This window comes from Muscardinus avellanarius (assembly GCF_963383645.1).
Source record: "Muscardinus avellanarius genome assembly, chromosome: 22".
NCBI lineage: Eukaryota > Metazoa > Chordata > Mammalia > Rodentia > Gliridae > Muscardinus > Muscardinus avellanarius.
This window is the reverse complement of record NC_137808.1, coordinates 6255310-6324713: the sequence shown is the minus strand read 5'-3', so window position 1 is coordinate 6324713 and position 69404 is coordinate 6255310. Positions and strand designations below refer to the sequence as shown.

General features: G+C 50.2%; 4 protein-coding genes across 5 annotated transcripts in view; 3 read left to right on the top strand and 1 right to left on the bottom strand.

Moving 5' to 3' along the window:
* Nucleotides 1–3578, top strand: part of EFCAB12 (EF-hand calcium binding domain 12) — a gene marked incomplete at both ends in the record, with an annotated part of 15524 nt that extends 11946 nt beyond the window's left edge. Inside the window, 2 exons of the mRNA XM_080718159.1 lie at nucleotides 2330–2403; nucleotides 3320–3578. Coding sequence (XP_080574285.1) covers nucleotides 2330–2403; nucleotides 3320–3578 — 333 coding nt within the window. The remainder of the gene's footprint in view (nucleotides 1–2329; nucleotides 2404–3319) is intronic.
* A 1982-nt stretch (nucleotides 3579–5560) lies between these two features.
* RPL32 (ribosomal protein L32) lies at nucleotides 5561–9020 on the top strand. Its single transcript, XM_080718181.1, has 4 exons — nucleotides 5561–5603; nucleotides 6602–6702; nucleotides 7526–7707; nucleotides 8857–9020. Exons 2-4 carry the CDS (start codon nucleotides 6607–6609, stop codon nucleotides 8984–8986), a joined length of 408 nt encoding a protein of 135 aa, XP_080574307.1. The 5' UTR covers nucleotides 5561–5603; nucleotides 6602–6606; the 3' UTR covers nucleotides 8987–9020.
* A 2376-nt stretch (nucleotides 9021–11396) lies between these two features.
* On the bottom strand, nucleotides 11397–38811 carry CAND2 (cullin associated and neddylation dissociated 2 (putative); the record flags this gene model as incomplete). 2 transcript variants are annotated; one of them, XM_080718153.1, is made up of 15 exons in its annotated part: nucleotides 11397–11624; nucleotides 12942–13049; nucleotides 14408–14572; nucleotides 17032–17201; nucleotides 19348–19443; nucleotides 20652–22154; nucleotides 22513–22654; nucleotides 24516–24808; nucleotides 27115–27257; nucleotides 27418–27523; nucleotides 28615–28880; nucleotides 29027–29150; nucleotides 30482–30636; nucleotides 32602–32745; nucleotides 38744–38811. In XM_080718153.1, the coding sequence occupies 15 exons, from the start codon at nucleotides 38809–38811 to the stop codon at nucleotides 11397–11399; spliced, it is 3711 nt and encodes a 1236-aa protein (XP_080574279.1). The 2 variants fall into 2 exon arrangements, with proteins under 2 accessions (XP_080574279.1, XP_080574280.1); XM_080718154.1 differs by lacking the exons at nucleotides 29027–29150; nucleotides 30482–30636 and having other exon boundaries at nucleotides 17032–17129.
* Nucleotides 38812–55573: 16762 nt separating this feature from the next.
* TMEM40 (transmembrane protein 40) lies at nucleotides 55574–65244 on the top strand (the record flags this gene model as incomplete). The annotated part of the gene is made up of 9 exons (XM_080718158.1): nucleotides 55574–55652; nucleotides 56650–56790; nucleotides 58034–58123; nucleotides 60889–60924; nucleotides 62182–62214; nucleotides 62553–62600; nucleotides 63663–63734; nucleotides 63829–63903; nucleotides 65171–65244. The coding sequence occupies exons 1-9, from the start codon at nucleotides 55580–55582 to the stop codon at nucleotides 65242–65244; spliced, it is 642 nt and encodes a 213-aa protein (XP_080574284.1). The 5' UTR covers nucleotides 55574–55579.
* Nucleotides 65245–69404: the final 4160 nt, after the last annotated feature.

The window sequence follows — 69404 nt, the reverse complement described above, 5'->3', positions numbered from 1 at the left end:
CAACGCAGAACAGATGAGAGACGCTTGCTGACGTCTTAGCACCGGCTCAAGGATGGTGGTGCTTGTTTTACCTGCCCTGGCCGAGGCGGCCGAAAGTGCAGTACCGCGGCTGCGCCTGCAGGTGGCGCTGTTTGGAAAGAGCTAAGGGAGCCTGGCCGCGGGGAGTCATGGGGCTTTTCTGGTCACTTCTTGCTCAGTACCTTCCACCACATCACCGTAACCCCACCCTGTGGCTAGCACCAATTCCAAAGTCAGGAACCTAATAATGGGGGGAACCAAAGGAAGGGTTTTGTTTTTTTTTTTCTTTTTTGGTACTGGGAATGGAACCCAGGGGCAATCTACCTCTGCGCTACACCCCCTTCCAATTTTTTGTTCTTTATTTTATTTTATTTGCAAGACTGGAGGTTGAACCCAGAGGCATTCTATCTCCAAGCTACATCCCCAGCCCAATTTTTTATTCTTTATTTTGAAAACAGGTTCTCACTAAGTTGCAGAGAGCCTCACTAAGTAGCTGAGGCTGGCCACAAACCTGCCATCTTCCTGTCTCAGCCTCCCAAGTATTGGGATTACAAGCGTGCGCCACCACACCTGAATGGAAAGGTATTTTTGTCCATGCTTGGTGAGCCACAGCTGAAGGAATAAAGAGAGGTCAGCTAGGTCAAAGAGAGACATTGCTTTCTCATGCTACTTAAGACGAGGTTATAAAAGATTCTGACCCGGCGTGGTGGCACACGCTTGTCATCCCCGCGCTTGGGAGGCAGAGACAGGAGGATCGCGCAGGTTCGAAGCCAGCTGCGTGCGCTGGCTTAGGAGTCCCTGTTTCCAAATAAAAATGTAAAAATAGGTCTGGGAGTGTAGCCCGGAGGTAGAAGGGCTTCCAGGAACCCCAGTACCACCCAAAATAAGAATAATAATGAATTAAAAATAGGGCTGGGCTCTATAGCTGAATGGTAAAGCATATGCTTAGCATGTGTAAGGCTCTGGGTTCCATCTTGAGAGGCTGAGGCAGGAGGATTGTGGTTCACAGACAGCCTGAGCTACTTAGCGAGGCCCTCTGCAACTTAGTGAGACCCTGTTTCAAAATAAAGAATAAAAACAGGGCTGGGGATATAGCGTGGAGGCAGAATGCCCTTGGGTTTAATCTCTAGTACTAAAAAAATAAATCTGAGTTCAGATGCAGGTTGGTGAGAAAGAGTGCAAAGATCAATTAGAAATGCCTGGCTGGTTGTAGTGGCACACACTTAAAATCCCAGTACTTGGGTGGCTGGGACAAAAGGGTTGCAGGTTCGAGGCCAGCCTGAGCCACTTTGTGAGGCTCTCCACAACTTAGCAAAACCCTGTTTCAAAATAAAGAATGATAAATACGTGTGGGGGTATAGCTCAGATGTCAAAATGACCCTGAATTCAATCCCCAGTATTGCAAAAAGAAATAGAGAGCCGGGCGTGGTGGCGCACGCTTGTAATCCCAGCGCCTGGGAGGCTGAGACAGGAGGATCGCATGGGTTTAAGCCAGCCTCAGCTACTGAGTGAGGCTCTCAGCAACTTAGTGAGACCTTGTTTCCAAATAAAATAGGTCTGGAAGTGTAGCCCAAAGGTAGAAAAGTTCTGGGTTCCATCCCCAGTACCACCAGTAAATAAATAAATAAATAAATAAATAAATAAATAAATAATAAAGCTCTGGTTTGAGAATCAGAAATGCATCCCCTCTCCCTGGCCCCCAAAGCCTGCTCCCCAAAACCCCCACTAGCCTGTATTTCCTCCTTCCTAACAAAAATGCCTCTGTTTCCTCCATTAGGAAAACATCAAAGAAAATCAAGAAAATGAAGTTTAAGGAGTTTGAGAAATTTGCCAGGTCTCTAGCATCTTCTCTCCCTCTCCCTCTCCTTCCCTCCCTCCCTCTCCCTCTCCCTCCCTCTCCCTCTCTCTCCCTCCCTCCCTCTCCCTCCCTCTCCCTCTCCCTCTTCCTCCCTCTTTCCCTCTCTCTCTCTCCCTCCCTCCCTCCCTCTCCCTCCCTCCCTCTCCCTCCCTCCCTCCCTCTCCCTCCCTCTCCCTCTCCCTCTCCCTCTCCCTCTCCCTCCCTCCCTCTCCCTCCCTCTCCCTCTCCCTCTTCCTCCCTCTTTCCCTCTCTCTCTCTCCCTCTCTCTCTCTCTCTCTCTCTCTCTCTCTCTCTCTCTCTCTCTTCTCTCTCTCTCAGGAGGGATGGAGGGAGGGAAGGTGTGCCCTGCCTCACCCTGGAAGAGCTACCCGGGGCTCTCCAGAGCACACAGGGCTCCCAGGACCTGCTCTTTGGTGCTTTCGGTGTGTGCAAACTCCCTCGAATCCTCTCAAGCCCACAGAAGAAAACACTGACTTCCACAAAAGTGACACGTCTTGCTCACAGCCACGCAGCTACGAAGTGGTGCAGTAGGGATTTGAACCCAGCTAGGCCGGTCCCAGGGTCTGTACCTCTAACACCACACTTAAATTATTGTAGCCCAGTTCTTGGGAGGCTGAGACAGGGGGATTACAGGTTTGAGAACAGCCTTAGGAACACACTGAGACTCTCGGCAATGTAGTGAGATCCTATTTCAAAAATAATTAAATACATACATACATGAGGATTGGAGGTAGAATGCCCCGGTACCTCAGTACCACAAAAAATATAAAATGATTCTAGCAAGGTGTGGTGGTGCACACTTAAAATCCCAATACTTGGGAGGCTGAGACAGGAGGATCGCAAGTTCATAGCCAGCCTCAGTAACTTAGTGAGGCCCTGTTTCCAATTAAAAAAAAAATAAGCCGGGGGTGGTGGCCCACACTTGGTAATCCCAGCATTTGGGAGGCTGAGACAGGAGGATCGCGATTCGCAGACAGCCTCAGCTACTTAATGAGGCCCTCTGCAACTCAGTGAGATCCTGTTTCAAAATAAAGAATAAAAAATGGGCTGGGGGTGTAGCTCGGAGGAAGAATGCCCCTGGGTTTCATCCCCAGTACCTAAAAAAAAAAAAAAAAAAAAAAGAAGAAGAAGAAGAATAAAAAATAGGGCTGGGGTGTAACTCAGAGGTAGAATGCCCCTGAGTTACATCCCCACTACCACCAAAAAATAAATTAATTAATTAATTAAATTAAGTAAAATAGGGCTGGGGGTATAGCTTGGAGGTAGAATGTCCCTGGGTTCAGTGCTCAGTACTACAAAAAACAACAACAAAATCCCCACAAAGTGCTTCCCACAGTACTCAGTCTTACTGAGTCTCACTTTATTCACAATTGTGGACCCTGCTGGGAACAGCCCCATCCCCGGCCTGCGTTGCCAACCTTTCCTGGGTCTTCTCGTTTCTAGGAAGCTGCAGGAGAAGCGTGCCCATGGTTCGCAGCGAGCTCACCCTAACTACTTCTGGCCGGGGCACCTTCTGGATAAGCTGAGGCTGTACCTGCCCACCGTGGTCAAGGACCAGAGCTTGGCACTCTTCAGTAGCGTCAAATGGGAACACCAAGCCTACCCAGCCTCCTACCACCCGAACCGCTGGTGGCCCTTGAGAGACGTCCATTATATGACCTGTGCCTACTACGATGCCGCGAAGGTTTATTATATCAACTAGAGCGGCCCAGGTGCTGCGGGACCCGGCCATCCCGAGCCAGGGGCCGGTGCCACCGGTGGCCCAGAGCCTCAGACACACAAGAGTCAAACAGCCTGGGCCAGCTGCCCCCGGCACCCCAAGAATCTAGTTTCTCAAGGGTAGATTTTTTGTGTGTGGTTGGGATTTATACTGTTTGCTCACTTCTGCCCTTTCAAAATAAAGCAGGTGCATTTTAACTTATGTGACTTGTTACCCAGCTGGGATTTCTTGCTCAGGAGCTGTGGTCAGAGGGGGTGTTTGCAAAGCTTGAGCTGGGGGAATACAGAAGATAGGTTCAGTACACAGAAGCGTCAGGCAGTGTAAATAACCATATACGAAGCCAGGCATGGTGGTGCATGCCTGCAATCCCAGTACTTGGGAGGTTGAGATGGGAGGACAATGGTTCACGGACAGCCTCAGCTTCTTAGTGAGGCCCTTTGCAACTCAATGAGACCCTGTTTCAAAATAAAGAATAAAAAATAGGGCTGTAGCTGTAGCTGTAGCTGGGAGGTAGAGTGCCCCTGGAATACTACTGTACCGTCCTTTGCAAATGAGGTGACATGTCCCTCGCCCCTCAAAGGCTGAGCCATTGAGTTACTGCTCCCAGATCTCTTGTTCAGATCTTTTCCTGCAAAGCCGCTGCGGTGGTACATGCCTGTAATCTCAGTATCTGGGAGGCTTATCCAGGAGAATTGCAGGCTTCTGGTCAGCCTCAGCAATTTAGTAAAACCTGTTTCAAAATATAAAAGGGCTGGGGGTGTAGCTCCGGGGTAGAATGTCCCTGGGTTCAATCCCCAGTACCACACACACTAGAAGAAAAAAAAAATAGAATGATTTAGAGAGGCCCCCAACAACTTGTTGAGACCCTGTTTCAAAAAAAAAAAAAAAATTAGCCAGGCGTGGTGGTGCACACTTGTAATCCCAGTACTTGGGAGGTTGAGACAAGAGGATCGCACAGGTTCAAAGCCAGCCACAGCTACTTACTGAGGCTCTCAGCAATTTACTGGGGCTCTCAGCAACTTAGTGAGACAATGTTTCCAAGTAAAATATAAAATAGGTCTGGGAGTGTATCCTGGAGGTAGAATGCCTCTGGGTTCCATCCCAGTACCACCAAAATAAAATAAAATCTATAAAAATATAAAAAAATTAAATAGGGCTGGGGTTGTAACTCATAGGTCGAATGTTCCTGGGTTCAATCCCCAGTGCCACACACACAAAAAAAGTAAATAGAACTAACTAGCTGGGCGTGGTGGCACATGCTTTTCATCCCAGTACTTGGAAGGCTGAGACAGAAAGGATGGCAGGTTCGCGGCAAGCCTCAGCTACTTAGCGAGGCCCTCTGCAACTTAGAGAGACCCTGTTTCAAAAATAAATAAATAAATAAATAAATAAGTAAATAAGGCTGGGAGTGTAGCCCAGAGGAAAAATGCCCCTGGGTTCCATCCCCAGTACCGCAAAATAAAAAACCTAAATAAATAAAGTATACTTGCGGATCTGTATAGGATCTGCAAGCACTAGGCGGATTTGAGTATGGTGGTGGTGGTGGTGGGGGGTCCTGGAACCAAATCTCTGCGGATTGAGGGGGCCTGGAATTGCACTTGAGGGGACCAAGAAGTCTCTGTATTGTTCCCTCCCTTGCACTAGGGGGCGCACAACCAGGAAGAAGAAGGTAGCCTATCAGCGGGATTGGGCTTCCACTTCCGGCGGAAGTACATCCTCCCTGCCAGGACTTACACAGAAATCCGAATTTTCTGCGCAGCCCCAAGGTAAAATAAGACACATTTTCCTTTCCACTACTAGACATGGATGTACAATAAAACGCAGGCTCACCGGGCATTTGTCGAGCGTTATTTCTCCTGACTCGCCTGCATTTTCTTTGCCACACCCGGAGCCGGAAGTGCTCGCCTTTTCCCTTCCAGGACCCACGGTTCCGTCCCGTCAGCCCTTGCGCGCCCTCCCTCCTCTTTCTCGGCGCTGCCTACGGAGGTGGCCGCCATCTCCCACTCGGTGAGTCTGAATCGCCGGCCATCCGCGTCTCTGCGGTCCCCGTCTGGCCACACCGCCTCGTGGTGAGAAGGCCTCGCCCTTCCGCCGTCGGCCCTCGTGGGTATTGTCGTTACTGGCTTCCCGGGACAATGGCGAAGCGGCCCGGGGCCGTGATGGGGCTCTGCCACCCAGGGCCGCCCGTCCTCTTACGGAAGCCGCCTAGGGCCAGCGCGGCAGCCGGCTTGTTGGATCGCGGCGGCGCATGGCGCTGGTTGAGGTCAGCCTTCGGGGTGCTCTGTGGTCGGCTTGACGGTCCAGCATGTCCTCCAGTGTGCCGAACAGAGTAGTTAAATGAATGGCGCTGAGCATGGCAGAGGGTGCTGGCGTGGTTTAGCTTGGTCCCTTTAGAGCAGTGTGTTTGCAGGGGGGAGGCCTTTGGCGAGAGCATTGTTTTGCGGATTGCAGAGCGCAGCAGCACCTACGGGCATTGGAAGGTTTTCACTTAAGCCGGGCGTGGAGGCGCACGCTTGTCACCCCAGCGTTTGGGAAGCTGAGACTGGAGGATAGCCGTCCGAGGCCAGCCTCAGCTACTTAATGAGGCCCTTTGCAACTCAGTGAGACCCTGTTTCAAAATAAAGCATAAAAAGTGGGGCTGGGGGTGTCACTCAGAATGCCCCTGGGTTCCATCCCCAGTACCGCAAAAAAAAAAAAAAAAGTTTGCCCCTTATTCAGCGTGTACTTTGTGCAAAGAAACATCAGGGCATTGAGATAATCCATGGGCTGAGGGGGGCTGGTTCTTTTGGGGGTGACCCTAGACCTCCTGAGATCGCATCTGGAGAGTGTCTAGTATTCTGCCAGCTTCGGAAACAGGAGGGAGAGCAAGCCTAGCAGAGGCACCCATTCCATTCCCAGCCTGCGCAGTAGCTGGTGATTGGAAGATACTCTGCAACACCTGACGAGCCCTGGGCAGGAATCCCTCCTTCCAAGATTCCTTCCCAACCTGGCCCTCTTTCTTAAAGGCACAATGGCCGCCCTCAGACCTCTCGTGAAGCCTAAGATTGTGAAAAAGAGGACCAAGAAATTCATCCGGCACCAGTCGGACCGATATGTCAAGATTAAGGTATGTGGTTCTGGGATCGCCTGGTTGGGGTCGTCTAAGTGGGAGATGAACTGGTTTGTGGCTCCAAGGACTCTGTAGGAGCTCGGTCTCCTCGAGTCTACCTTACTGGGGCTCCTGGTGTAGTAATTGCAGTTTAAACGCTTGGCTCTCTTGAGGTGTTTAAGCGGCTTCGTATTTGTGTCCTGTGTTTCGCCGGGACAGCAGGAGAGGGAGATTGTCCTGGTTTTATGGGGGAGAATACCCGGGTGCTGAGGATCGTGTGCAGGCCTCTTACTGCGTACCTCACCCTCATCTGGGACATCTGAGTGTATCTGTGGGTCTACAGTTTTCAGTGGCTACAGCTGGAGCTTCTCTTAAAAGGATGGCTTGCTGGGCACGATCGCGCATCCTGGTGATCTCAATACTTTGATCTCAGGTTCCTGGCCAGCCTCTGCAACTTAGAAACTGTTTCCTTTGTGTGTGGAGGGGGTACTGGGGATGGAACCCTTCTCGGGGCCATACTCCCAGACCTTTTTTATATTTTTATTTGGAAGCAGGGTCTCTTAAGCCAGCAAGGCTGGTTTTGAACCTGCATGATCCTCCTGTCTCTGCCTCCCAAGCGGGATTACACCTGGTGAAACTGTTTCCAATTTTTAAAAAAGATAGTGCTGGGAGTGTAGCTCACAGGTAGGTGCCCTTGAGTTCGATCCCCAGTACCCCCCATACGAAGGATGGCTTGGTCACCAAGTTCAGAGTTGGGCATTTTCCCTGTTCCTTTGGTCCTTCTCACCTAAAGGGAAGGGCTGTCGGTTCCCATGGAGACTAACCCATCTTGTTACTGCAGCGGAACTGGCGGAAGCCCAGAGGTATTGACAACCGGGTGCGGAGACGGTTCAAGGGCCAGATCCTGATGCCCAACATCGGCTACGGGAGCAACAAGAAGACCAAGCACATGCTGCCCAGCGGCTTCCGGAAGTTCCTGGTCCACAACGTCAAGGAGCTGGAGGTGCTCCTGATGTGCAACAAGTGAGTGGGCGGCAGTCGGCCTGCTGCGGAAGGAGGGACAGCATGGGGGACCGCGGATCCTCGGGAGGCCGCGCCTCCAGGCAGGTCTTCAGAGCATCCGGGCAGGAGTTCACGGCGGGGGTCCTCAGCTCAGGCCCAGGGGGCCCTCGTTCTGCGCCATGGTGAGGGGTGTGTTGTGTGTGCACGCGCGTTTACAGAGATCTGTTTTCTGTGGTGGCCGTAGGCACAAGCAACTAAAATGAAGGGAGCTAGCTTCCTGGCTTGGTTACCTCTTGAGGTTGGGCGTCTAGCCAGGCATGCAAGAGCTGGAAGTACCTTTTGGAAAGAACGAGCATAGGAATTAATGGTGTATGTTCCACCCATGGTAGCACGTTAAAACTGAACTGGTACCTGTGGTGTAGCCAAAACCGATCTGACTGTTGCTGGTGGTAGCATTTCCTAATGTGTATCCTACCAGGCTCTGCGCTGTTTCCATACATGGGTTCTGTGTGCGTGTGGTGCTGGGGGTTGAGCCCAGGGGCATTCTACCACTTGAGCTGTGTGCCCGGCCGTATTTTGTTTTATTTGGAAATAGGGTCTTGCTAAGTTGCTGGCATGAATCAGATCCTCCTATCAGCTTCCCAAGTAATGGGGTTACAAGTATGCGCTGCCCCCTCGAGCTTGGCCCCTCCCCTTTTTTCTTATTGGTGGTGCTGGGGGTTGAACCTGGGGCATTGTACCTCCAAACTATACTTCCAGCCCTATAACAGTCTAAGTTACAGAGGGCCTCACAAATTGTTGAGGCTGGCTGCGAACCTATGATCCTCCTATCTCGGCCTCCCAAGTACTGGGGATGTTCCAAATGCTGGATGACCAAGCGTAGGCCGCCACACCTGGCTCTTAGCGTGTCCTTTTTAAAAGCAGTGTAGTGGTATTTTCCAAGAACCCATAGGAGCTGGGCATAGTGGCACATAGCTGTAATTCCAGTATTTAGAGTCTGTGAGGGCATCACAGGCTCAAAACCAGCCTCAGCAACTTAGGCTGAGGTACTCTCATCAGTAAGACCCTAGAGCTGGAGCTTGGGGTGGGGAGCAGGGCGGGCTGCAGCCTGACTGCGGCCATTTCCCAGTGCTCTCAGCTTCGCTCCTCACCCACGGGTTTCTCTTCTAGATCTTACTGTGCCGAGATTGCCCACAACGTCTCCTCTAAGAACCGCAAAGCCATCGTGGAAAGAGCAGCCCAGCTGGCCATCAGAGTCACCAACCCCAACGCCAGGCTGCGCAGCGAGGAAAACGAGTAGACGCCGCAAGCGTGCTTTCGCACGTGTGCTTAAATAAAGCTACAAAAACTTTTTCAGTTTCTTGGTTTGGACAGCTTGTTGGATTACTCTTTCGCCTGTTAACAGCCTGTGGAATCGATCGCTCTTGGGGTTTGTAAGAGACCCTGGGTCCCTGGCACAAGCAGCAAGGACTCAGGTGCCCAGACGTGGCTTGCTCCGCTGCAGTTGGGGTGAGGAGAGGGACTTGGCCCGCAGACCAAAACGTGTGTGCGAGAGGGAAGGAGGGAGGGCCTGGGGATGAGCCCGAGGTCTGTCTCGAGTTGTGGAGGCTGGCTGTGAACCTGCGATCCTCCTCTTTCAGTTTACAGTCTGCAAAGTACTGGGGTTACAGGCAAGAAAAGGCCCTTTTATGTGATAGTGCAGGTAACTGGAGCACATTGTATTTTTATTTATTTACTTATTTTTGTGGTGCTGGGGATAGAACCTAGAGCCTTAGGTTTCTTATTTGGAAACAGGGTGTCACTGAGTTGGCCAAAGCTGGCTTCGAGCCTGTGATCCTCCTTTCTCAGTCTTCCAAGTACTGGGATTGCAGGCTCGCGCCAACACACCCACCTTAAGATTTCTTTAAGTGTTCAATTATGTATGGTGCACACTTGTAATCCCAGTACTTGGGAGGATTGCAGGTGCGTGGCCAGCCCCAGCTACTTGGTGAGGCCTTAAGTAGCTAGGTATAGCTCAGAGGTAGAATGCCCCTGAGTTCAGTCCTTAGTACAACAACAACAAAATTGGTTACAATTGAGAACCTAGTCTTTATTAACCTTGGATATCAGAAAAGGCCAGTCATTTGTATTTGAGTCTAAGATACTAAAAATGTGAGTGGCGTTTGTAACCTTCAGAATATAGACGACTATACTTGCGTGGTGACAAGAAGGGTTGATTTTTGTCTTTTCACATTTAGCTATATAAGTATTCAGAAGATAGAAAAGGGTAACTGGGTCCAACTCTTGAAATTTACTCCCTGGCCAAAAAGCCCTTCATACCCTCTAGGCTGCTGGCTCCTCACTGCCAGCTCGGCATCTTGGGTTGTGTGTGTGATATTGGGGGTAGAACCAGGGGCCTTCTCCCTCTGGGCTACACCCCTAGGCCTATCTTATGGGGAAAATTGTTGAAAGCCTTGCTAGGTTTCTGGGGCTGGTTTTGAACCTGAGAACCTCACATCTCAGCCTCCCAAATACCGGGATTACAATTGTGCCACCACACCTGGTGCGTTTTGATTCTTAGAATGGTTCTAGAAGTATCTAAATTGGGCCAGGTATGGTGGCAATTGGCTGAAATCCCAGTACTTGAGGGGCTGAGACACATTACGGGTTTGAGGACAGCCTCAGTAACTCAGGGCCACACCTTGCTTCAAAATTATTTTGGGCCGGGGTTGGTTGGAGCTTGGAAGTACATGTTGGATCCGATCTCCAATACCACACAAAGTGCCCGATGTAGAATCGAGTGTGGTGGCACACGCTAGTCATCCCAGTACTTGGGAGGCTGGGACAAAAGGATTATGGGTTCAAACCCAGCCTCAACAATCTAGCAAGGCCCTCTGCAATTTAGCGAGACCCTGTTTCCAAATGAGGCTGGGAGTTCAGCTCAGAGGTAGAATGCCCCTGGGTTCAATCCCCAGTGCCACACAAAGAAAGTGCCTGACTTTGTTTATTTTGAGGATGGGGGCACTGGTGCAGAGATGGATCCCAGAGCCTTGTACCTGCTATACACGAGTGGTATCAGCCACACCCCAGTCATTATTTTGAAGCAAGGTCTGCTAAGTTGCTGAAACTAAAGCTGGGCGTGGTGGCGCACATTTGTAATACCAGTGCGTAGAAGACTGATGGGACAATCGCACAGGTTTGAAGCCAGCCTCTGCTACTTAGGCGCTCAGCAATTTAGTGAGACCCTGTTTCCAAATAAATTGTAAAAATAGGGCTGAGGGTGTTGCCCGGAGCCAGAAAGGCCCTGGGTTCCATCCTCCAGAAAAACAAAAATTGTTGAGACGCCTCAAACCTGTGATCTTCCTGTCTCAGCTTCCTAGGTCCTGGGGTTACAGGCATGTGGCGCCACGCCCAGCCGTCTTTTAGATGCCCCGCCCAGGCGCTCTTTGGCATTACAGGGTCCAGAGAAGTGAGGGTTGGGGGGAGCCCTGGACCCTAGGGGAGGCCCGACAGCCGTAAGCAGTCTCTTGAGTGTTGGCAAGTGAAGACGGATTCACCAGTGTGGAGGAGCCAGAGCGATACTGGAGGGTGGCAACGGTTTTCACCCAATCTTTGTCCTGAGTTAAAGGGCCCAACTGGGCGGCGGCGGGCTTGGGAGCTGGGTCCCTGGGGAAGGCACTGGGCGCCGGAGCGGGCCACCAGTGAGAGTGAGTAGGGGCCTGGCTGGAGGACTAGCTGAGCTCCGTTCCATCCACACCAGGGGCCGCAGCAGAGTCCTTCTGGATGCTCTCGAACAGGGTGGCCAGCTCGGGGTCGGACCTGATTTGGGCAGAGAAGTCGGCCATGATGGGGCTCTTCCCCACCTCGGGGATGGTCAGCAGGGCGGCCACGGCCCTCATGGCCGAGCGCTTCAGCTCTGCTTGCTTTTCAAACTCCTGCTTCACTGAGCCGGCTTTGACCTGGGGGGGGCACAAACGAGGAGCGCTTCTTTTATTTTTATTTTTCATTTTTTTTTTTTTTTTCTGCAGTACTGGAGATGGAACCCAGGGGCATTCCACCTTTGAGCTACACCCCCAGCCCTATTTTTTTTTTTTTGGTGGTACTGGGGGTGGAACCCAGGGGCTTTTCTACCTCCGGGCTATACTCCAGACCTTTTTAATATTTTATTTGGAAACAGGGTCTCACTAAGTTGCTGAGAGCCTCACTAAGTAGCTGAGGCTGGCTTTGAACCCATGCGATCCTCCTGTCTCAGCCTCCCAAGCGCGGGGATTACAAGCATGTGCCAGCACGCCCGGCTTATTCTTTATTTTGAAACAGGGTCTCACTAAGCTGCAAAGGGCCTCACTAAGGAGCTGAACCTAGCTGCGAACCCATAATCCTCCTGTCTCATGCTGGGATTCCAAGCGTGCGCCACCACGCCCGGCTTCCCAGCCCTCTTTTATTTTTTTATTTGCTAAGTTTTAAGTTGCTGAAGCTGGCTGCAGAACCTGCAATCCTCCTATCTCAGCCTCCTAAGTACTGGGATTAAAGGCATGTGCCACCTTTCCCGACTTGGAGAAGACTTTACTTTCCAAAAAAATCACTGATTGCCGGGCGTGGTGGCACACACTTGTAACCCCTGCATTCAGGAGGCTGAGACAGAAGGATCACGCAGGTTCGAAGCCAGCCTCCGCTACTTAGTAAGGCCCTTTGCGACTTAGTAAGACCCTGTTTTAAAATAAAGAATAAAAAAACAGGGCAGGGGGTGTAGCTCGGAGGCCGAATGCCCCTGGGTTTCATCCCCAGACCCACAAAAATTAATAAAAAATCACTGATTGTTGGGTGTAATAAAAAAATAAAATAAAAAAGGAAGCCGGGCATGGTGGCACATCCTTGTAATCCCAGCATTTGGGAGGCTGAGACAGGAGGATCACAGTTTGCGGCCAGCCTCGGCTACTTAGTGAGGCCCTTTGCAACTCAGGGAGACCCCTTTTCAAAATGAAGAATAAAAAAATAGGGCTGGGGGTGTAGCTTGGAGGTAGAATGCCCCAGGGCTCCATCCTCAGTACCGCAAAACACACACACACACACAGAGTGGAGTTTGGCTCTGAAGCTTCCCATCTGTGCAGCCTCCTGGGCCACTAACTTTCCTCTGAGCCTCTGATCACCTCTGCACCATGTTCAGGACCAGAAGCACTTCCTAGACCATGAAGCTCCACCCCCTGCCTCAGCCCATGAGGTGCTTAGTGATTGCATCCAGCAGATCCCAGAGCCTGGGCGGGCCTGGGGCTTCTTACCTTGGCAGTGCAGATGGCCCTGAGTGGCTCGATGAGCCGGTCCACCCTCTGCAGGACAGGCGCAGGACACAGGGTAGCCAGCCGTGCAAGCATAATGAAAGTCAGCATCTGGCCGGAGGGAGGAGACGTCTTAACAAAATGGCCCAAGAACCAAAGTAGCAGGCCCAGCCGGGCATGGTAGCGCATGTTCCTCATCCCAGTACTTGGGAGGCTGAGACAGGAGGATCACAGGTTCAAGGACAGCCTCAGCTACTTAGTGAGAGCCTCTGAAACGTAGTGAGACCCTGTTTCCAAATAAAATATAAAATAGGTCTGGGAGTATAGCCCAGAAGTAGAAAGTCCCTGGGTTCCACCCCCAGTACCACCAAAATAAAGAAAGAAAGAAAGGCTAAAAGCTGGGTGTGGTGGTGCACACTTGTAATCCCTGCGCTTGGGAGGCTGAGACAGGAGGATTGCACAGGTTTGAAGCCAGCCTCAGCTACTTAGTAAGGCTCTCAGCAACTTGGTGAGACCCTGTTTCCAAATAAAATAGAAAATAGGTCTGGGAATATAGCCCGCAGGTAGAAAGCCCCTGGGTTCAACCCCAATACCACCAAAATAATAATAATAATAATAATGAATTGCAGTTTGCAGACAGCCTCAGCTACTTAGGACTCTTGCAACTCAGTGAGACCCTGTTTCAAAATAAAAAATAAAAAGTCAGGCTTGGTGGTGCACGCTTGTAATCCCAGCATTTAGGAGGCAGAGACTTGAGGATCACTGTTCGCAGACAACTTCAGCTACTTAATGAGGCCCTTTGCAACTCAGTGAGACGCTGTTTCAAAATAAAGAATAGGCCGGGCGTGGTGGCACACGCTTGTAATCCCCGCACTTGGGAGGCTGAAACAGGAGGATCGCGCAGGTTCGAAGCCAGCCTCAGCTGCTTAGTGAGGCTCTCAGCAACTTGGTGAGACCCTGTTTCCAAATAAAACATAAAATAGGTCTGGGAGTACAGCTCGGAGGTAGAAGGCCCCTGGGTTCCATCCCCAGTACCCCCCCCACACACACACACACACAAAGTTAAAAATCAAAATAAAGAATAAAAATTTGGGCAGGGGGGTGTAGCTCAGAGGTCAAATGCCTCTGATTTCCAGCCCCAGACCTGCAAAAAAAAAAGAATAAAAAATAGGAGTGGGGTGTAGCTCGGAGGTAGAATGTCCCTAGGTACTGTAAAATAATAATAATAATAATAATAATAATAATAATAATAATGAAAATAAAAAAAATAGGACTGGGGCTGTAGCTTGGAGGTAGAAGTCCCTTAGTTCAATCCTCAATACCATCAAAAAATAAATAAAAGAAAGAGAGGAAGGAAGGAGCTACGCAGCTGCTTTCAAGGTGGCTTCTGCGGTAGGAGAAGGGAGACAGGTCTGGGCCCAGGGGCGCCTGGCGGTCAGCCTCTCGCTCCAGGCTGGGCAGGGTCCTACCCGGATGTCGTAGTGGTCCTTCAGCCCGTCTTCCACGTGGTTCAGGAACTCGCACATGTCCAGCTGGCCCAGGCAGCTCTCGAGCAGGGAGTACATGCACTCGAAGGCCGCCTTCCGCACATCCAGACCCTCGTCCACTGTGTGCTTAAAGGGCCCCATCTCCACCTGCGGAGGGCAGGGCCACCAAGGTTGGGGCAGGTGAGCCTGGGGGTGAGAACAGCAGCCCCCCTAATCCCTGCAACACACACTGCCTCGCGGTTCAACTCCATCTTCCGACCTCGAATTGGGCCTTAGGCGCCCAAGTCTCAGACTCCAACACCTTTTCCCCAAATGATTAATAGTAATAATAACAAAGCCGGGCGTGGTGGTGCACGTTTGTAATCCCCGCGCTTGGGAGGCTGAGACAGGAGGATCATGCAGGTTTGAAGCCGGCCTTGCTGGCTTAAGAGACCCTGTTTCCAAATAAAAAGTATAAAATAGGTAGGTCTGGGAGTATAGCCCGGAGGTAGAAGGGTTTCCAGGAACCCCAGTACCACCAAAAAAAAAAAAAAAGTAATAATAACAGCCATTCTAATCTACTGAGCAGGCACTGTCTGGGGGTCAGACACTGTAATGAGAGGTTGGTAAATGACATTTCTTCGTGTGTGTGTGTGGGGGGGGTACAGGGGATGGAGCTCAGGGGCATTCGGCCTCTGAGCTATAGCCCAAGCCCTATTTTTTATTCTTTATTTTCAAACAGGGTCTCACTAAGTAGCTGAGGCTGGCTTTGAACCTGGGATCCTCCTGTCTCCGGCTCCCAAATACCGAGATTAAAAGTGTGAGCCACTACGCCCAGCTTCCAGCCGTATTTTATTTATTTATTTTTGTGGTATTGGGGATTGAACCAGGGGCATTCTACCACTAAACTACAACCCCAGCCCTATTTTTAATTGTGAGGTGTGTGTGTGTGTGTGTGTGTGTGTGGTACTGGGGATTGAAACCAGAGGTATTCTACCTTCGAGCTAGACCCCCAGCCTGATTTTATTTTTTATTTGAAAACAGGGTTTCGCTAGGTTGATAAGAGTCTTACTATTTGCTGAGACTGTCCTCAAACCTGAGATCCTCCTGTCTCAGCCTCCCAAGTACTGGGATTACAAGCATGTACCTCCACACTTGGTTTTTATTTTATTTATTTATTTATTTATTTATTTATTTATTTATTTATTTATGGTGGTAGGGATGGAACTCGGGGGTATTCTACCTCTGAGCTACACCCCAGCCCTATTTTTTAGTCTTTATTTTGAAACTGGGTCTCACTAAGAGGTCCCCCTTTTAGAGGGCCTCACTAAGTAGTTGAGGCTGGCTACAAACCTGGGATTCTCCTGTCTCAGCTTCCCAATTACTGGTATTACAAACATGTGCCACCACACCCTGCTCTATTTTATTGTTTATTTGGAAACAGGGTCTCACTAAGTTGCTGAGGCTGGTCTCCACCTATGATTCTCCTGTCTCAGCCTCCCTAGTACTGGGATTACAGGCATGCACCACCATGCCTGGTAGGTGTTTTTATTCACCCCATTAATACTGGAGAAAACTAAGACAGGAGTGGTGGCGCACTCCTGTAATCCCAGTACCTGAGAGGCTAAGACAGGCTCGAAGCTAGCCTCAGAAACTTAGTGAGTCTATCAGCAATTTATTGTTGAGACCCTGTTTCCAAATTAAAATAAAAATAAATTTGGGCTGAGGGTGTAGCGCGCTCAGCACCACAAAAAGAAAAAAGAAAAAAAGAAAGAAAAAATGGGAGAAAGACTGGGTGTGGTGGCCCACGCTTGTAATCCCAGTATGTGGGAGGCTGAGACAGGAGGATCGCAGTTCACAGACAGCCTCAGCTACTTAGTGAGGCCCCTTGCAACTCAGTGAGACCCTGTTTCAAAAATAAAGAATATAAACAGGGCTGAGGGTGTAGCTCAGAGGTAGAATGCCCCCTGGGTTCCATCCCCAGAACCGCAAAAACACAAAAAACAAAAAAAAGCCAGCCTTGGCAACTTAGCAAGGATCTCAGCAATCTAGTGAGACCCTGTTTCCAAGTAAGAAATAAGAAAAATCGGGCTAGAGGTAGTAGCTTAGAGGGTTCAACACCCAGTACCAAAAATAAGTAAATAGAGCCAGGCGTGGTGGTGTACACTTGTAATCCCAGCGCTTGGGAGGCTGATACAGGAGGATCGCACAGGTTCGAAGCCAGCCTCAGCTACTTATGAGACTCTAGCTACTTGGTGAGACCCTGTTTCCAAGTAAAGTATAAAAAATAGGTCTGGGAGTATAGCCCGGAGGTAGGAAAGCCCCTGGGTTCCACCCCCAGTACCATAAATAAATAAATAAATAAATACTAATACATACATACATACATACATACATACATACATACATAATCAGGAGAAACTACAGCTCAGAAAGGCTAACTGCTCCAGGACACACAACTAGCAAGTAGCCAGCGCTGCAGGAGCAGGACTTGACCTAGTCCACGTGGGTTCAGCACCGCTCTAATGAGCCTCATTCAGCCCTTCCAGAGAGCCCGGGGCAGCACTACCCTGGGCTCCTGAGGGGGCCTACTCCAATAGTATTCTCCAGGGGGCTCTGCTCCCCACCTCTCGGATGAGGTCCCGGCGGATCTTCGTCTCCTGGTAAAGCAGGGGCAAGATGTCACCCAGCAGATCCCGGATCAGCGAGGGCTTGTTGTGCACGGCTGAGTTGAAAAAGGCCAGGGTGGCCCGGCGCACGTTGAGGTCCGGGTCCTGCAGGCTATCCATGAACTCTCCTGGAGAAACACAGGAATGGGGGCTGAGGGACAAAGCCCAAACGTAAAGCCACCTCCGTGAGGCATCTCATCCCAGGAGACTCAGGTCTGGCTGAATAGTGGTGGATGGGCTACGTGTGTGTGTGGTACTGGGGACTGAACCTCAGAGCTATATCCAGTCCATTTTCTTTTCTTTTTTTTTTTTTTTGGGTGGTACTGGGGTTCCTGGAAGCCCTTCTACCTCTGAGATACACTCCTACAGGCTACAATCCCAGATCTATTTTTTTAACTTTTTTTTTTTTTTTTATGTGGAAACAGGGTCTCTTAAGCCAGCGAGGCTGGCTCTGACCCAGTGTGATCCTCCTGTCTCCGCCTCTCAAAGGCGGGAATTACAAGCGTGCGCCACCACGCCCGGCCCAGTCCTTTTTTTATTTGGAAGCAGCGTCTCGCTAGGTTGATGAGAGTCTCACTACTGATGAAGCTGTCCTCAAACCTGCGCTCTTCCTATCTCAGCCTCCCACCTACTGGGATTACAGGAGGTCACCACCACGCCCAGCTTGGTGGATGGGTTCTGAGCAGCTACTTTATGCCAGGTAAAATCACCCTCAAAGTCCAAAACATGTGACTTCAATCCACACTTTTCCTACTAGAACAGCCATACCTACAAGGTAGGACTGTTTGTAGGATTCAGAAAGTGGTGTGTGTTTGTAATCCCAGCCTTTGGGAGGCTGAGACAGGAGGATTATGGTCTGTGGCCAGCCTCAGCTACTTAGTGAGGCCCTCTGCAACTCCGTGAGACCCTGTTTCAAAATAAAGAATAAAATCTAGGGCTGGGGGTGTAGCTTAGAGCTAGAATGCCCCCTGGGTTCCATCCCCAGTACAAAAAAAAAAAAAAAAAAAAAAAAGACTGGGGGTGTAGCTCGGAAGTAGAATGCCCTTGGGTTCCATCTCTAGAATCACAAAAACAAAAAACCAGAATGTCTATAAAGCACACAGAGGAGGGCCTGGGACAGAGGAAGGACTCTATGTCAACTACCTAACATCATAGGTAGGATCCTGAGAACAGGAAAGGCAGAGAACTATCCGGGGCTGGGGATGTGGCTCGGTGGTAGAGTGCTTGCCTGCCTGTGGGAAACCCTGGGTTTTATCCTCAGCACCCCAAAAAACAGGCAAACAACAAACAAAAGTATTCCTATTTGGATAGCTGAGATATTTTTAGAACTTTCCTACTATTGTACAATTTTTTGTGTATAGTATCAGAGATTGAATCCAGGTATAGTTTCCCTCGAGCTAAGCCTGCAGACCGATTTAATTTTTATTTGGAAACAGGTCTCACTAGGTTGATGAAAGTCTCATTACTTGCTGAGGCTGTCCTTGAACCTGTGATCCTCCTGTCTCAGCCTCCCAAGTATTGGGATTACAAGTGTGTGCTACCACACTCGGGTTCTCATGTTCATTTTTCTTGTGTGTGTGTGTGTGTGTGTGTGTGTGTGTGTGTGTGTGTTACTAGGGATGGAACCCAGGGGCATTCTACCTCCGAGCAACAACCCCAGTCATATATATATATATATATATATATATATATATATATATATATATATATATATACACACACACACACACACACACACACACACAATATCTCTCATCTCTCTCTCTCTTTCTCTCTCTCTTTCACTGGGGATTGAACCCAGAGGCATTCTACCTCTCAGCTGCACCCCTAGCCCTATTTTTTTTTTGTATCAGGTGTGGAACCCAGAGACATTCTACCTCTGAGCTACACCCCAGGCTATTTTTTACTCTATATTTTGAAACAGGGTCTCACTGAGTTGCAAAGGGCCTAAGTAGCTGAGGCTGTCCTCGAACCGTGATCCTCCTGTCTCCGCCTCCCGAATGCTGGGGTTACAAGCGTGTGCCACCGCACCTGGCTTCTCATGCTCATTTGGAGGATGAAAACTCAGCTGAGAAGGGACATGGGGGCTCACCCAGCAATTTGGCCAGAACAAAGAAATTGGAAATCAGGTCTCCTTACTTAAGAGCCAGGCCTCTCTGCACATCACAGAGCCAAGTTGGCCTTTAGGTCTCTGGCTCCCCTGGGGCTGACGTCTGCCCAGGCTGGAGGGCCAGTGGGAGTTCGGCCAGGGGGCAAGGCTGGGGAGGAACTCACCAATGAAGCTCTTCAGGAGGGGGTCGATGGGATGGGGCTGATCTGAGATGAGGAATTTGACCGCGGTGATGACCGTGCTCCGGGTGTGCGGCTGGCCTGCAAGAGGAGAGGGGGCAGCTGGGTGATGGGCAGGGACCAACCCAGGGGCCTGCGGCTGGCAGGCGCCGAGGCCCTATCCTGCCTCTTCCCCACTTGGGAGACCCCACCGCCATTTCTGGGGAAGGCAAGGATACCATTCCTGCTGGCAACTTTGAACCCGTCCTAAATACTCAGCTGTAGCTGAGAGAGTAACGTCACCAGTTCTTGGGTGACGAGGCCACCCGATGTAAACTGAGTGACAAAAACCCAAGATAGTTTTCTTTTTGTTGTTGTTATACTAGGGATTGAATCCAGGGGCATTTTACCTCTGAGCTACACTCCCAGCCCTATTTTTTATTCTTTCTTTTTCTTTTTTTTTTTGGGGGGGGGGTCTGGGGATGGAACCCAGGGGCATTAGACCTCCGAGCTACACCCTCAGTCCTATTTTTTATTCTTTGTTTTGAAACTGGGTCTCACTGAGTTGCAGAGGGCCTCACTAAGTAGCCGAGGCTGTCCGCGAACCACGATCCTCCGGTCTCAGCCTCCCGAATGCTGGGATTACAAATGTGCACCACCACGCCCGGCTTCTTTTTCTTTTTTTTCTTTCTTTTTCTTTTCTTTTTTTCATGGTACTGGGGATAGGACCCAGGGGCCTTCTACTTCTGAGCTACACTCTCCAGCCCTATTTTTATTCTTTATTTTTGAAACAGGGTCTCACTAAGTTGCAAAGGGCCTTACTAAGTAGCTGAGGATGTCCACAAACCACAATCCTCTGGTCTCAGCCTCCCAAATGCTGGGATTACAAGCGTGCACCACCATGCCTGGCTTTTTGTTCTTTATTTTGAAACAGGTTCTCACTGAGTTGCAAAGGGTCTCACTAAGTAGCTGAGGCTGTCCGTGAACTGCAATCCTCCTGTCTCAGCCTCCCGAATGATGGCTTTATAAACGTGCGCCACCACGCCCGGCTTGTTTTCAAATCTTTTTAATCCCAGGCTGGCTGAATTTAGCAGTGTTAAGGCTGGGCAAAGGGAGGGGGACTGAGGAACCTCGTAGTCCTCTGCTCCTCCTACGGCAGAGCCCCCACAGAAGGAAGGCTAGTGTTCCTCTGTGGCTTTTACCCTCAGACATCTACACACTGCAACTTACATCCAAAGACATGACCTTCTGCCCCAGGGTCTTGGCCACTCGGGACAAGGTGCCCACCTCTGCCCACGCCAGCGCCCTACCTGCGGCCAGCTGCTTCCGGAAGCGGGGCAGAAGGAACGGCGGGTTCACGAGGACCAGCTTCCCGATGCACTCAGCCACCACGCTGCGGGTGCCCTCCTCGGCCCCCTCACAGCACTGGAAGAGCAGGGCCCACAGGTCCTCGGCATAGGGCTTCAGGTTGTCGGGCTGGGCAGCTGCCAGGGCCTCCCGCAGGGAGTGCAGCAGCAGGTACTGCTTGCGGGGCTCGGCCTGGATCTGGGCCAGCAGGAAGGGCAGGAAGTCCGGCAGGTTGCCCACGCCCACGCGGCCCAGCGCATAGGAGGCGGCGGCCCGCACCTCCTCGCTGGGTGACCCCAGGGCCTCCAGGAGCACCACCTTCAGCTCACGCTGGGGGCCCGGCCCGGCCACCTGGCCCACCTCAGCCAGCGACAGGAAGGCCAGCACCTTGACCCCCACGCTGGAGTGAGGCGACTTGGCATCGCAGACCAGGCGGCTGGCGGTGGCCGCTGCCTCCTGAGGACAGGCGGCAGACAGGGCGGCCACGCACCGGGCCAGCGAGTGGAAAGCCTGCTTGTGCAGCCCCGGCCCGCCATCCGCAACCTGCTCGTACACGGGCGCCGTGAGCAGGTCGATGAGCTCTGCGTAGTCCACGCATGGCGGCCGGGTCCCCACCAGTGCCTGCAGGAAGCCCTCGGCGGCCACCAACAAGCTGGCGGGCAGCAGGGGTGAGCGCAGCAACCGCAGCAGCTCCGAGAGAACCGGGTCGCTCACCTCCACCAGCGAGGCCGGCTGGGCCTGCGTCATGGTGGCCAGGAAGTCCACGGCCAGCTGGGCCACGTGCATGTCACTCTCGTTGACCAGGGCGGGCAGCTCCACCAGCACCGTCTGCACGGCGGAGGGCGGCAGGCCGCGCCCCTGACTCTGAGCCAAGGCGTCCAGGGCGGCCAGCGTGGCCAACCGCAGTGCCCGCTGGTTCTTACGCAGAAACGAGGCCAGAATGGGCAGTGCCTCTCCCAAGATGATCTGCAGGTCCAGCCGCAGCGGGGACCCGGCCACCAGCGTCAGAGCCTTGACGGCCGGCAGCCGGGTAATCTCGTTCCGCAGCCGGTCCAGGAGGAGTAGCAAAGTAGGCTCCAAGTCATCCCCCAGCCGGTCCCCTAGGTGACCCATGAGGTGGCCCATGCAGGAGATGGCCCGCTCCTTCACTTCCTGGTCCAAGTCGGTGGCACGGAGGCGTGCCAGGGTGGCTGTGAACATCTCGCCAACGTAGGGCTCGGGGTCCAGCATCCGAGGCTTGTCTAGCGGCCAGAGAGTACGCACCAGCTCCTGGAGCACCTGCAGGGACTCGGCGGCGATCTTGTAGAAAGGGTCCGCCACGCAAGCTATGACAGGTGGCAGGAGGGTGGGCAGATGTGGGTGGAAGGCTTCCGCCGGCTCCGTGCCCAGCAGCCCCTGCAGGAAGGCCAGGGCGTCCATCCGGATGGTGGAAGAGCTGGAGCGGTCGGCCAGCGAGAAGATGATGCCTGCGGGGTGGGCACAAAGGTTACAGGGTCGCAGATCTCCCCAGCCAAGGTGGCCCTCTGTGGACGCGGGAATGGAGCATCCCCGGGGCTTGAACTGGACCAAAGCACATAAGCTCTTGGGCAGAAATTCCCAAGTGGTCATTGCTAGGCTGGGTGGGGCTAAGGCAAACAAAAACTGGGGACCTGCTGGAAACCAGGGAGTAAGTCCTGGAATCCAGCCTGGCTGCTGAATATAGAGAGGTTCCGTCTGGGACAGGGGCCCAAGATCTCTCAGGAATTTGGGGCTCAACTCAGGGCAGGGGTTGTGGGTTCTGAAAGAGACCCAGAAAAGCAGAAAGCCAGATGCGGACTAGCCTACCTGATACCAGCACTGGCATGTGCTCTGCCAGCCTGCCAGGCAGGACCCCGGCCAGCTCTGTGAGCAGGCTGAAGCAGTCCTGGCGGGCCCTGGCACTCCGCTCTCTGAGCTGGCGCTGCAGGGCCTTGATCACAAGGGGCACCTGTGGGCAGGCGAGGGCGGTCAGAGACCAACCAGTAAACCTCCCCAGCCCGACCGCCGCTGCAAGCTTTGCCCCAAAACAGCAACACGGAGGATGCTCAGCATGGACACAGGCCCTCAGGAGGTAGTGCCCCATGTCCATCTTAGAGTACAGAGATTACGGCCACCAGGCAGTCTTGCTGTCACTACTACACTCTGTGAAAAGGAAGCAGAAGTCTGGCTGGCACCACCAGGGTGGCCCCTTCACATCCTACATAGATTCTGTTCCCTCGCTGCCCTTCTGAATCCAGAGACATTAAGATGCCCACATGTATATGCTCAACCTCAGCCTCCCGTGTGTCTACCTGTCTGACAGTTTGACTTGGGCATCTGCCACGGATCGGGTGTGGTTTGTGTTCCCCAAAGGCCAATGTGTGCTGATGTCGGGAGGTGGTGGGCTCTGTTATTATTATTTGCGGCACTGGGGATGGAACCCAGGGGTGTTCTACCTCCAAGCGACACCTCCGGCCTGATCCTTCTTTTAATTATTATTATTTGTTTTGAAACAGGGTCTCATTGAGTTGCAAAGGGCCTCACTAAGTAGCTGAGGCTGGCCACGAACCTCGATCCTCTGGTCTCAGCCTCCCAAATGTTGGGATTACAAGTGTGCTCCACCACGCCCAGCTTGGTGGACTCTTTAAGAGGTGGAGTTAGAGCCGGGGCGCAGTGGCGCACACCTGTAGTCCCAATACTTGGGAAGCTGAGATAGGAGGATGGCAGGTTCAAGGACAGCCTCAGAACTAAGGGAGGCTCTCAGCAACCTAGAGAGACCCTGTTTCAAAATGAATAAATAAAGCCAGACGTCGTGACACACGCTTCTAAGCTCAGTACTTGGGAGGCTAAGACAGGAAGATCACAGGTTTAAAGCCAGCCTCGACCACTTAGCAAGACTCTTGTTTCCAAATAAGAAATAAAACTAGCCAGGCGTGGTAGCGCACGCTTGTAATCCCAGCATTCGGGAGGCTGAGACTGGAGGATCGTGGTTCGCGGACAGCCTCAGCTACTTAGTGAGGCCCTCGCAACTCAGTGAGACCCTCTTTCAAAATAAACAATCAAAAACAGGGCTGGTGGTGTAGCTCAGAGGTAGAATGCCCCTGGGTTCCAAACCCAGTGTCACACACACAAAAAAAATATGGCTGAGGGTATAGCTTGGAGGTAGAATGCCTCTGGACTCAATCCCCAATACCACAAAACAAACAATAATAATAATAACAATAACAATAATGATGATAATGATGAAGCCAGGCGTGGTGGCGCACGCTTGTAATCCCAGCGCTCGGGAGGCTGAGACAGGAGGATCGCACAGGTTCGAAGCCAGCCTCAGCTACTTAGTGAGGCTCTCAGCGACTTAGTGAGACCCTGTTTCCAAATAAAGTATAATATAGATCTGGGAGTATAGCCCGCAGATAGAAAAGCCCTTGGGTTCCATCCTCAGTACTGCCAATAATAATAATAATAATAATAATAATAATAATAATAATCAACCACTAAGCCAAACATGAGAAGGAGGGAGCAGGAGGGAATGGGGCGGGAACTGGGGAAGGACTAATTGGGTGACGTGTACATGTATGCCTCCACCATCTTGTACTCCATTAAGATGCACGACTACAGTACACCAATAAAAAATAATGATAATGATAATGATAATAATAATAATAATAATAAAAATAAAACCAGCTTCTTACTGTGACCTAGAAGTCCCTGAGTCTGCGCAGGTGAAGGCTGGGACTTGACTTGGTATACTCCCAGGGCCGGGCGCAACCCAGGTACCCTGTGCACACTTGGTGGGTGGGGGGCTCAGGGGTCAGCGGGTGAAGGCCCACCTGTCCTCTCAGTGCGTGGAGGTTGCTGCCGGTCTGCGTGGGCTCCTCCACAGCCTGCAGCCATCCCTTGGGCGGCCGCGACTGTCGCAGGAGCACGACGTAGGCCCCGAAGACGTCGGCCCTCACGTTCTCTTCGCGCTCCCTGAAGCGGCGGATGAGCGCGGGCGCCAGGGTGCAGAGAAATTCGGGCAGCAGGTCGGGCCGCGAGCTGATCAGCGCTGCCAGGCACTTGGCCGCCGCCCGCCGCACCTTCCAGCTCAGGTCGTCCCCGTCGCTGTATCCGTCCTCACTCTCTGGGGCAGAGACAAGACCCGTGGAGCCCTTGTCGCCTGGGCCAGGTCGCGGCTCAGGATCAGGAGGCATCCTCGCTGACCTTTTTTGTTTTGTCTTGGTCCTGGGGCATTCTACCTCTGAGCTACAGCCCCAGCCCTATGTTTTATCTGTAGTCTGTTTGAAACAGGGTCTCACTACTTGCTGAGGCTGTCCTGGAACCTAGAACCTTCCTGTCTTAGCCTCCCAACTACTAGAATTACAAGTGTGTGCCACCATGCCCGGATTATTATGGTGATGGTGATTTTGCAGTTTGGGGGATAGAACCCAGAAGCCTTCTACTTCTGAGCTACACCCCCAGCCCTATTTTTTTTTTTTTTTTACTCTTTATTTTGAAAAAGGGTCTCACTGAGTTGCAAAGGTCCTCTGTAAATAGTAGCTGAGGCTGTCTCTGAACCACAATCCTCCTGTCTCAGCCTCCCAAATGCTGGGATTACAAGCATACGCCACCACACCCGGCTTCGGATTATTTTATTAATTTTTATTTACTTTTTGCAGTATTGGGGATGGAACCCAGAGGCATTCTACCTCTGAGCTACACTAATAGCCCTATTTTTTATTCTTTTTTTTTTTTCAGTACCGGGGGGTGGAACCTGGGGGCATTGTACCTCCAAACTACACCTCCAGCCCTATTTTTTAGTCTTTTTTTTTTTTTTTTTTGCAGTACTAGAGATGGAACCCAGGGGCATTCTATCTCCGAGCTACACCCCCTGCCCTATTTTTTATTCTTTATTTTGAAACAGGGTCTCACTAAATTGCAGAGGGCCTCACTAAGTAGCTGAGGCTGGCCATGGACCATGATCCTCTGGTCTCAGCCTCCCGAATGCTGGGATTACAAGCATGCACAACCGCGCCCAGCGCAAATCTGTTATTTTCTAGTTTCCTTGACTGAATTATAGGGATAATCCTAATAGATTTTTTTTTGGGAGGGGGTCATTGTAAGAAACATGAAATAAGAGAATTTAGGATACTGATATATGTTCAGTAAATGGTAGCAATTCTAGTTACCCCTCGAAATCGGTAAGAGACTAGCTCAGGACTCCCTTGATCAGAATCCAAGTATATCCAAGTCTCTTCTATAAAATGGCTTCACAGAACCTGGCGTGGTGGCGCACGCTTGTCATCCCAGCATTCAGGAGGCTGAGACCGAAGGATCGTGATTCATGGACAGCCTCAGCTATTTAGTGAGGCCCTCCGCAACTCAGTGAGACCCTGTTTGAAAATAAAGAATACAAAAGTTGGGCTGGGGGTGTAGCTCGGAGGTAGAATGCCCAGGTTCTATCCCCAGACCCACACACAAAAAAGGCTTAATATGTGCACAGAACCTCTGCATAGCTTCTTCTATATCTTATTTATTTTTACTTATTTATTTTTGGTGGTACTGGATTCCTGGAAACCCTTCTACCTCGGGGCTACAACCCCAGACTTATTTTACACTTTTTATTTGGAAACAGGGTCTCTTAAGCCAGCATGACTGGCTTCGAACCTGTGTGATCCTCCTGTCTCTGCCTCCCAAGGGCGGAGATTACAAGTGTGTGCCACCACGCCCGGCTATTATTTATTTATTTATTTATTTATTTATTTATTTATTTATTTTGCAGGTCTTGGGGGCATTTGACCTCTGAGCTACACCCCCTGCCCTATTTAAAATTTTTATTTATTTATATTTATTTATTTATTTATTTATTTATTTATTTATTTATTTATTTTTGGTGGTACTGGGTTTCCTGGAAGCCCTTCTACCTCCGGGCTACACTCCCAGACCTATTTCTTATATTTTTTTATTTTGGAAACAGGGTCTCTTAAGCCAGCACGACTGGCTTGGAACCTGCGCGATCCTCCTGTCTCCGCCTCCCAAGCGCGGGGCTTATGAGCGTGCGCCACCACGCCCGGCTTTATTCTTTATTTTGAAACAGGGTCTCACTAAGTTGCGGAGGGCCTCACTAAGTAGCTGAGGCTGTCAGCGAACTGCGATCATTCCTGTCTCAGCCTCCCAAGTACAGGGATTACAGGTGAGCACCACCACACGCCTGCCTTTTTTTTCTTTCTTTTGAGCATTTCTGACCTATGATTGGTTGAATACGTGATGTAGATATGGATACAGAACCCACTGGCTTACTGTACTCTCATCCTTACTGTGATCTGTGCAGATCACACGGGGCTGAAGTTGAGAAGGGCCAGCCAGCATCAATCAGGATGGGCTTGTTCTGGCCGCAGTTTGGCTGGGGGCAGGGTCTGGGAAGGCCACGCCCAGCGGCTGTTCACCCACCTTGCTCACTGAACTCACTATCCTCCGTCTCCATCTGCTCCTCATCCTCGTCACTGTTGTAGCTGTAGTTGGGATCGTGCTTTACATACCGCAGACAGAGGCTGGTCACGCTGGGCACGTGAGGGCCCATCTCCTTGGGACACCTGCCGGGCAGGAAGGAGGGGATGCTGCCAGATCCAGCCAGGCAGGGTTAGGGGAGGTCAAGGGAAGATCTGATTGAGATCTACTGCCGGGAAGATTCCCCACCCACTTCCCCCTCACCCTCCGCCATCCTCACTGTTTCCTTCTTCCCCCTCCACCTACTTTCTCAAGAAAGCTTCAAAGGCCTGCAGGCAAGACTCTCGAAGCTCATCGTCATCCACGTTGCAGAACTCCTCCACCAGGGGCACCAGGCGGTCCACGTGGGCCCCTGCAGGGCCAGGTGCATCACCAAAACCAGGCCAGACCCTCCCCCGGGGCTCCCCAGGGCACCCAGCCTGGCCCTGCACCTGCAGCCCTGACCTCTGCCAATTCAACTCAGAGTTCACAGGCACGTGGACGTGGCCTCTGGCCCTTCTAGATCCAGCTTTGGGGCCTTGGGCAGGGTGGATAAGCTCTCTGACTCAGTCCATGAACGTCTGTTTGCTTGCCTGCTTGCTATGCTGGGGTGAAACCAGGGCAACCTAGGCAAGCACTCTACTACTGAGCTGCACCCCATCCCTTACTGATTTTTTTTTTTTTTTTTTTTTTTGCAGTACTAGGGATGGAACTCAGGGGCATTCTACCTCCAAGCTACACCCCTATCCCTATTTTTGATTCTTTGTTTTGAGACAGGGTCTCAGTGAGTTGCAAAGGGCCTCACTAAGTAGCTGAGGCTGACCATGAACCACGATCCTCCTGTCTCTGCCTCCTGAATGCTGGGATGACAAGCCTGCACCACCATGCCCGGCTCCCAGACCTACCTTTTTTTTTCTTTATTTTGAAACAGAATCTCCCTTACTGATCTTTCCAGTAACGACAAAGGCTAAGATTTTTTTTTAAGATCAATGATATTAAACAGATAAAGAGCAGGCACTCGATTTGCAACATTATTCAGGGATAGCTGAACATCCTGCACTAGGCCATGAACCCCTAGATGGGAGGAAGGGGGGGCTGCGACTGCCTTCACAGACCGCTCAAGAGGGGGCCCTATGTGGTCCCCTGGCAAACAGAACCCTGCCTTTCTCCATTTACCACCCCACCCACCCCCCGTGCAGACCTGGAGACCCCCCCAACGCCCCTCTCTAGATTCTACTTTGGGTACCTGAGACCCCAAAGATTCCTGCCAAGCAAACCCTGTCAAAGTAGGAAGCGAGAAGCTATTTTATTTATATGGTATTGTGGCGAGGCCGCCAGGTCTGACCCACGCCCCCTTCCCTTGGGAAGCCTGCATTTCCCACGCGGGGCTCCCAGCCACGCCCCCAAGAGTGCAGCCCCGCCCCGCCCACCAGGCCCCGCCCATCTCTAGGCCCCGCCCCTCACCTAGGCGGTGGCCGGCCTGGCGGCCCACGCTGCCCAAGCACTGGATGAGGGTGCGGATGGCTGCGGGGCTGGCGGGCGCGCGCGGCCCGGGCAGCCGGTCCAGCAGGTGATCGGCGAGTTCCACGAAGAGGTCGGTGCTGCAGGCGGCCGCCAGGTGGCCCAGAGCCCCGACCGCCCGCTTGCGCACGGCCAGGCGCGGGCTGCTCAGCTGGGGCAGCAGGCAGTGCAGCAGGCTGGCGTGGAAGCTGCCCAGCGGGGCGCCCAGCCTGGGGACCAGAGGGCGAGGTCAGGCCGGGGGCCACATGGAGAGCCTTCCTCTGCAGGGATGCAGGACGATTAAGAGGCCCTGAGCAAGCCGGGCGTGGTGGCATCATGGTCCCCGTTTCCTCCTTTACTGTCCAGCACCCTTTACCTGCTCAGCATGTCAGAGAGGATGTCCAGCGCTTCAAGCTGCACAGCCACGTCCTCCTGCTGGGCGATGGCACTGGTGAGCTGACCCGTGATCTTTCGGCACACACTGGTGGCCAGCCCGGAGCCTGCAGACACAAGGTGGGCGTAGTCAAGCCCTGGGCCGAGGGCCAAGGCAGTTCCCCCTCTGCCCTGTCTCCGGCCCTGGATGTATTCCTGAGCCCACATCACCCAGAATCGTGATCAAGAAAGGGCCCAAGGTATAGCACACAGCCCCACCGAACGTCAGGAGCCACTAGCCAGGGAGTGACAAACTGATGGCCAGCTGCTGGGTGGCCCACTTCTCCGTTACCCACTTCCTCCAGGGAGGTGGAAAAGTGACCGGCTTCTTATCCCAGGCCCCCGGCTGCTAGGAGTGGTCACGTGACCCAGTTCTGGCCAGTGAGATATAAGTAGAAGTCTTTGAAAGACTGGGGAAAATGTGTGCTTTTTTTTTTTTTTTTTTTTTTGGTGGTGCTGAGGATGGAACCCAGGGGCATTCTACCTCTGAAGTAAACCTCCAGCCCTATTTTTTATCCTTTTTTTTTTTTTTTTTTTTGGTGGTGCTGAGGATGGAACCCAGGGGCATTCTACCTCTGAAGTAAACCTCCAGCCCTATTTTTTATCCATTTTTTTTTTTTTTTTTTTTTTTTGGTGGTGGTACTAGGGATGGAAAACCCATCTACCTTCAGACTATACTCCCAGACCTATTTTTATTTGGAAACAAGGTCTCTTAAGCCAGCCAGCTAGGCTGGCTTCAAACCTGCATGATCCTCCTGTCTCCGCCTCCCAAGCACGGGGATTACAAGCATGCACCAACCATGCCCAGCCTTTATTCTTTATTTTGAAACAGGGTCTCACTGAGTTGCAAAGGGCTTCACTAAGTAGCTGAGGTTGGCTGTGCATTCCTCCTGTCTCAGCTTCCCAAATGCTGGGATTACAAGCATGCGCCACCACGCCCAACTCAGGTTTTTTTTTGTTGTTGTTGTTTGGTTGTTTGGTTTTTTTGTGGGTCTGGGGATGGAACCCAGGGGCATTCGATGTCCAAGCTACACCCCTGCCCTATTTTTTAGTCTTTATTTTGAAACCAGGTCTCACTGAGTTGCAGAGGGCCTCACTAAGTAGCTAAGGCTGTCCGCAAACTGTGATCCTCCTGTTTCAGCCTCCCAAATGCTGAGATTACAAGCGTGCGCCACTGTGCCCAGCTTCCTATTTTTTATTCTTTATTTTGAAACAGGGTCTCACTAAGTTGCAGAGGGCCTCACTAAGGAGCCTGCAGCTGTCTGCAAACCACGATCCTCCTGTCTAAGTCTCCTGAATGCCTGGATTACAAGCGTGCGCCACCACGCCTGGCTTTCTTTTTTTTTTTTTAACCTTAAAGCAAGACAAATAATAACGTCTAGTGGCGGGGCCTGGGTACCTGTGGCTGCCGGGGGCAGCTCTGACAGCACAGTTTTGAGTCCAATTCCAGCGATGTCTCTCAGCTGCTCCTTGTCTGACCTCATGTTGGCGCAGAGGGCGTCCACGATGGTCTCTACCTGGTACGCCTTCACTTTGCTCACCAGAGGACCCAGACTGAGCAGGGAGAGACGAGGGCCCAAAGACTCCAGGCTCAGCCTGAGTCGGGCCTCCCCCACCTGCTCCTGGGGCCACAGTGGCCCAGGAAAGGCCCTGGCTCAACAAGGGACCCTGTTTTGCTAGAAAGAGTGGTAGCTTCTGGCTGTGTTACAACCACGCCTGGACCCTCCCAAACCTACCTGTCTTCCTGGGTTTTGCATCTCATTACAGCGGTACCCCCAAAATAGTGGTTCTTATGCTTGGGCATGTGTTTCCAGCACAGAATCTCCTAGAAGACTCACTAGAATACCGATTGCTGGGCTCCTCTAATGTTTCAGGTTCTGGAAGTCTAGGCAGGGCCTGAGAATACACATTTTGTTCTTTTTTTCTTTTTGTGGTACTGGGAATTGAACCCAGGAACATTCCATCTTCGAGGTACACCCCCAGCCCTATTTTTTATTCTTCTTCTTTCTTTTTTTCCTTGTGGTGCTGGGGATTGGACCCAGGGACGTTCTACCTCTGACCTACACCCTCAGCCCTATTTTTTTATTCTTTATTTTGAAACAGGGTCTAAGTTGCGGAGGGCCTCACTCACTAAGTAGCTGAGGCTGTCTACGAACCGCGATCCTCCTATCTCAGCCTCCCAAATACTGAGATTACAAGCGTGCACCACCATATTCTGCCTTTTGGTGGAATCCAGAGGCATTCTACCTCCAAGCTACACCCCCAGACCTATTTTATTCTTCTATTTTAAAACAAGGTCTCAGCCGGGTGTGGTGGCACAGGCTTGTAATCCCAGCATTTGGGATGCTGAGACAGGAGGATCGCGGTTTGTGGACAGCCTCAGCTACTACTTAATGAGGCCTTGTGCAACTCAGTGAAACCCTGTTTCAAATAAGAGTAACAGGCCAGGCGTGGTGGTGCACGCTTGTAATCCCCGCGCTTGGGAGGCAGAGACAGGAGGATCGCACAGGTTCGAAGCCAGCCATGTGCACTGGCTTAGAAGACCCTGTTTCCAAATGAAAAATGTAAAAATAGGTCTGGGAGTGTAGCCCGGAGGTAGAAGGGCTTCTAGGAACCCCAGTACCACCATAAATAAATAAATAAATAAATAAATAAATAAATAAATAAAAATAGGGCTGGGGGTGTAGCTCAGAGGTAGAATGCCCCTGGGTTCCATCCGCAGTATTGCAAAAAATAAATAATAAATAAATAAATATAAAATAAAATGAGCTTGGGTAGGTAGAATGTCCCTGGATTTAACCCCCAGTACCACAAATAAAATTAAATAACATAAAATGAGCTGGAGTGTATAGGTCAGAGGTAGAATGCCCCTGGATTCAATCTCCAATACCACAAATAAAATAAAATAAAATGGAGTGTAACTCGGAGCTAGAATGCCCCTAGATTCAATTCCCAGTACCACAAATGAAATAAAATAAAATCGCCGGGCGTGGTGGCGCACACTTGTAATTCCAGCATTCGGGAGGCTGAGACCGGAGGATCCCAGTTCGCAGACAGCCTCAGCTACTTAGTGAGGCCCTTTGCAACTCAGCGAGACCCAGTTTCAAAATAAAGAATAAAAAATAGGACTGGGGTGGGGGGTGTAGCTTAAAGGTAGAATACCCCTGGGTTCCACCCCTAGTACCACAAAAATAAATAAATTAATTAAAAAATAAAATGAGCTGGGATGTAGCTTGGTCCCTAGTACCATAAATAAATAAATAAATAAATAAATAAATAAAGCCCTCATACAGGCCTCCACATCCTTTCCTGTCTGACTCACCATTTCTCCACCCCCATCCCTCACTTCCTGGAACCATCTCCCAAATACACTTGAACTACAACCCTGGGCTCAAGGGTCTACAGCTGGGGCTTGGGGGACCCAGACTGAGCCACTGTTCAACTCCACCAGGGTCCCCAGAGCAGATGGTTTGGGGCGGGTCACCGCCATGGTGCCCGCCCACCCTGGCGGCCGCTCACCACTTGACCGCCAGGTTCTGCACCTCGCCGTTCTTGTCCTCCAGAAGCTGGAGCAGCATCTTTACCACCTTGCGCTCACTGTCCTCGTCCAGCTGGATGGAGTCCTTCTGCAGCTCCGACATCAGGTCACTGGTGGCCATGAACCTAGGGGCGGGGGCAGAGGAGGGGTGCTGTGAAGCTCCCAGGCCGTGCTAGACCCACAGGGCAGCTCAGAGCTTCCCAGGAAGTAGAGCTGGATTGGAGAGTCAAAGGAAAGCAGAGAATGGAGGTGTGGGCACGGCTGGGCTATGAGAACACCCATGTAGCCGGGCGTGGTGGCATGCCTGTAATCCTGGTATTTGGGAAGCTGAGACAGGAGGATTGGAGGTTCAAGCCAGCCTCAGCAACCTTGTAATCCCAGCATTTGGGAGGCTGAGACCAGAGGATTGCGGTTCATGAACAGCCTCAGCCACTTAGACCCTGTTTCAAAATAAAGAATAAAAAATAGGGCAGGGGGTGTAGCTCGGAGGTCAAATGCCCCTGAGTTCCATCCCCAGACCCACACAAAAAATAAATAAATAAAATAAACAAATAAATAAAATAGGGCTGAGGGTATAGCCCAGAGGTAGAATGTCCCTGGGTTCAATCCCTAGTACCACAAAAAAAAAAAAAAAAACAGCCAGGCGTGGTACTTGTAATACCAGTACTTGGGAGGGTGAGACAGGAGGATCACACAGGTTCGAAGCCAGCTTCAGCTACTTAGTGAGGCTCTCTGCAACTTAGTGAGGCCCTATTTCAAAATCGAGAAGAAAGCCAGGCATGATGGCACACACTTGTAACCCCAGCATTTGGAGGGCTGAGACAGAAGGATCGCGGTTCGCGGGTAGCCTCAGCTACTTAGTGAGGTCCTGTTTCAAAATCAAGAATAAAAAATAGGACTGGGGTGGCCAGGCGTGGTGGGGCACACTTGTAATCCCCGCTCTTGGGAGGCTGAGACAGGAGGATCGCGCAGGTTCGAAGCCAGCCTCAGCTACTCAGTGAGGCTCTCAGCAACCTAGTGAGACCCTGTTTACAAATAAAATATAAAAAAGGTCTGGGAGTATAGCCTGGAGATAGAAAGTCTCTGGGTTCCACCCCCAGTACCACCAAAAAAAAAAAAAAAAAAAAAAAAAAATAGGACTGGGGTGTAATGCAGAGGCAGAAGGCCCCTGGCATCAAGCCCCAGTACTGCAAAGAAAAAAAGAAAAAAAAAACAAAACACCAGGGTCTCATTAAACTGCAGAGGATCCTGCCATGTCGCTGAGACTTCTTTCAAACCCATGATCCTCCCGTCTCAGCCTCCCAAACACTGGGATTGCAAGTGTGCGCCATCACACCCACCCTTGAAGGCTTGACTAGGATGAGCAGCTCATGAGGTGAGACATCAGGAAACTCGGCTCAGCCAGGCTGCAGTGACTGACCACAGCCACACAGCAAACTGGGTGGAGAATGAGCCCACCAGACCGGTCTGGCTCCTCCATCAACACCGCTGTTTTCCAGAAAGAATCTAGAAATTTCCGCAAGACTGCTCCAGTTTCGTTTTTTATTTACTTATTTATTTTCTATCTTTTTATTTATTTATTTTTGTGGTACTGGGGATGGAACCCAGGGGTATTCTACCTCCGAGCTACACCCCAAGCTCTATTTTTTAGTCTTTTTTTTTTTTTTTTTTTTGGTGGTACTGGGGATGGAACCCAGGGGCCTTCTACGTCCAGGCTACACTCCCAGACCTAATTTAATTTTTTTTAAATTTGGAAACAGGGTCTCTTATGCCAGCAGAGGCTGGCTTCGAATCTTCGCGATCTTCCTGTCTCAGCCTCCCAAGCGCAGGGATTACAAGTGTATGCCACCACGCCAAGCTTATTCTTTATTTTAAAACAGGGTCTCACTAAGTAGCTGAGGCTGGCCGTGAACCCAGATCCTCCTGTCTCAGACTCTCAAATGCTGGGATTACAAGCGTGTACCACCACGCCGGGCTATTATTCTTTGTTTTATTTATTTATTATTTGCGGTACTGGTGATAGAACCCAAGGGCATTCTACCTCTGAGCTATACCCCCAACCCTATTTTTTTTTTCTTTTTGGTGGTACTGGGGTTCCTGGAAGCCCTTCTACTTCCGGGTTACACTCCCAGACCTATTTTTACATTTTTTTATTTGGAAACAGGGTCTCCTAAACCAGCGCGCACAGCTGGCTTCGAACCTGCGCGATCCTCCTGTCTCTGCCTCCCAAGCGCGGGGACTACAAGCGTGCGCCACCACGCCCGGCCTCAGCCCTATTTTTTATTTTTTATTTTTATTTTTTTTTTGCAGGTCTGGGGATGGAACCCAGGGTCATTCGACCTCCGAGCTACACCCCCTGCTCTATTTTTTTTTATTATTCTTTATTTTAAAACCAGGTGTCACTGAGTTGCAAAGGGCCTCACTAAGTAGCTGAGGCTGTCTGCAAACCGCGATCCTCCAGTCTCAGGCTCCCAAATGCTGGGATTACAAGCATGCACCACCATGCCTGGCTTATTCTTTATTTTGAAACAGGGTCTCGCTGAGTTTCAGAGTGCCTCACTAAGTAGCTGAGGCTGTCCTTGAACCAAGATCCTCCCGTGTCAGCCTCCCCAGTGCTGGGATTACAAGCGTGCGCCACCACGCCTGGCTTATTCTTTATTTTATTATTGCGGGTCTGGGGATGGAACCCAGGGGCATTCGACCTCCAAGCTATACCCCCTGCCCTATTTTTTATTCTTTATTTTGAAACTGGGTCTCACTAAGTTGCAGAGGGCCTCTCTAAGTAGCTGAGGCTGACCACGAACCTGCAATCCTCCTGTCTCAACCTCCCAAGTACTGGGATTACAATTGTGCGCCATCACACCCGGCTAAGTTTGGGGGGGTTGACTGTTAGAATCTGAGCCATCTCGGAACATCATCCTGTCCACCAAGCCAGGATCCAGAAGAACAGGCCTGTGTCCTGCCTGGCCCCCACTTACAGCCACTACCACCTCCAGGAAGCCGAGGACACGGGGCCAGTTTCATTCCAGAGAAACCCTAGAGGCCACAGAGCTAAGAAAGCCGGCCACATGGGCGCCCGGACAGCTGGCCAGTGCGTCCCTGGTATTTGGACTTTAAAAATAGATGCCATTCTCATATGCTTAGGGTGAAGGGTAGTTTTAAGCATTCTGGAAGCCACTGGCCTGAACAGGCCTACAGGAGCTACTTAGGCTTAGCTGACAGGGCCGACTTCCTCTCCTGGGGGCTGGACCCGAGGCTCAAGAGACCGTGATGCAAGTCCACTCGACTACTGACCTTGGGCCAGTCATGATCCCTTCAGGCCTTCAGAGACCAGGGAGAACAATGACCACCATCCAGGTGCATGATGGGACAGCAGGTGTGGAAAGGGGGAAGACATGGCCGATTGCTAATGCATTCGAAATCACAAAGATGCACCTAGGCGTGTGTGTGTGTGTGTGTGTGTCCTACTTGGGCACTGAACCCAGGGGCATTCTACCTCCGGGATACATCCCCAGCCCTATTTTATTTTATTTTATTAATTTATTTGGTGGTACTGGGGGCGGAACCCAGGGGCCTTCTCCGGGCTACACTCCCAGACCTATTTTATATTTTTATTTGGAAACAGGGTCTCTTAAGCCAGCAAGGCTGGCTTCGAACCTGTGCGATCCTCCTGGCTCCGCCTGCCAAGCGTGGTGATTACAAGCCTGCGCCACCACGCCCGGCCCTATTTTATTTTTTTACTTGGAAACAGGTCTCACTAAATTGCTGAGGCTGGCTTTGAACTTGCGATCCTCCAGTGCCAGCCTCTCAAGTACTGGGATTACGGGTGTGTACCATCACGCCTGGCCAGTGCACACTTATTAAGCAATTACCTGGAGACAGGCACTGACCTTAGCATTTCACGTTTCATTTCCCCACCAATCCCCTTGGTAGGCTCTGTTATTATCCCCATTTTCTTTTTTTCTTTTCTTTTTTTTTTTGCGGATCTGGGGATGGAACCCAGGGGTATTTGACTTCTGAGCTACATCCCCTGCCCTATTTATTCTTTATTTTGAAACTGGGTCTCACTGAGTTGCAGAGGGCCTCACTAAGTAGCTGAGGCTGTCCACGAACCGCAATCCTCTGGTCTCAGCCTCCCGAATGCTGGGATTACAAGCCTGTGCCACCACGCCTGGCAATTATCCTAATTTTCAAGAAACAGGAGAGCCCTGGCGTGGTGGCTGAGACAGGAGGTTCCCGGTTCATGGACAGCCTCAGGTGCTTAGGGAGGCCCTTTGCAATTCAGTGAGACCCTGTTTCAAAAACAAAAGTCTAAAAACTAGGGCTGGGGTTATAACTCAGAGGTAGAATGCCCCTGGGTTCCATCCCCAGTACCGCAAAAAGAAAGAGGAAAGAAAGAAAGAAAGAAAGAAAGAAAGAAAGAAAGAAAGAAAGAAAGAAAGAAAGAAAGAAAGGCGGGCCGGCCAAAGCTCAGAGGGTTCGTTAAGTAACATGTCCATGGTCACACAGCCAGTAAGTGTGGAAAGCCTGGGTCTCTGAGGAATTGAAGACTGGGTTGCAGGAGAGGGCAGAACACAGGGTCAGCAAATCCCAGTCCCCGTCCAGGCTAGGACTGAATTCAGACGGCCTCTCTACCTTCTCCACTTCTCTTAGATTGACCCAGATTTGAACCCCAAATGCTCCATTTTGCAGCCTTGTGATAACATGGAGGCCCTTCATGCCTCTGAACCTGTTCTCCATCTACCAAGCGGGGATATATGTTTAAGGAGGGCGTGTGAGTGGCTATGTCGGTTTCTAGTCTCCTGTGAGCCTCCTGGATCCAAAACTGGCTGTGTGAGCCTGGGCCAATCTTCTATCTATCTATCTATCTATCTATCTATCATCTCTATCTCTGCTGGACCTCAGTTTCCCCTGAGGATGAGAGGAGGCCCTTTGCAACTCAGTGAGACCCTGTTTTAAAATAAAGAATAGCTGGGCGTGGTGGCACACGCTTGTAATCCCAGCATTTGGGAGGCTGAAACCGGAGGATCGCGGTTCGCAGACAGCCTCAGCTACTTAGTGAGGCCTTTTGCAACTCAGTGAGACCCTGTTTCAAAATGAAGAATGAAAAATAGGGCAGGAGGTGTAGCTTGGAGGTCAAATGCCCCTGGGTTCCATCCCAAGACCCACAAAAACAACAATAACATAAAATAAAGAATAAAAATAGGGCTGGGGGTGTCACTTGGAAGTAGAATGTCCATGATTTCCATCCCCAGAACCACAGGGGGGGGGACCACAAAAAACCGGAGTGCATAGGGGGCTGCACCACAGACAACCCAGGGGGCAGATCCTTTGTGAGGGTATTAGAGGAGGGCTGGAGATGGGGGTTGGTCCTGGGAGAGGCTAGCTTGCTCTGGGGACCCCGCGGAAAGACCCAGGGCATCAGGGGGTTCAAGTGGAGGCCTGGGAGGGGCAGCAGATACAAGGGTTGGGTATAAAAGAAAATTTTAAGCCAAGTGTGGTGGTGCATACTTGAAATCCCAGCATTCAGGAGGCAGAGACCTGAGGATCGTGGTTCCCAGGCAGCCTCAGCTACTTAGCGGGGCCCTTTGCAACTCAGTGAGACCCTGTTTCAAAAATGAAAACGACTAGCTGAAAGTTGTGGCACAGGCCTGTAATCCCTGCACTTGGGAGGCTGAGACGGGAGGATGGCACAGGGATGGCACAGGTTCGAAGCCAGCCTCTGCTACTTAGTGAGGCTCTCAGCAACTTAGCGAGACCCTGTTTCCAAATAAAGTATAAAATAGGTCTGGGAGTAGAGCCCGGAGGGAGAAAGCCCCTGGGTTCCACAGTACCACAAAGGAAAAAAAAAAAAAGACTAAAAAATAGGGCTGGGGGTGTAGCTCGGAGGTACTATGGCCCTGGGTTCCATTCCCAGTACTGAAAAAAAAAGGGGGGGGAGAGAAAGAGAGAGAGGAGGCCTCTTGGGGCGCAGGGATGCGGGGTGACCCGGGGCTGGGGCCCCACGGTGGGTACCCAGCAAGGGGGCGGTGGCGGGCGCAGGGACCGGGGTTGGGGGCCTGGAAGGGCTTTGAGCGAGGCAGGGGCTGCAGGCTCCTGGGGTCGGGGTCGGGGGGCGCGCACCTGAAGTCCTTGTCGCTGGACATCATTTTCTCCAGGAGGCTGGAGATGTGGAAGGCGGCGGTGCTCATGGTGGCTGCGCGCCGCGGGGCCGCTGCGGAGAGCGAATATGGCGGCGCTGGCGCCCCTTCCCCCGCCCGGCCTCTCGGGCTGCGCTCACCGGACAGAAATAGCAGCCCCCGCCCTCGCCCTCCCCGGCCGGCCGCCTGCTCCCGCCCCCGGGCTGCGGCTGCTGCGCGCCCCGGGCCGGCCCCCAGCCCCATAGGCCGCGCGCCCCGGGCCGGCCCCCAGCCCCATAGACCGCGCACCCCGGGCCGGCCCCCAGCCCCATAGACCGCGCGCCCCGGGCCGGCCCCCAGCCCCATAGACCGCGCGCCCCGGCCGGCCCCCAGCCCCATAGACCGCGCACCCCGGGCCGGCCCCCAGCCCCATAGACCGCGCAGCAGGCCCGCACACCCGGGACGGCGAGCTCTCCACCTGCCGGGGCGCGAGGCTCTCTCCCTCCAGGACTCCCGTGCGTCCAGCTCTGCCCGGTGGGCCCCTGAGCCTTGTTTCCAATCCCAACGTTGCCCCTTCTGGGACGTGTTCCCTTGGCTAAATTAGAACCAGAGCTGGTCAGAGCAACCCAAGGACCCCTGCCGACCTCCTGACGCACTACGGTGGCCTGCCCCAGAACTTGGAGGGTGTGTTCAGTCACACCCAGGCCCCCTGCCATCCTTAGCCCTCAGCAAGTCTCAATCAAGTCCTCCTCCTCCTCCTCCTCCTCCTTCTCCTCCTCCTCCTCTTCTTCCTCTTCGCAATACTGGGGATGGAACCCAGGGGCATTCTACCTCCAAGCTACACCCCCAGCCCCATTTTTTATTCCTTGTTTTGAAACAGGGTCTCACTGAGTTGCAAAGGGCCTCACTAAGTAGTAGCTGAGGCTGTCCATGAACTGGGATTCCTGTCTCAGCCTCCCGAATGCTGGGATTTCAAGCGTGCGCCACCACGCCCGGCTTTCAACGTCTTCGTCTTAGAGCAATGCAGGTGAGATCCAGGAAAACAGAAGGACTTGGCCAGGATCACAGGGACACTGAATCTGAGTTGCAGTCAGCCCCCTTCCAGGTGTCTTAAGACCTTGAGCAATAGTTCTTCTCTGAAGCTGCTCAGGGTTTCCAACATAGACGCCAAAACCAAAAAACAAAAAACAAAAAACCACACACAAAAAACTTGGATTGTAGAAACTTCAGAACAGAGTAAGAAAGAATAACATTACAAACCCCACTTGTGAATCTCACGGGCATCACTGTTACTGAGACGGGCCAATCGTGCCTGGCTCTTCAGGATGTATCATGCTGCCAGAGGCTTCAAAGCCAGTCCCAACACAGGTCATGTTACTAGAGACACTTAGGTCTGTATCACCTACGGATGCTGTTGTTCATACATAACTGCCATGCCAATCCCATCCCTAATGAACACAGAATCATTCCTTAAGTAACTAAATACTCTATGTTTAAATTTCCCAGACTAGCCGGGCATGGTGGCGCACGCTTGTAAACCCAGCGCTTGGGAGGCAGAGACAGGAGGTTCACACAGGTTCGAAGCCAGCCTCAGCTACTTAGTGAGGCTCGCAGCAACTTGGTGAGACCCTGTTTCCAAATAAAATATAAAATAGGTCTGGGAGTATAGCCCGGAGGTAGAAAAGCCTCTGGGTTCCACCCCCAGTACCACAAATAAATAAATATATAAATTTCCCAGACTGTGTCAAATGACTATTTGCAAATGATTAATGAGGAAGTATTCCTTTTTTTTTTTTTTTTCAGTACTGAGGATAGAACCCAGGGGCATTCTACCTCCAAGCTACACCCCCAGCTCAGCCCTTTTTTCTGTGTGTGTGTGTGTGTGGTACTGGGGATTGAACCCAGGGGCATTCTACCTCCAGGCAACATCCCAGCCCTATTTTTATTCTTTTTTTATTTTTAATTTTTTGCGGGTCTGGGGATGGAACCCAGAGGCATTTGACCTCCGAGCTACACCCCCTGCCCAATTTTTTATCCTTTATTTTGGAACAGGGTCTTGGGTCTACTGAGTTGCAAAGGGCCTCACTAAGTATTAGCTGAAGCTGTCTGCGAACCAAGATCCTCCTGTCTCAGCCTCCCAAATGTTGGGATTACAATCCTGCACCGCCACGCCCCGTGAAAGTAGTCATTATTAACTAGGCATTGTGGCATACACCTGTAATCCCAGTATTTGGGAGGCTGAGACAGGAGGCTCACAGGTTTAAGAGCAGCCTCAGCACTTTAGTGAAACCTGTTTCAAAATGAAAAAAAAAAAAAAACTAGTTTGTAGCTCAGGGGTTGAATGCTGCTAGGTTCAATCTCCAGCACCACACACACACACCAAAAAAAAAAAAAAAAAAGACTTATTCAGCTGGCCTCCCGGGCGAATAAGAGAATGGCTGTTCAGCATTTTCAGAGGTAACCCATGGACCAGGAAAAATATTTGCACACTACAGGCGCTGACGAAGGATTATCCGCCACATAGAAAGAACTCTTAAAAACCAACAGCAAAAGCCGGCGTGGTGGCGCACGCTTGTAATCCCCGCGCTTGGGAAGCGGAGACAGGAGGATCACACAGCTTCAAGGCCAGCCTCAGCTACTTAGTGAGGCTCTCAGCAATTTAGTGAGACCCTGTTTCCAAATAAAATATAAAAAAGGTCTGGGAGTATAGCCTGGAGGTAGGAAGCCTCTGGGTTCCACCCCCAGTACCACACACACACACACACAAAAAAAAACCCAACAGCAAAAGTACAGGCAATTTCAGTTAGAAATGGACAACAAGCTGGGCGTGGTGGCGCACGCTTGTAATCCTTGCGCTTAGGAGCCTGAGATAGGAGGATCGCGCAGGTTGGAAGCCAGCCGCACTGGCTTAAGAGACCCTGTTTCCAGATAAAAATATAAAATAGGTCTGGGAATGTAGCCCGGAGGTAGAAGGGTTTCCAGGAACCCCAGTACCACCAAAAAGAAAAAAAAGAAATGGACAACAAAAGCCAGGCGTGGTGGCGCCGGTTTGTAATCCCAGTACTTTGGAGCCTGAGACAGGAGGATCAGTTTTCTCAGCCAGCCTCAGATAGTGAGGCCCTCTGCAACTTAGTGAGAACTTGTTTTAAAATAAAAAATAAAAAATAAGGCTGGGGCCGGGCGTGGTGGCGCATGCTTGTAATCCCCACACTTGGGAGGCTGAGACGGGAGGATCACACGGGTTCGAAGCCAGCCTCAGTTACTCAGTGACGCTTTCAGAAAGTTAGTGAGACCCTGTTTCCAAATAAAATATATATTAAAAAAAAAGGTCTGGGAGTATAGCCCGGAGGTAGAAAGCCTCTGGGTTCCACCTCCAGTACCACCACCAAAATAAATAAATAAATAAATAAATAAATAAATAAATAAATGAATGAATAAATAAGGCTGGGGGCATAGCTGAGAGGTAGATTGTCCCTGGGTTCCATCCCCAGTACTGCAAAAATAAAATAAAGAATAAGAAAGAATAAAAAATAGGGCTGGGAGTGTAGCTCAAAGGTAGATGTCCCTGGGCTCTATCTCCAGTACTGAAAATAAAATAAAATAACAAGCTGGGCATGATGGCACATGCTTGTATTCCCAGCATTTGGGAGGCTGAAGCAAGAGGTTCGTGGTTTGCGGACAGCCTCAGCTACTTAGTGAGGCCCTTTGCAACTCAGTGAGACCCTGTTTCTAAATAAAGAATTAAAAAAAAAAAAATAAAGCTGGGAGTATAGCTTGGAGGTAGACTGCCCCTGGGCTCCATCCCCAGTACTGCAAAAAAAAAAAAAAAAAAAAAAGTCACGTGAAGAGGCTGACTCCTAGGTGGGTGCTCAGAGGAGGTGAGCTTTCTTTTCTGTCTTCATCTGCATAAACATCAGACCCAAGGAGTCACTGAGGGTCAGTTGTGGTGGTGCACACTTGTAATCCCAGTACTTGGGAGGCTGAGACAGTGATAGGTCGGGTCCCTCCCTTCCCCTATGGGATACCTGCAGCAGGGACAGGAGGCAGAACCTCGGAAGCCAGAAGCAGAGATATCACGAGAATCCAGGTATCTCCAGGCCCCAAACATCGGGAGACAGACTCCAGAGGTCGCGAGACTACAGATGTCACGAGAGAATCGCCATGCCTATAAAACATGGGTACTCCTGCTCCGCTACGCGACTCAGCCGGTCAACCCGGACTATGCACAACTCTCCGGACGTGTGGCTTGTCGGTTCCTTCCCCCATGGCCGGCTGATTCCCTGAAGGTGCTGGGTTCTTGATTAAAGTTGTTGTTAATAACCTGGTTGGTGCTTGCCTCCTTCACAATTTCCCCAAACTCTATTTTCTACATTTCAGACAGGAGTGTAGCTCAGAGGCAGAATGTCCCTGGGTTCAATCCCCAGTACCACAAGAAAAAGAAGGAGCCGGGCGTGGTGGCGCACACTTGTAATCCCAGCATTCAGGAGGCTGAGACTGGAGGATTGTGGTTTGCGGACAGCCTCAGCTACTTAGTGAGGCCCTCTGCAACTCAGTGAGACCCTGTTTCAAAATAAAGAATACAAAATAGGGCCGGGGGTGTAGCTCGGAGGTTGAATGCCTCTGGATTCCATCTCAAGACGAGAGAGAGAAAGAGAGAGAGAGAGAGAAAGAAAGAGAGAGAGAGAGAGAGAGAGAGAGAGAGAGAGAGAGAGAGATGGAGAAGAAGATGTCGTCATCAGGGAGTTTTTTTGTTTGTTTTGTGGTGCTGGGGATGGAACCCAGAGGCTTTCTACCTCCAGGCTACACTCCCAGACCTATTTTCTATTTTATTTGGAAACAGGGTCTCACTAAGTTGCTGAGAGCCTCATTAAGTAGCTGAGGCTGGCGATCCTCCTGTCTCAGCCTCCCAAGCACTGGGATCACAAGCGTGCGCCACCACGCCTGGCCAGTCATCAGGGAGTTCTGATCAGCCCAAGTGATCCCGTGGTTTATCACAATGGCCTGAACACTTTACACAGAGGCCCTCCCCACGGCAAGGGGCTGCTGCCTCGCCACTGTTACAGATGGGGAAACTGAGGCCAAGCTGTCTCACCCTGGTCTCCAGGGTGCACATGTCTGCTGAGTCAGGCGGCCTGGGGGTTTGGGAATGCAGAGAAGCCGGATGCCACGCTCAGCCGCTGAGCTGGCCACCAGCTGTGCGCGCACCGTGGGAGGGTGGCGTGAGTCATGCCCACACCTTGGAGTGAGGTCACTCGGGTGGCACTGAGCGGGGCCTCCTCACGCCTCTGACCGGCCTGTTGTGGCCTCTGCCATCTGCCCCTCGTGGAGAGATGGGAAGTGCCCCGAGGTCGTTCATCCTTCCTGTTCCAGGTGCGTACAGAGCCAGGTGCAGCGGGAGGAGCAGGAGGCTGCAAGGCCCGGAGCGGTGATCGTTCCCTAGAGCCGGAAGAGACCCAGAGGAACGAATGGTATTGGGGAAAGCACCTACTGTGTGTCAGGCATGTATTTGTACTGGGGATTGAACTCGATGAGATGAGAGGGGCATCTATACCTCATCTATACCTCATCTATACTTCAGCCCTATCCTGTTCTTTCTATCTATCTATCTATCTATTTCTGTATATCTCTATATAATATGTATCCATCTATACCTATCTATGTATCTATCTGTATGTAATATATATCTACCTATTTATATCTATATCTATCAATCTATCATCTATATATAATAGCTATCTTTCTATATCTATCATCTATATCTCTATATAATAGCTATCAATCTATATATATATATCTATCGATATATATCTACATATATCATAGAGATAGATAGATTGATAGACAGATCAACAAGTGGCTGAGGCTGGCTGCGAACCCACAATCCTCCTGTCTCAGCCTCCCAAATGTGGGATTACAAGCATGAGCCACCACGCCTGGCCCAGCCCTATTTTTTATTCTTTATTTTGAAACAGGGTCTTACTAAGTTGCAAAGGGCCTCACTAAATAGCTGAGGCTGGCCGCGAACCCACAATCCTCCTGTCTCACTCAGCCTCCCAAATGTGGGGATTACAAGCATGAGCCCCCAGCTCTATTTTTTTATTCTTTATATTGCAGTACTAAGGATGAATTTTTTTTTTCAGTACTAAGGATGAAACCCAGGGGCATTCTACCTCTGAGCGACACCCCCTGCCCTATTTTTTATTCTTTATTTTGAAACAGGGTCTCACTGAGTTGCAGAGGGTCTCATTAAGTAGCTGAGGCTGGCTGCAAACCTACGATCCTCCTGTCTCAGCCTCCCAAGTACTGAGATTACAAGCGTGCGCCACCACGCCAAGCTAGAAAGTGATATCTGAATTGAAACTGGAGAAGTGGAAGAAAAGCTGGCCTGTGGCACATATCTGTAATCCCAGAGGATGAGGGTCTGGGGCCCATTCAGCTTAGCATCTGGCGTACCCTCTTCCGAAAGCCCTCCTGGGATCCCTGGCTCCCAAGGGTTTGGTCCCCGCAGGCTGGGCGCTCCCCAGGGCAGGCGTAGCCCGCGTTTTCTGTTTCCAGCCACCAGAGTGATTGACAAGGCCGGGAGAGACAAGGGCGGCCCCTCCCCACCCAGGCAGGACCTGGGTTTCCCACGTGGATAGGCAGAGGGATGCTCTCTAAAACCTCCTGTAGTTTTATTTATTTAGTTAGTTAGTTAGTTAGTTATTTGGTACCTGGGGTGGAACCCAGGGGCTTTTCTACCTCCGGGCTATACTCCCAGACCTATTTTCTATTTTATTTGGAAACAGGGTCTCACTAAGTTGCTGAGGCTGGCTTCGAACCAGCGTGATCCCCCTGTCTCAGCCTCCCAAGCGCGGGGGATTACAAGCGTGCTCCGCCACTGTAGTGCTTCCCCTGTAGTTTTAGCTTGGTTTCCAGAGAGACAGAAACTTAACTAAAACTACAAGCACCCCAGTCCCTGGAACCCCCGGCTTCATCTCCTGTACCTGGCTGGACCTCTGTCTCCTGGGAGCCGTGAGAACTGGCAGTCTTCCAACCTGCCAGGCGGGTTGGGACTCATGCCTGGGGCCGCACCCGTCCTCCCTTGCCAGAGCTTGGCACGCCCAGGGCAGCCCAACATCCCTGCCTCCTGGAGCCCTTGGGCACGGCGTGGCCCTGGAGGCCGCCCAGTGACAGCTGCCTCCATCTGCCCTTTCTGGGGTGTTGTGGGGAGTCAGGCAGGCAGGAAGGCCTGGGGCCGATAGCACTGACAGGCAGGCATGCCACCCGGGTGAGCCGGCGGGGCCCCAGGGCAACGTCACAGCCGCCCCGCCCTCGTCCCTGTCACAGCCTGGTCTCTCCTCCCTGACCCAGAGCTCAGCACCCACACAGTCGGTTCCCAGCTCGCCTTGCTGTTCAGACAAGCCCTGGGGCTTCAGGTAAGGAGACACAGGCTGCCTAAGCCGTGTGTGTGTGTGTGTGTGTGTGTGTGTGTGTGTGTGTGTGTGTGTGTGTTCATTTTGGGGGGATCAGGAAGACACAGGTTATCCTCGGGCATGACAGTGTATGTCTCCATGGTGGACGGACGGGGTGAGAATCGGCTGCCGGTTGAGAAGTTCATTCTCTCTCAGGGAATGATGACCAATACTCGCCTCTTGGGATGTCTGGAGACTTCTGCTAGCTAGCCTAAGCCGGCCCGTGGTGGCTGACCAGCCTCTGATTCCATCACCAGCTTGCTGCGGGACTTTCAGAAAAACCTCAACCCCGCCAAGTCTCAGTTTCCCCACTTGTGAAGTGAAGGGTCTGACTAGAGCTCCCAAGGTCCTCCTGCCCTGCTGTTTGGAAGCTGTATAGTTCAGAGGGCCAAGGTGTTTCTCCCTAGAGATCTCAGCCTCTGCCCTGTAGCCTGGGAGAAAAGTGGCCATGCTCTGTACTGCAGGAAGCCACCCAGACTACCGGGAGTGGTGGCGCACGCTTGTAATCCCTGCGCTTGGGAGGCAGAGACAGGAGGATTGTGCAGGTTCTAAGCCAGTTGCTCTAGCTTAAGAGACTCTTAAGCTCTAGCTTAAGAGCTTAAGAGATCCAAATAAAAAATATAAAAAATAGGTCTGGGAGTGTAGCCCAGAGGTAGAAGGGCTTCCAAGAATCCCAGTACCACCAAAAAAATAAAAAAAAAAAAGAAAGCCACCCAGACACCAGCTGGGATGGAGCAAAGAGGCCACTAGTACCTCCTGCCTCCGGCTTAGAGGCCCCTGGCAAAAACAGGGAGCTGGAAAGCCAGGTGTGGTGGCACATACTTGTAAACCCAGTACTTGGGAAACTGAAAAAGGAGGATCTCAGGTTTAAGGCCAGCCTCAGTTACTTAATGAGGCCCTCCACAATTTAGTGAGACCTTGTTTGTTTGGTTTTTTGGGTACTGGGGATGGAACTCAGCGGCATTCTACCTTCAAGCTACACCCCAGCCCTTTTTTTTTTTTTAATTCTTTATTTTGAAACAGAGCCTCGCGGAGTGGTCTCAGTAAGTAGTAGCTGAGACTGTCCGCGAAATCAGATCCTCCTGTCTCAGTCTCCCAAATGCTGGAATTACAAGCGTGCGCCACCGCGCCCAGCATAGTGAGATCCTGTGTTCAAATAAAAATTAAGAGGAACAGGCTGGCACATGCTTGTAATTCCAGTGCTTGGGAGGCTGAGACAGGAGGATCGCACAGGTTCGCAGCCAGCCTCAGCTACTTAGTGAGGCCTTCTGCAACTTAGTGAGACCCTGTTTCAAAATAAAAATAATAAAAGAAGCCAGGTGTGGTGGTGCATGCTTGTAATCCCAGTACTTGGGAGGCTGAGACAGGAGGATCGCACAGGTTCGAAGCCAGCCTCAGCTACTCAGTGAGGCTCAAAGCAGCTTAGTGAGACCCTGTTTCCAAATAAAATATAAAATACGTCTGGGAGTATAGCCCGGAGGTAGAAAGTTCCTGGGTTCCATCCCCAGTACCACAAAATATAAATAAAGAAATAAGTAAAAGAAAGAAAGAAAATGACTACAATGCATCGATAAAAATTAAGAAAGAGAGAGAAAGAGAAAGGAAGGAAGGAAGGAAGGAAGGGCTGGAGCCGGGTGTGGTGGCACATGCTTGTAATCCCCCGCAACTAGGGAGACCTTGTTTCAAAATAAAGAATAAAAAATAGGGCTGGGGGTGTAGCTCGGAGGTAGAATGTCCCTGGGTTCCATCCCCAGTACTGTAAAAAAAAATAAAAATAAAAAAGGGCAGGAGCTTCGAAATCTTCGCAAAGCCACCTGCTCAGGGACGCTTGTCACGCACTGGGCACCTAGGGACTGTACGGGGCACTGCCCTGCAGCCACCAAATACCACTTTCACAACCCTGGGTGTGAAGTTCTCATCTTTTTTTTTTTTCAACTAATAGCTTTATTAAGACATGATTCACATACCATAAAATTCACCCTCTTTGGTTTGTTTTTTTATTATTTTGTGTGTGTTTGTGTGTGTGTAGTACTGGGGATTGAACCCAGGGGCATTCTACCTCTGAGCCATACCCCAGCCCTATCTTATTGTTTCTTTGGGAACAGAGTCTTACTAAGTTGCTGAGGGACTCACTAGGTGGCCGGGGTTGGCCTTGAACCTGCGATCCTCCTGTCTCAACCTCCTAATACTGGGATTATAGGCATGCACTGCTCACCTTGATGGTTCCTTTCACTTAGGATAATATCGTCATTACAGGACCATCCAAGTCCTGTAATGGATCTAGTCCCTCCTTCCCCTGATGGCTGAATAATATTGCACTGTATGATCAGATCACATTTTTCCATCCTTTTACCAGCTGATGGGCATCTGAGTTGTTTTCTTTTTTTTCCTTCTTTTTTTCTTCTCTTTTCTTTTTCTTTTTTCTTTTTTTCAGTACTGGAGATGGAACCCGGGGGTATTGTACCTCTGAGCTACATACCCAGCCCTATTTTTTTTCCAGGTCTGAGGTTGGAACCCAGGGACATCTGACCTCCGAGCTGCACCCCCAGCCCTATTTTTTATTCTTTATTTTGAAACAAGGTCTCACTGAGTTGCGGAGGGCCTCACTAAAAGTATCTGAGGCTGTCCGCACCGCGATCCTCCGGTCTCAGCCTCTTGAATGCTGGGATTACAAGCGTGTGCTTCCACACCCAGATCCCCCAGCCCTATTTTTGATTCTTATTTTGAAACAGGGTCTCACTGAGTTGCAGAGGGCCTCGCTAAGTAGCTGAGGCTGTCCGTGAACCGCGATTCTCCTGTCTCAGCCTCCCAAATGCTGGGATTACAAGCGTGCGCCACCACGCCCGACTCTTTGACCACTTTTCAGCTGGGTTATTCCTCGTGGTTTTATTGTGCCTGTTCCTCCAGTGACAGTTGTGAGGCTGTGAGTGCGGATGTGACCAGCCCCAGGTCTCATAGTCTGTGAGGGGGAGAGGCAGAGTTCAGGAGCCAGCCTTGCTCGAGTTGCTATGTGACTGTATCAGTCTATTTCCGCTGCTATAACAACATACCCGAGACCAGATACCTTATGTAGAAAAGAAATTTATTTCTCACAGTTCTGGAGGCTAGCAATTGGAATCTGATAAACCAGCATCTGGCTGGGCCCTTGTGCTGCGTCATCCTATGGTCAAAGCCAGCAGGGTAAGAGGAGGTGAGAAGGTGGTACTGGGGATGAAACCCAGGGGCATTCTACCTCTGAGCTGTAGTCCCCAGCCCGAATTTTTATCCTTTATTTTGAAACAGGATCTCACTGAGTTGTAAAGCGCCTTACTAGGTAGCTGAGGCTGCCCTCCAACCGTGATCCTCTTGTCTCCCTCGATTTTATGACCAATCCGCTCTTATAACAATGAACCTACTCCCACCATATTGACGTTAGTCCTTCAACCAGGGTAGGGCTGAAGGGCTAGGCTGGGGCGATTAGGCCCCGCCCCTCAACACAATAACACTTGGGAATTAAGTTCCCAGCACCTGTACCGCCAGTACTTGAGAGGCTGAGACAGGAGGAGCACAGGTTCAACAACAGTCCCAGCAACTTAGTGGGGTCTTGTTTCACAATTAAAAATAAAATGGAGCCAGGTCTGGTGGCTCATGCTTGTAATCCCAGTACTCGGGAGGCTGAAACAGGAGGATCGCAGGCTCAAGGACAGCCTCAGCAAGTAGTTAGACTCTCATCAACTCAGTGAGAGCTTGTTTCAAAATAAAGAATAAAAAATAGGACCCAGGCTTGGAGGAACATGCTTGTAATTCCAGAATGTGGGGAGTTGAGACAGGAGGATCGCAGTTCGAGGACAGCCGCAGCTACTTAGTGAGGCCCTTTGCAACTCAGTGAGACCCTGTTTCAAACTAAAGAATAAAATATAGTGCGTGGGGTGTAGATCAGAGGTAGAATGCCCCTGGGTTCCATCCCAATAGCACACACACAAAAAAAAGAATAAAAAATAGTGCTGGGGGTGTAGTTTGGTGGTAGAATGGCCCTGGGTTCATCCCCAGTGCTGCAAAATAATAATTAATAATTAATAATAATAATAATAATAATAATAATTATTATTATTATTATTATTATTATTATATAGAGCTTGGGGGTAGCTCAGAGGTAGAATCTCCCTGGGTTCAATCCCCAAACCCACAATAAATAAATGAATAAATAAAATACAAAATATAAGCTGGGCGTGGTGGCACATGCTTGTAATCCCAGCATTTGGGAGACTGAGACAGGAGGATTGCAGTTCACGGACAGCCTCAGCTACCTAGTGAGGTCCTATGCAAATCATTGAGACCCAGTTCCAAAATAAGGAATAAAAAAAAAAAATAGGGCTGGGGGTGTAGCTCGGGGGTAGAATGCCCCTGGGTTTCATCTCCAGTACCGCCAAAAAGAAAAAAAAGAAAAAAATATATATATAGTATATAGTAGGTCTGGAGTGAAGTAGCCCAGGGTTAGAATGGCCCTGTGTTCAATTCCCAACACCGCTATAAAAAAAAAGTGCCCAACTCATGAGCTTTGGCAGACATATTCAAACCATAGTCACTATCCGGAATATATCATCTCCATTTCCAGACTTCAGGATCCCTTTGTGAAAGGGTACAATGATCCCTGTGCTGTCTTCCTTCTGGTGGGCTTGAGGATGGAGTGAAGGGGGAAGGGACAGAGGTGGGGGGCCGAGTTGGATCTGGGGGCCCTCTCAGCCTTTCACCCAGGACCAGGCCCTGTCACAACAGGAGGGCGGGAAATCGGGGCTGCACAAAGGAGATCCAGTGTAGATCCAGTTTAGCCAGAAGCCCAGGTGGAGAGCCCGCGCCGCCAGTGACTCAGCGCAGCTGAATTTTTTGAAGAAAAGAAACAGAAAGTCAGGCAAGCGATGTCCTTGAAGGGTCTTTGTCAGATGTGGGGCCGCCTGAGAGAGAAAGCCACGGAGCTTCCGACCAGGGGGCGGCCGGGAAATGGGCTTCTCCATTGAGGTGGGAGACCCAAGCCCACCTGAAGCTGAGAGGCCTCGGACAGCATTTCATCTGCCTGAGCCTCAGTTTCCTCCTGTGTGGTTAAATAAGATCCCAGCTCACGGCTGGGGTGTGGCTCCATGCTAGAGCGCTGGGCTAGCACGCTCCGGCGGTCCCTCCCCAGCACAAGAAAGAAAGAAAAGAAAGAAAGAAAGAAAGAAAGAAAGAAAGAAAGAAAGAAAGGAGGGAGGGAGGGAGGGAGGGAGGGAGGGAGGGAGGGAGGGAGGGAGGGAGGGAGGGAGGGAATCACAAGTAACATGCCGTGTTCCCTTTCTTCTTTTTGCTTCTGTGTGTGTGTGTGTGTGTGTGTGTGTGTGTGTGTGTGTGTGTGTTACTAGAGATTGAACCTGAACCTGAACCCAGGGGCCTTCTACCTTCTACCTCCAAGCCACACACCCCCAGTCTCATTTTATTTATTTTTTAAAATTTTATTAATTAATTAATTTATTTATTTATTGCGGGGCTGGGGATGGAACCCAGGGGCATTCGACCTCCAAGCCACACACCCCCTGCCCTATTTTTTATTCTTTTATTTTGAAACCAGGGTCTCACTGAGTTGCGGAGGGCCTCACTAAGTAGCTGAGGCTGGCCGCGAACCGCGATCCTCCTGTCCCAGCCTCCTGAATGCTGGGATCACAACTGTGAGCTACCACACACACCCAGTTTGCTTCCGTCTTATCTCAGCTTCTCAAGGCTCATTTTAGCTCAAAGGAAGTCACTTGCTGTGTGTGTGTGTGTGTGTGTGTGTGTGTGTGTGTGTGTGTATGTGTGTGTGTGTATAATATATATATATATATATATATATATATATAATTTTTTTCCTTTTCTCTGTTTTTTGAGTGTGAGAGTTTTCAGAATTTGAGATTTAAGAATTAAGAAGTTCCTCCCAGCAATCCCCTTGCCAGTTCCTGTTACTGTATTTGAAGTCAAACCTTGGTTGTCACATCTAAAAATCTGTAGAAGTCCTTTCTCCTGGTGGAAAACAGGTGTGGAAGAAATGGAACAAAAAAACATTCAAAAGAGCCGGGCGTGGTGATACACACCTATAATCCTAGTACTTGGGAGGAGGGTAAGATAGGAGATCTCAGGCTGGAAGCCAGCTTCAGCAATTTAGCAAGATTCTCAACAATTTATTCATTGATTTAGTGGTACTGGGGACGGAAGGAAGGGGCATTCTACCTCCAAGCTACAGCCCCAGCCCTATTTTATTTTATTTTATTTATTTTTTGTGTGGGTCTGGGGATGGAACCCAGGGGCATTCTACCTCTGAGCTACACCCCCAGCCCTATTTTTGATTCTTTATTTTGTTTTTTTTTGTTGTTGTTTGTTTGTTTTGGTGGTACTGGGGTTCCTGGAAGCCCTTCTACCTCTGGGCCTACCTCCCAGACCTATTCTTACATTTTTTTAAAATTTGGAAGCAGGGTCTCCTAAGCCAGCACACGCGGCTGGTTTTGAACCTGAGTGATCCTCCTGTCTTTGCCTCCCAAGCGCGGGGATTACAAGCGTGCGCCACCACGCCTGGCTTTATTTATTTATTTATTTATTTATTTACTTTATTAATTAATTAATTTGTTTATTTTTTTGGTGATACTGGGGATGGAACCCTTCTACCTCCAGGCTATACTCCCAGACCTATTTTATATTTTATTTGGAAACAGGGTCTCTTAGGCCAGCGAGGCCGGCTTTGAACCTGCGCGATCCTCGTGTCTCTACCTCCCAAGCGCGGGGGTTACAAGCATGCGCCACCACACCCGGTTTTAATTTTTTATTTTTGAAACAGGCTCTCACTGAGCTGCAGAGGACCTCACTAAGTAGCTGAGGCTGGCTGCAAACTGCAATTCTCCTGTCTCAAACTCCCAAGCACTGGGATTATGGGAGTCCCAAATGTTAAGATTACAAGCGTGAGCCACCACTCCCGGCTTCGTATTTTATCTATTTTATTTTATTTTTTTAATTTGGAAAGAGGGTCTCACTAAGTTGCTGAGGCTGGTGTTGAACCAGCATCCTCCTATCTCAGCCTCCCAAGCACTGGGATTGCAGGAGTACCTCAGCATGCCGGGGCTGTGTCTCAGTGCGCTGAGTTACAAGCTGGGCATGGTGGCGCACAGGTGTAATCGCAGCATTTGGGAGGCTGAGACAGGAGGATCGGGGTTCGAGGACAGCCTCAGCTACTTAGCGAGGCCCTTTGCAATTTAGTGAGACCCTGTTTCAAAATAAAAAAATAAAAGATAGGGCTGGGGGTGTAGCTCGGAGGTAGAATGCACCTGATTTCCATCCCCAGTACCACACAAACACACAAAAAATGTGCGCCATCACAGTGAGTCCCTGTGAGGTCTGGGGAGGAGTCCAAAACCCTCAGAAGATTGCCTGGCACTGAAAATCTCCTGCTCCTCACACTCCCCAAGAACCGGGTGATGCAGAAATGAATCAGCTCCAGGCCCTGTCTTGGCTAGTTCATGATCTCACAGAAGAGACAAACCTTGTCTATTTCAGACCCTGCTGAGCTCAGGACAGAGAACTGTGCAGGACTAGAAATTGTCCCTGGAGTTGTGTGGTGAGGCGCCTTGCCCTGTGGTCTCACGCCTAGTCACCTCCCAAGACTTCAGGAAAACACGGAGAACTCCAGGCATGGTGGCGCGCTCTTGGAATCCCAGTACCTGGGAGGCTGAGACAGGAGGATCACGGGTTCGAGGTCAGCCTCAGCAACTTAGCAAGGCTCTCAGCACCTTAGAGAGACCTTGTTTCAAAAGAAAAAATAAAATTAAAAGGGCTAGAGCTGGTGTGGTGGCACACCCCTGCAATGTGTGTGTGTGTGTGTGTGTGTGTGTGTGTGTGTGTGTGGCACACACCTGTAATCCCGGTACCTGGGAGGCTAATACAGGAGGGTCACAGGTTTGAAGTCAGCCTCAGGAGCTCAGTGAGGCTCTAAGCAACTTTGTGAGACCCTGTTTCTAAATTTTAAAAAATTAAATAGGGCTGGGCTATAGCTTAGCGGTAGACACACACCTGTAATCATAGTACTTGGGAGGCTGAGACAGGAGGATTACAGGTTCGAAGTCAGCCTCAGCAATTTAGAAAGACTCTCTAAGATGCTTTAGAAAGCATCTTAGACCTTGTTTCAAAATGAAAAAAAAATAAATATAAAGGGCTAGAGATGGGTGTGGTGGCACACGCTTGTAATCCTAGTACCTGGGAGGCTGAGGTAGGAGGATCACAGGCTTGAAGACAGCCTCAGGAACTCATTGAGGCTCTCAGCAACCTAGAGAGACCCTGTTTCCAAATTTAAAAAATAAATAAAATTAGTCTGGGGGCGCAGGTTAAAGATAAAATGCCCCTGGGTTTAATTCCCAGAACCAAAAAAAAAAAAAAAGAAGAAGAAGAAGAAAAAATAAAGTCTGGGAATATAGCTCAGAGCTAGAATGCCCATGAGTCCCCAGTACTGAAAATGAATAAATAAATCTCCAACATCTCCAATTAGCCAAGCATAGTGGCGTACACTATGTATCACAGTACTTGGGAGGCTGAGACAGGAGGATTGAAAGTTCGAGGACAGTATTGGCAAGTAGTGAGACTCTCATCAACCTAGTGAGATCTTGTTTCCAAATAAAAATAAAATAGGGCTGGGGATGTAGCTCGTAGGTAGAATGCCCCTGGGTTCAATCCCCAATGGCAAAAAAAAAAAAAAAACACCCTTTAATTGTATATTTCTATTTCTTTCTTTCTTTCTGGTACTGGGGACTGAACTAGGGGCATTCTACCTCCGAGCTACACCCCAGCCCTATTCTGTATTCTTTATTTGGAAACGGGGTCTGAGGCTGTCCACGAACCACGATCCTCCAGTCTCAGCTTCCCAAATGCTGGGATTACAAGTGTGCACCACCATGCCCAGCTTTATATTATCTTTTTTGTGTGCGTGTGTGTGGTACTGGGGGTGGAACCCAAGGTCTTTTCTACCTCTGGGCATACTCCCAGACCTATTTTATACTTTATTTAGAAATAGGGTCTCACTAAGTTGTTGAGAGCCTCACTAAGTAGCTGAGGCTGGCTTTGAACCTGCGCGATCATCCTGTCTCAGCCTCCCAAGCGCTGGGATTACAAGCGTGCGCCACCACACCCGGCTCTTATATACCTTATCTTGAAATGGGGTCTCACTAAGTGCGGAGGGTCTCACTAAACAGCTGAGGCTGGCCACAAACCTGTGATCCTCCTGTCTCAGCCTCTCAAGTACTAGATTACAAACGTGGGCACCACACCCAGCTTTGAATGTTTTTTTATTTGCAAAGCTTTTTATATATTTACGATATTAACTAAAGTGATATTGATTAATTATTATTCTTATTCCTCCAGGGAAAGTCATGGAGACTTCAGGACCTTCCTCCCAAGCTCAAGACGACAGTCGGGTCCACAGAGAGACAGAGGATTTAGACAGTACGTTTGCCATGTCTGGCACTCTAAACTTCTTTAACCCTTAGTAGGTAGAGACCCAGAGTGGAGGGGACAGAGAAGACCCTGGTCCACTGGCTCAAATCACAGCTGAAATAGGGAAGTAATATTATACACATGCACATAAATGTATGTGTATTAGCTGGGTATGGTGATGCATGCCTGTAATCCCAGTGCTTGGGAGGTTGAGACAGGAGGATCACAAGTTTGAGGACGGCCTCATCAATGTAGTGGGACTCTCAGCAACCTAGCCAGACACTGTTTCAAGACAAAAAATAAAAAGGGCTGCCCGGCGTGGTGGTGCACACTTGTCATCCCAGCATTCGGGAGGCTGAGATAGGAGGTTCATGGTTCACGGACAGCCTCAGCTACTTAGTGAGGCCCTCTGCAACTCATTGAGACCCTGTTTCAAAATAAAGAATAAAAAAAAATAGGACTGGGCATGTAGCTCAGGAGTAGAATGCCCCTGGGTTCCATCCCCAGTGTCACAAAAAATAAAGTAAAATCAAATAAATATATATGTATTATCCAGTCTGCCCCTCAGCACTTGGTAGCCCAGAGGGCCTTCCGTTGCTCTCCAAAATTTTAGGCTCTTGGACTGGAACTAGACAAAGCCCTCAGGGGTAGGAAGGGTCCTCTGTGGTCTCAGAACGGGGAAGCAGAAAATTTGGGGTTAATTATATCCCAGCTTCTGGATAATATACAGAGAATCTTAAAGTGGTAACTCCTTTAGAGTCTAGTGGCCTCCAGGCAGGGAAGGGGGCTTAGGAGTCTCTTTTCTGGGTCCATCTTTAGAGAGATTCCTACCTTGGCCCTTTCTAGAACCATGGGGTATCTGAGAGTGTCAGCCTCCGGCACCTTCCACCAGCCTAATCGCTCCTGAGTCTCCAATTCCACGCAGACCCCTAGGGAGGCTCTGGGGGGGTCCCTGGGTTGGAAAAGGCCGGGAACACTCACCCTCTTGTCTGTGTGTACCTCCCAGACAGACACACTGACTCCCATCAGCAGCCTGGGAAGAAGGTGGGAGTCATTTCCCAAAAGCAATATGAGAAAAAGAAGTCCTCTTCCTCGTCCTCCTCCTCCTCCTCGTCCTCCTCCTCCTCCTCCTCGTCTTCCTCCTCAGGTAGAGCAAATAGTGTGTGTGTGTGTGTGTGTGTGTGTGTGTGTGTGTGTGTGTGTGTTTTGCTGGGGATTGAACCTCTCAGTGTTCTACCTCTGAGCTACACCCCCTAAGAACTATTTTGTTTTTGTATTAATTTGAAAACAGGGTCACCCATCTTGTACCCCATTTAAGATGAATGACTACAATGCAAAAATAAAAAAATTTTAAAAAGCCAGGCGTGGTGGCGCACGCTTGTAATCCCAACATTTGGGAGGCTGAAACCTCCCAGCATTTGGGAGGCGGTTCACGGACAGCCTCAACTATTTAGTGAGGCCCTTTGCAACTCAGTGAGACCTTGTTTCAAAATAAAGAATCAAGCCGGGCGTGGTGGCGCACGCCTGTAATCCCCGCGCTTGGGAGGTTGAGACAGGAGGATCGTGCAGGTTTGAAGCCAGCCACGCTGGTGTAAGAGACCCTGTTTCAAAAATATAAAATAGGTCTGGGAGTGTAGCCCGGAGGTAGAAGGGTTTCCAGGAACCCCAGTACCAAAAAAAAAAAAAAAAAAGAATAAAAAATAGAGCTGGGGGTGTAGCTTGGAGGTAGAATGCCCCTGGGTTCCATCCCCAGTAGTGATGATGATGATGATGATGATGATGATGATGATGATGATAATAATAATAATAATAATAATAATAAATTGCTGATGGCCTGGCTAATTTACTGAAGCTGGCCTCCAGCTTGCGATCCTTCTGCCTCAGATTCCCAAATACTGGGATGACCGACAGGTGTGTGCCACCACACCCAGCTGATCTTGTCTTCATTTTATTATTAGTATTACTGGGAGTGGAACGCAGGGGCTTTCCTCCCTCCGGGCTATACTCCCAGGCCTATTTTATACTTTATTTGGAAACAGGGTCTCACTAAGTTGCTGAGAGCCTCACTCAGTAGCCGAGGCTGGCTTTGAATCTGTGCCATCCTCCTGTCTCAGCCTCCCAAGCGCGGGGATTACAAGCGTGCGCCACAACGCCCTGCTTGTCTTATCTTCATTAAAGTCTCATGAAGTAGACAAGGCCGCAGAAGACAGGAAATAAAAAGGAATATTGAGAGATACAGAAAGGGGCAGGAGGCAGATCCCCTAACCCCGGTTCCCTAAGCAGGGTTCCTTCCTCCCCAGAAGCGAGGTGCTGGAATGACCACAGGGCCCACATACTGCTGGCGCCTTCCAGCCCGAGGCTCTCCTACAGCTTATGTTTGTTTTCTGCAGAGAGCGGCGATGAGGACAAACAGCCCAGAGTTCCTGGAAAACATGGACGGGCCCGGGGGGCTAGACACCCCCACAGAGACGGCCCACCTGGTAGGCAAGAGGCTTTACCATTCTTCCTCGGTGGGTTCGACTCACTGTTGAATTTCTGAGCTTGCCGGTGGAAAGATGCTCCTCACATGTATTATAAGCATCTTATTGTTTAAAATAGGAGACAAACAGGAAATAGCCTAATGTTTGCCAACAGGGAAATAGATCATCAAAGTTACACGGTCATGGTTATAGCTCTGTGTCCATTCGTCCTTTTCTGGGGATTGAACCGGGGCATTCTACCTCCAAACTACACCCCTATACCTCTTTTTTTTTTCTTCTTCTTCTTCCTTTATACACCCTCAGCCCGATTTTTTAATTTATTTTCTCTCTTTCTTTCTTTTTATTTTATTTTTTTTTATTTTTTTCGGCACTGGGGATGGAACCCAGGAGCATTCTATCTCTGAACTACACCCTCAGCCCAATTTTTTATTCTTATTTATTTATTTGCGGGTCTGGGGATGGAACTCAGGGACATTCGACCTCTGAGCTACATCCCCTGCCCTATTTTTTATTCTTTATTTTGAAACAGGGTCTCACTGAGTAGCTGAGGCTGTCCACGGACCATGATCCTCCCGTCTCAGCCTCCCGAATGCTGGGATTACAAGCATGCGCCACCACACCCACACCGGGCTTGTTTTTTTTTATTTTTATTTTTATTTTTTTTGCAGTACTAGGGATGGAACCCAGGGGCATCCTACCTCCAAACTATACTCCCAGCCCTATTTTTGTTCTTTATTTTGAAACAGGGTCTCACTGAGTTCTGGAGTGTCCTCACTAAGTAGCTGAGGCTGGCCGCAAACCTGCTGTCCTCCTGTCTCAGCCTCCCAAGGACTGGGATTGAGAGAGTGAGCGTGGAGCACCACTGCCGGCTCCCATTTCTTTCTTAGTAAACGGCACATAGTCACCTCTGGAAGGGCTTCAAGGGATAAGAGAGTAAAGGAAAAGCACTTGGCAGGCTGTCCTGGCGTCTGGCAGACCCACCTGCCTCACCCCGGTGTGGGGCTGTGCTGCCTTCTGGGGTCTCAACTTCAAGGGAGATGGAAGGGGCCAGGAGGCCGGAAATACAGCTAATAAAGGGGGTTTGTTTAGCCAGGCGTGGTGGCGCACACTTGTAATCCCAGCATTCCGGAGGCTGAGACAGGAGGATCGCGGTTCACGGACAGCCTCAGCTACTTAGTGAGGCCCTCTGCAACTCAGTGAGACCCGGTTTCAAAAGAGCAAATAAAAAATAGGGCAGGGAGTGTGGCTCGGAGGTCGAATGCCCCTGGGTTCCATCCCCAGACCTAAATAAATAAATAAATAAAATAAAATAAAAAATAAAGGGGTTTGTTTCCACCCAGGTGCAGAGCATGAGGACCCTGGCTTTTTGAAAAATGAACTTCAACTCTATGGAGGTAACTGGTTGTCTAGTGGCCTGGGAGGAGACAGAATAGGGAAGAAATGAGGGCTTAGGACATGGCGGGACCAAAAGAAATCCAGGAGAGTGCGGATGTATAGGTGGTGCACACCTGTCATTCCAGTACTTGGGAAGCTGATACCGGAGGATTGCAGGTTTCAGGTCAGGGTCAGAAATTTATCGAGGCCCTCAGCAACTTACTGAGACTCTGTTTCCAATAAAATAAGACTGGGGGGGGGGGTATAACTCAGAAGTAGAATGGTCTAGGTTCAATCCCCAGTACCACACACACACACACACACACACACACACACACACACACACAGCAAGCTGGTCCAGTGGCACATACCTGTGATGCCGGTACTTGGGAGGCTGAGATAGGAGGAGCGCAGGCTCAAGGCCAACCTCCGCAATCTAACAAGGCCCTCAAATTGACCCTGTTTCAAAATAAAGAATTAAAAAATGGAGCCAGGTGTGGTGGCGCACACTTGTAATCCCAGCATTCGGGAGGCTGAGACAGAAGGATCGCGGTTCGCAGGCAGTCTCAGCTACTTAGGCCCTTTGCAACTCAGTGACACCCTCTTTCAAAATAAATAATAAAAAATAGGGGCGGGGTGTAGCCTGGAGGTATAATGCCCCTGGGTTCAATCCCCAGTACCAAAGAAAAAAGGAAAAAAAAGAATAGCTGGGCGTGGTGGCGCACGCTTGTAATCCCCACACTTGGGAGGCGAAGACAGGAGGATCGCGCTGGTTTGAAGCCAGTCTTGCTGACTTAAGAGACCCTGTTTCAAAAAAAAAAAATAAATAAATAAAAAAAATATATATAATAGGTCTAGCTGGGCGTGGTGGCGCACGCTTGTAATCCCCACACTTGGGAGGCGAAGACAGGAGGATCGCGCTGGTTTGAAGCCAGCCTTGCTGACTTAAGAGACCCTGTTTCAAAAAAAAAAAAAAAAAAAAAAAAAATATATATATATATATATATATATATATATATGATAGGTCTGGGAGTGTAGCCCGGAGGTAGAAAGGTTTCCAGAAACCCCACTACCACCAAAAAAAAAAAAAAAAGAATAAAAAAATGGAGTTGGGTGTGTAACAGAGATAGAATGCCCCTGAGTTCCATCCCTAATATCGAAAAAAAGAAAAAAGAAAACCCAAAAAACTGGCTTCTCACAGGAAATTGGAAATCACATTCAACAGAGCAGGGGTTCCTGGAGACGCTTCCATGGTGGGCGGGGGCTGCCCCGTTAGATGGAGCAGGAACCCTCCAGCCTGCTGCTGCCCCCCCTGGCCCCCAGCAGCAGTTGTGGGAAGTATCTAAGAAGGCCCAGCTCCTGGTGGTGACTCGAGTTTTCCTTCTGCGCAGATGCCCCTGGAGAAATGATCACCTCTGGAGAATCAGGTAAGTGTCCGGGCAGAGGAGAGGGCTCCTGGATTCTGGTGCTGAGGGAGGTCCTGGCCTGGCCTCTCTCCCGGATCCTACTAATGCCCAAGTGTCCAGCTGTAAGAGAAGATAATTTCAGAACCACTAGGTGTCCACCTCTCTGACCTGCCTGGGCTCAGCAAGCAGGTCACAGCCTGAGAGACAGGGTCTAAAAACTGGGCCTGGTGATGCATATCCGTAATTCTAGTACTTGAGAGGCTGAAACAGGAGGTTGCAGGTTTGAAGCCAGCCTCAGCAAGTTAGTGAGACCCACAGCAACCTAGAGAGACCCTGTTTCAAAACAAACAAACAAACAAACAAACAAACAAACAAACAATAGTTAAGATGGGCATGGTGGTGCACACTTGTAATCCCAGCATTTGGGAGGCTGAGACCGGAGGATCGTGGTTCGCAGACAGCCTCAGCTATTTAGTGAGGCCCTCGCAACTCAGTGAGACCCGGTTTCAAAATAAAGAATAAAAAATGGGTCAGGGGGTATAGCTCAGAGGTCGAATGCCCCTGGGTTCCATCCCCAGACCTGCAAAAAAAAAAAAGTTAAAAAGGTCTGGGGGTGGCCAGGCATGTTGGTGCACGCTTGTAATCCAAGCATTCAGGAGGCTGAGACCAGAGGATCGTGATTCGTGGACAGCCTCAGCTACTTAGCAAGGCCCTTCGCAACTCAGTGGGACCCTGTTTCAAAAATAAAAAAAATAGCTGGGCTTGATGGCGCATGCTTGTAATCCCTGTGCTTGGGAGGCGGGGACAGGAGGATCACACAGGTTCGAAGCAGCCGTGCTGGTTTAAGAGGCCCTGTTTCCATATAAAAATATAAAATAGGTCTGGGAGTGTAGCCTGGAGGTAGAAGGGCTTCCAGGAACCCCAGTACCACCAAAAAATAAATAAATAAAAAGACTGGGGATGTAGCGTGGAGGTACAACACCCCTGGGTTCCATCCCAAGTACCACACAAAAAAAAATAATAAAAATAAAAATAAATGTGGAGGTGTAGCTTGGAGGTAGAATGCCCCAGGGTTCAATCCCTAGTATGAGGAAGGAAGGATTGATTGAGGCTGGAGATAAGAGGACTTCAGCCAGCCATGGATAGAAAGATGTTTTGCTGGCTGAGGATTGGACAAGGCCATCAGCGTCTTAGGTCACCTGTGGCTTCCCCAAGTGGAGGCACCTGTCAAGGGACCCCATGCTGGCCTGGCACTAACACTGAGTTTCTGTATTCCAGGACTCCAAAGGCGAGACTCCGACTTAGCAAGGGGTAAACGCGCATGCTCAGAAGAAAGCCTGGATGCCCTGGGATGGGAAAAGGCCCCATGGGCTCAGAGGGCGGGGCAGCACCCGGCCAGAGGGGAACCATGATCAGGAAAGGTGCCACCAGCCCAGGCCTGGGAGGGAGGAGGGTGTCCGCAGGGGCCAAGACAGCCACCCACCTGCATGGTTTTGCTTGGCTGCCCCTACAGGGAGTATCCTTTGACCAGTTTGCAAAGAGGCATCCCGAGGTCCATTGTCAGTGAGCAGGGAACAGAAAGCCCTGCCCACCGCCCTCATCCCAGAGAAACACAAAACATAGCTCTCTTTCTCTTTCTTGTTCCCAAGGAGAGGTAGAGGCCTCTGAGTTACGAAGGCTGAACATCAAGAAAGATGGTAAGAGCAGGGCATGTTGGTGCACAACCTGTAACCCCAGGGCTTGGGAGACCGAGATGGGAGGATCGCAGGTTCACGGCCAGCCTCAGCTACTTACTGAGACCTTCAGCAATTTAGCCGAGACCTTGCTTCAAAATAAAAAGTAGCTGGGCATGGTGGTGCAGGCCTATAATCCCAGGATTTGGGCCACTGAGACAGGAGGATAGCAAATTTGAGGCCAGCCTCAGCTACTTAGGCCCTCAGCAACTTACTGAGGCTCTCCGTAAACTAAAAGAGGCACTGTTTCAAAGTAAAGGATTAAAAAAAATAGGACTGGGGGTGTAACTCGGAGATAGAATGCCCCTGGGTTCAATCCTCACTCCTGCAAATAAGTAAATAAATATAAAAATAAAAAGTAAACCCGGCGTGGTGGCGCTTGTTTATAATCCCAGTACTTGGGAGGCTGAGACTGGAGGATCACAGGTTAGCAGCCAGCCCAGGTACACAGTGAAGCCCTTTGCAACGCAGTCAAACCATGTTTCAAAATAAAGAATAAGCCGGGCGTGGTGGCGCACGCTTGTAATCGCAGCATTCGGGAGGCTGAGACAGGAGGATGGGGGTTCCCGGACAGCCTCAGCTACTTAGTGAGGCCCTTTGCAACTCAGTGAGAATCTGTTTCAAAAATAAAGAATAAGGCCGGGCGTGGTGGCGCACGCTTGTAATCCCAGCATTCGGGAGGCTGAGACAGGAGGATCGCACAGGTTAGAAGCCAGCCTCAGCTACTTAGTGAGGCTCTTGTCTGCAACTTAGTGAAACCCTGTTTCCAAATAAAGTATAAAAAAGGTCTGGGAGTATAGCCCGGAGGTAGAAAGCCTCTGGGTTCCATCCCCAGTACCACCAAAAAAAAAAAAAAAGAATAAAAAATGGGGCTGGGGTATAGATCGGAAGTAGAATACCCTTGGGTTCCATCCCCAGTAAATAAATAAATAAATAAATAAATAAATAAATAAATAAATAATAAAGCAAGGGAGTGCAGGAGGAAGGCAGGAAGGAGGTCGTAATTTCGCAGCTCTGCCTCCACAGACGAGTTCTTCCATTTCGTCCTCCTCTGCTTTGCCATCGGGGCCTTGCTGATCTGTTACCACTACTACGCAGGTAAGGGGCTTGGGGACGGGGCGAGCAGGTGGGACGGGGCGGCCCGGGGCATTCGGATCTGCAGCTGACCATTCTCTCCTTGGCTGCTTCGCAGACTGGTTCATGTCCCTTGGGGTCGGCCTGCTCACCTTCGCCTCGCTGGAGACCGTGGGCATTTACTTCGGGCTGGGTAAGTCTCCCCCATCACCACCACAAGCAACTAGCCGCACGCATGCGCACCGGCTCCTGCGGGGTCCGCGGCTGGACAGGCTGGCTGGAGAGGCACCATCTTAAGATTATTATTACTTTTTTCTTTTTTTTTTTGACGGTACTGGGGATGGAACCCAGGGATTATTCTACCTCTAAGCTACACCCCCAGCTTGCTTGATTTATTTATTTATTTATTTATTTATTGTGTGTGTGTGTGTGTGTGTGTGTGTGTGTGTGTGGTGCTGGGATAGAACCCAGTGGCTTTCTACCTCTGGGCTATGCTCCCAGACCTATTTTCTATTTTATTTGGAAACAGGGTCTCACTAAGTTGCTGAGAGCCTCACTCAGTAGCTGAAGCTGGCTTTGAACCTGAGCGATCCTCCTGTCTCAGCCTCCCAAGTACTGGGATTACAAGCGTGCGCCACCACGCCTAGATATTTATTTATTTATTTATTTTGCAGTACTGGGGATGGAACCCAGGGGCATTCTACACTCAAGCTACACCCCCAGCCCTAAATATATATTTTTTATTCTATATTTTGAAGCAGGGTCTCACTAAGTTGTAGAGGGCCTCGCTAAGTAGCTGAGGCTGTCCACGAACCCCGGTCCTCCAGTCTCAGCCTCCCAAATACTGGGATTACCAGTGTGTGCCACCACGCCCGGCTTATTATTACTTTTTTTCAAGTTCCTTATCTGAATGTTTTCTTTCAAGGTCAGTGTGAGGTCGTTGGCAAGACCTCATGGAAAATTGGGCAGCTCCATAAGCATGCCATGAAAACAAATTAAAAAAAGCAAATTAAACCAGCCAGGTGCTGAAAATGAGTTAGTTCATGGAGCTGGGGGCTGAACAGTGGCGGTTTCCTGCCATGGTTTTTGCTGTCAGTGACTGTTGGTTTTCATAACAATAACTAATAACTCTAGTACTATCATCTAAGCATAGCCTGGAATTCCACAGGGACTTCTGCCTCTGAGCTACACCACCAGCCCTATTGTTTATTTTCACTGTGAAAGGGTATCACTATGTTGATGATGATGGGGGTGTAACTTTCTGAGGCTGGCCTCGAACCTTCGATCCTCCGGTCTCAGCTTCCCAAGTGCTGGAATTACAAGTGTGCTCCATTCCGCCTGGCTGGTTAGAAGTTTGTGTGCTTTGGCCTTTGTCCCAGGGTGGACAGCTGGGAGGGTTTCACCCTGGATTCTTTGACAGGGCACAAACCTGACTTGACTTTTTCTTTGTGTCTGAGCAGTGTATCGGATCCACAGTGTGCTACACGGCTTCATCCCCCTCTTTCAGAAGTTGAGGCTCATAGGTAACTTCTAAATTCTGCTCATGTTCACCCTCTCTCCCTAGCAAGATTTCCTTCCTTCCTTCCTTCCTTCCTTCCTTCCTTCCTTCCTTCCTTCCTTTCCTTTTTTCCTTTCTTTCCCTCCGTCCCTCTCTTTCTTTCTTCCTTCCTTTCTTTCTTTCTTTCTTTCTTTCTTTCTTTCTTTCTTTCTTTCTTTCTTTCTTTCTTTCTTTGTGTGTGGTACTAGGGTTGGAACCTGTCTTGGCCCCCCAAACACAGGGATTACACGCATGCACCACCACACCCAGCTTTATTTTATCTTTTAAACAGGGTCTCACTAAATAGCTGAGGCTGGCCACGAATCTGTGACCATCCCTGCCTCAGCCTCCCAAGTACTGAGATTACCAGCGTGGGCCACCACACCCGGCTGGATTTTCATTTTTTTGTTGTTTTGTTTTGTTTTTTTTGTGGCATCAGGGATGGAACCCAGGAGCTTTTCTACCTCCGGGCTATACTCCCAGACCTATTTTATACTTTATTTGGAAACAGGGTCTCACTAAGTTGCTGAGAGCCTCACTAAGTAGCTGAGGCTGGCTTCGAACCTGCGTGATCCTCCTGTCTCAGCCTCCCAAGCGCGGGGATTACAAGCATGCGCCACCACGCCTGGCCTTTTTTGGGTAACTTTGTTCCCACCCTGTGCCTTAGACTAGAGAAGCCAGGTGGCTGTGTATCTCTCTGCTGGGGAAAATAGCTATCTCCTGTTATCCTTCTAAGTAATAAGGGGAAACTTAGTCGCTATGACCACAGGTCACGGAGCCTGTCAGTGGCTTTAGGAATGGTTTCCAGGCCTGAGGGATATTTGGGCAGCTGGGGCCACGGTGAGGACAAGACCTGGCTGGATCCCAGACAGTCCTGCGGCTTTGTCTTCTAGGGACCAGGAAGACCGACTGAGGCCATTGCCAAGTTTAATCACCACTGCATCTGCTGAGCCCACGAGGACAGAGCGACACTCTGGGAGACACACAGAGGTCAAGGGAAAGCCATAAAGACAGCTCTTTCTCCTCCATGGACTGTGAACACCGGCACCAGCGCGGCACGGGGATCATTGGGCGCAGCAGGCAAGCCAGCTGCCGGGATGGAAGGCAGAGAGGGCGGGCGCCTGGACCAGCAGGAAGGACGTTGTTCTCAGGGACCCCTGAGCCCCGAAGGCTGGGATCTGTCTGGACCCTGGCTTCTTCCAAATCCTCCAGATCGTGCTGGTGAGCTCTCAGACCCAAACAGCCAACCCGGGACAGACACTTCATTGCCCAAAGGCTCAAAGCCACCAGGCTGGGTTCCCGGGGTAAACTGGATGCTGGTGAAATGCTCAGGCGATCACCCAGTGACCGCCTGTTACCCTGGACTCCACCAAGACTCCAATAAACATTCTCTTCCCTGTACTAAGAAGTCAACTAAGTATTCCTATATTCTTCCCACCCAACCTCTCCTCCTCCTCCTTCTTCTCCTTCTCCTCCTTCCTTATTTTGTTCCTCCTCGTCCTCCTTTTTTCTGATGCTAGGGATTGAAACCAGGGGCAAAGCCGGGCGTGGTGGGCACGCTTGTAACCCCAGCATTCGGGAGGCTGAGACCGGAGGATCGCAGTTCACGGACAGCCTCAGCTACTTAGTGAGGCCCTTTGCAACTCAGTGAGACCCTGTTTCAAAATAAAGAATAAAAAAAAAAAATAGAGCAGGGGGTGTAGCTTGGAGGTCACATGCCCCTGGGTTCCATCCCCAGACCCACAAAAAATAAATAAGCAAATAAATAAAAATAGGTCTGGGAGCCGGGAGTAATGGCACGCACGCTTGTAATCCCAGTATTCGGGAGGCTGAGACGGGAGGTTCATGGTTCATGGACAGCCTCAGCTACTACTTAGTGAGGCCCCTGCAACTCAGTGAGACCCTGTTTCAAAATAAAGAATAAAATGCCGGGCGTGGTGGCGCACGCTTGTAATCCCCGCGCTTGGGAGGCGGAGACAGGAGGATCGCGCAGGTTCGAAGCCAGTCGCACGCGCTGGCTTAGGAGACCCTGTTTCCAAATTTTAAAAGAATGTAAAAATAGGTCTGGGAGTGTAGCCCGGGGGTAGAAGGGCTTCCAGGAAGCCCAGTACCACAAAAAAAAATAAATAAAAAAAATTAAAAAAATAAAGAATAAAAAATAGGGCAGGGTGTAGCTTGGAGGTAGAATGCCCCAGGTCTCAATACAGAATACAGAAAGAAAGACAGAAAAGAAGAAAGGAGGGAAGGAAGGAAGAAAGAGAAACAGAAATAAAAGAAGAAAAGAAGGAGGGATGGAGGGGCGGAGGAAGAAAAGGAGGAAGGCAGAAAGACAAGAGAAGAGAAGAAAAAGCAGTTTTGCTCAACTGTAGCTGCTCTGACTGCGCATGGACACAAGAGGGGGCTCGAACCAGTGAGCATCGCGACACAAGGTTTCCTAGCAACAGAGAAAAGCCTGCGGAGGAAACCTGCTGACATTCACTGATGGGCTCTGGCTCCTGCGCCTGTTTGGGAGTATAGCCCGGAGGTAGAAAGCCTCTGGGTTCCACCCCCAGTACCACCAAAAAATAAAAAAATTAAAAATTAAAAAACGCGGAGGAAATTAAAGAATGGAGATATTCAGCATTCTGAGACACCCGATTAGAAAAAAGGGAGAAAGCCCGGCGTGGTGGCGCACGCTTGTCATCCCAGCATTCGGGAGGCTGAGACAGGAGGATCGCGGTTCGCGGACAGCCTCAGCTACTTAGTGAGGCCCTTTGCAACTCAGTGAGACCCTGTTTCAAAATAAAGAATAAAAAAATAGGGGAGGGGATGTAGCTCAGAGGTCAAATGCCCCTGGGATCCATCCCCAGACCTGCAAAAAAAAAAAAAAAGAAAAAAAAAAGAAAAGAAAAGAAAAAAAAAGAAAGAAAAAAAGGAGAAAGCAAGCCGGGTGTGGTGGCTCTATATTTTATTTTTTTGTGGTAGTGGGTATGGAACCCAGGGGCATTCTACCTCTGAGCTACACCCCCAGCCCTATTTTTTATTCTCTATTTTGAAACAGGGTCTCACTGAGTTGCAAATGGCCTCACTAAGTAGCTGAGGCTATCTGCCAACCTCCCGAATTCTGGGATTACGAGCATGCGCCACCATGCCTGGCTCTATTCTTTATTTTGAAACAGGGTCTCTCTAAGTTAACGAGACTCTCACTACCTGTTGAGGCTGTCCTTGAACCCTCGGTCCTCTAGTCTCAGCCTCCCAAGTTCTGGGATCTCAGGTGTGTGCTACCACACCCGGCTATATATTCATTGAATTAGACATTATTCCAGGTTTTTTTTAGGGACTCCGATGACCAACACATAGCAGTCCTATAGTGCAGATATTATGATTACTTCCATTGCGCTAAGCATGCTGAGACCTCTGAACACTGACTTGCCTAAGAACACCCAGCCCGGAGCCAGCCCTCCGTTCACTACATCACCTGCAGAGAAGGTCCCCTCTCTGCTGGCCCTCGGCAGCCTGTTCTGTTCCATATGGGAGGCGGTATTTTAATTTGGGGTAGCAACTGTTTTCCTCGTGGGTTTTTTTCCCCCATTACCCACCTGGAAAAATCAGAGGAGGAAAGATTCTGGCATATAACTTAGCAAATAAAGTTTATACAAACACTGAAAGGATCAAAAAGCTAATAACGCTTTCTCCATTGAATTCGATTTCCCGCTTTTTGTTTTTTGTTATTGAATTTTTATTAGGTTAGAGTCCTGGGCATGGAACCCGGGGCATTCTGTCTCTGAGATACACTCCCAATTCTTTTTTTTTTTCCCTTCCTTCCTCCCTTCATTTATTTTTGTGGCACTGGGGATTGAACCCAGGGGCATTCTACCTCCAAGCTACATCCCCAACCCTTTTTTATTTTATTATTTGGAAACGGAGTCTCACTAAATCGCAGAAGGCCTTATTAAATTGCTGAGGCTGAGCCGGGCGTGGTGGTGCACGCTTGCGATCCCAGTACCTGGGAGGCAGAGAGAGGAGGATTGTGCAGATTCGAAGCCAGCCTCAGCTACTTAGTGAGGCTCTCAGCAACTTAGCGAGACCCTGTTTCCAAATAAAAAATATATATAAAAGGTCTGGGAGTATAGCCCGGAGGTAGAAAGCCTCTGGGTTCCACCCCCAGTACCACCAAA

Excerpts from the sequence above, each read along its gene's own strand:
- RPL32 (XM_080718181.1), top strand. The coding sequence starts at position 6,607 with ATGGCCGCCCTCAGACCTCTCGTGAAGCCTAAGATTGTGAAAAAGAGG. Across the intron at positions 6,703-7,525 it reads ACCGATATGTCAAGATTAAG|CGGAACTGGCGGAAGCCCAG; the intron begins GTATGTGGTTCT and ends TTGTTACTGCAG. Across the intron at positions 7,708-8,856 it reads GTGCTCCTGATGTGCAACAA|ATCTTACTGTGCCGAGATTG; the intron begins GTGAGTGGGCGG and ends TTTCTCTTCTAG.